This window comes from Choristoneura fumiferana, chromosome 28 (genome assembly GCF_025370935.1).
Source record: "Choristoneura fumiferana chromosome 28, NRCan_CFum_1, whole genome shotgun sequence".
NCBI classification, from domain to species: domain Eukaryota; kingdom Metazoa; phylum Arthropoda; class Insecta; order Lepidoptera; family Tortricidae; genus Choristoneura; species Choristoneura fumiferana.
In genome coordinates, this window is record NC_133499.1 from 2867957 (window position 1) to 2940045 (window position 72089).

The 72089-nt window shown below is 37.7% G+C and overlaps 4 protein-coding genes across 6 annotated transcripts in view; 2 read left to right on the forward strand and 2 right to left on the reverse strand.

The window, feature by feature from the left end:
• The window catches only part of Syt7 (Synaptotagmin 7), a 304885-nt gene extending 299225 nt beyond the window's left edge, over window positions 1-5660 (forward strand). For all 3 annotated transcript variants that reach the window (XM_074109269.1, XM_074109268.1, XM_074109270.1), the window contains 3 exons: window positions 966-1134; window positions 2772-2984; window positions 3825-5660. In XM_074109269.1, coding sequence (XP_073965370.1) covers window positions 966-1134; window positions 2772-2984; window positions 3825-3925 — 483 coding nt within the window. In that variant the 3' untranslated portion in view covers window positions 3926-5660. The remainder of the gene's footprint in view (window positions 1-965; window positions 1135-2771; window positions 2985-3824) is intronic.
• Window positions 5661-13908: 8248 nt separating this feature from the next.
• On the reverse strand, window positions 13909-27344 carry LOC141443897 (uncharacterized). The gene is made up of 3 exons (XM_074109274.1): window positions 27131-27344; window positions 15789-15977; window positions 13909-15187 (listed from the first exon to the last, which is right to left on the reverse strand). The coding sequence occupies exons 1-3, from the start codon at window positions 27240-27242 to the stop codon at window positions 15042-15044; spliced, it is 447 nt and encodes a 148-aa protein (XP_073965375.1). The 5' UTR covers window positions 27243-27344; the 3' UTR covers window positions 13909-15041.
• Window positions 27345-49443: 22099 nt separating this feature from the next.
• On the forward strand, window positions 49444-57602 carry Sgt1 (suppressor of G2 allele of skp1). The gene is made up of 6 exons (XM_074109273.1): window positions 49444-49575; window positions 53461-53574; window positions 54262-54463; window positions 54830-54915; window positions 55640-55744; window positions 56411-57602. Exons 1-6 carry the CDS (start codon window positions 49546-49548, stop codon window positions 56516-56518), a joined length of 645 nt encoding a protein of 214 aa, XP_073965374.1. The 5' UTR covers window positions 49444-49545; the 3' UTR covers window positions 56519-57602.
• A 2330-nt stretch (window positions 57603-59932) lies between these two features.
• Window positions 59933-72089, reverse strand: part of LOC141443890 (transmembrane protein 145-like) — a 16184-nt gene continuing 4027 nt past the window's right edge. Inside the window, exons 4-16 of the mRNA XM_074109260.1 lie at window positions 71794-71930; window positions 70770-71073; window positions 70091-70288; window positions 69300-69384; window positions 68099-68320; window positions 66564-66736; window positions 65677-65808; window positions 64776-64863; window positions 64418-64491; window positions 62977-63051; window positions 62441-62532; window positions 61583-62034; window positions 59933-60900 (exon numbers count right to left, since the gene is read on the reverse strand). Coding sequence (XP_073965361.1) covers window positions 60746-60900; window positions 61583-62034; window positions 62441-62532; window positions 62977-63051; window positions 64418-64491; window positions 64776-64863; window positions 65677-65808; window positions 66564-66736; window positions 68099-68320; window positions 69300-69384; window positions 70091-70288; window positions 70770-71073; window positions 71794-71930 — 2187 coding nt within the window. The 3' untranslated portion in view covers window positions 59933-60745. The remainder of the gene's footprint in view (window positions 60901-61582; window positions 62035-62440; window positions 62533-62976; window positions 63052-64417; window positions 64492-64775; window positions 64864-65676; window positions 65809-66563; window positions 66737-68098; window positions 68321-69299; window positions 69385-70090; window positions 70289-70769; window positions 71074-71793; window positions 71931-72089) is intronic.

Genomic DNA, 72089 nt, shown 5'->3' on the forward strand with positions numbered 1-72089 from the left:
CTATGCTTGTAGTGCCTTTGTGAAATCGAAGCATAAATGAAGATATTCGTAGAAGAAGTAAAGCTTCGTACAGCACAAACTGCTTGGCAGAAGATGGAGTACAGTGATCGTAGAACTGAAGGGCGTTGGGGAGTTGTAAGGTAATAGAATAACGACCCTGATGGCAAAATTTTGGTGGAATAGGAAGACGTAGAATCTAGTGAAGATTATTGGAGGCCATGAAGATTTGCAGTCTTAGAATTCCTTAGGAAAGCCCTACGTTAATCAGTGAATATCATCTGATAGATATGGCGATAATAATCCTACTTATATTATAAATGTGAAATTTTCTGAGTGAGTGAGTGAGTGAATGAGTATGTTTGTTACTTCTTCACGCTGAAACGGCTAGACGGATTTGGTTGAAATTTGGCAAAAAGTTAGTTTACAACCTGGATTAAAACATAGAATACTTTTTATCCCGATATTCCCACGGGATAGGGATAAAATCTCTAAATAACAACTGCTGGGCTTAGAATCATGAAATTTGGTATGTAGATAGCTGGACATGGAGTAAAACATAGCCTACACTTTATTCCGATATACCCACTGGATAAGGATAAAATCTCGAAACAACAACCGCTGGGCTTAGTCATGAAATTTGACCGTGATTGTTTTTAATGTAACGTCAATGAAAATGATTTAGTTTTCGGGAATTCCCACGGGAATTTTTAAAAATCCCGGAATTTCAATTCAGCTGCTGGACCTAATGATTTACGTGTGTGATGCCGCGGTTAAGCACTAGTGTCTGTTATCTGGGGGCACGGCAGTGCCCCCGCCAAGTCGAGCAAACCAAAAACAAAGGCACGGCCGTACCATACTTTTCTCGAAGCCATTCAGGCTATTTTCAACATTTACTAATTACATCAAGTCTTAAAAAACATTCACAGTTAGATTCAGCATATTAACGTACAATATCCTCCTTCCAGGTGGATCTAAGCGAGAAGCCCTCCTTCTGGAAGGCCTTAAAGCCCCCCGCGAAGGACAAGTGCGGGGAGCTCCTCACCTCGCTCTGCTACCACCCGAGCAACAGCGTTCTGACGCTGACCCTGCTCAAGGCGCGAAACTTGAAGGCCAAGGACATTAACGGGAAGTCAGGTGAGCTGGTACTTAAAGCTTGAGATTTCGAAAACTAACGGTGAGAAGTTATTAGACAGGTTTTCAAAAACTGTCACAATTTTTTTGTAACAATTTTGTGGTTTAGGTAAATGAGGAATCGTTCATGTCATGAGCTTTAGACGTTGTGTAGCTTTTGTTTGTTTGTTAACCCCCGACGCAAATAACCTAAACAACAATAAGTTGGAAAACCCCCGACTTTGTCACTTCAAAGTTCAATATCTCAAAAACGACTGAACCATATCTAAGAACCATTGCTAAAAAAACCTGATTTCAAATAAAAAAAACCGCATTCAAATCGGTCCACCCGTTTAAGAGCTACGGTGCCACAGACAGACAGACAGACAAACATAGCGGTCGAACTTATAACTCCCCTTTTTTATAACACCCCTGTTTATAAGTTTGACCACTGTGTGTGTCTGTGTATCTGTGTGTCTGTCAGTGGCACCGTAGCTCTTAAATGGGTGGACCGATTTGAATGCGGTCTTTTATTTGAATGCAGGTTTTCTAGCGATGGTTCTTAGACATGTTTTATCATAATCGGTTCAGCCGTTTTTGAGATATTGAACTTTGAAGTGACAAAGTCGGGGGTTTTAACCCCCGATGCAAAAAGAGGGGTGTTATAAGTTTGACCGCTATGTGTGTCTGTCTGTCTGTGTGTCTGTCTGTGGCACCGTAGCTCTTAAACGGGTAGACCGATTTGAATTTTATTTTTTATTTTTTATAAAAAAAGGCTTACGTTTGGCCTCAATCTCGCTTGATGGAAGGCGAAGATGAGGCCTAAGATGGTGCATGTTTGCCTAGAAGGTGTTTTATTTGAAAGCAGGTTTTCTAGCGATGGTTCTTAGACATGTTTAATAATCCAACTTTTTGTTGGTTAGGTTAGTTAGTGCAAGCTAAAGTGGAATATTAGCCCCCGGTTTCACCATCCTTTGGTTAATTTTAACTGACGGATAACCACCAATTTATAACCTAACCAACTTAAAGCTCAAGAAACCCGAAATTGCCATTCATTTCAGTTTCAATGATTTCATTTTCGGTTGCCAACGAATTACTGATCGACTTGACTCCTTGGCGCTGCGTAGAGATGTAGCTTCACTGTGCATCTTCTATTGAATATACCTACAACGGGGAGTGCTCCGAGGAGTTGTTCGGGTTGATCCCTGCCGCATCCTTCCGCCACCGCCCTTCGCGTCAACACTTCCATCCTCACCATTTAGATGGTTGCCAGTCCTGTACTGCGCGTTTTTCCAGGAATTTCCTGCCTCGCACAGCAAAACTCGGGAATGAACTGTCGCCTGCGGTATTCCCGGATCGATATGACCTTCAAGCTTTCATGAAAAGAGCGTACTCCTATAAAGCCAGCAACGCACTTGTGACTTCTGGTGATGCAGGTGTCCATGGGCGACGGTAATCGGTTACCATCAGGCGATCCGTTTGCTCGTTTTCCCCCTATTCCACAAAAAAAAAGTTCAGTATCTCTAGAACGGTTCGCACATTTTAAAACCACGATTATTTAACAAAGTCCTGAAGTTTCAATTAAACTGCCGCATAATTGCTTACTCGTGCGAAACCGCGGGTAAGCACTAGTTACTATTAATCCACAATTCACCTTTCAGATCCTTACGTGAAAGTGTGGCTCCAATTTGGCGACAAGCGCATAGAAAAGCGCAAGACGGCCATCTTCAAATGCACCCTAAACCCCGTGTTCAACGACGCTTTCTCCTTCAACGTCCCGTGGGAGAAGATCCGGGAGTGCTCCCTCGATGTCCAGGTCATGGACTTCGATAACATCGGCAGGAATGAGCTCATTGGGCGGATATTGCTGGCTGGTACGTAAAAGTACCGAATAACAGTTGAACCTAAACCTTAAACTTAAAACCTAACCATTAACCTTGTCCTTTGTTTCACCTTTCGATTATCACTTCACAATTCATCGACGTTGGCGATGGCGAAACGTAGGTCTGCGGTTTATCCATCCACGAAAAGACACATCCAATACATGATCATCATCCCAGCCTATATACGTCCCACTGCTGGGCACAGGCCTCCTCTCAGAACAAGAGGGCTTGGGCCATAGTAGTGGCCCAGTGCGGATTGGGAACTTCGCACGCACCATTGAATCGCTTCGCAGGTTTGTGCAGGTTTCCTCACGATGTTTTCCTTCACCGCAAAGCTCGTGGTAAATTTCAAATGTGATTCCGCACATGAAATTCGAAAAACTCAGAGGTGCGAGCGGGGTTCGAACCCACGACCCTCTGCTTGAGAGGCGATAGGTCAAACCACTCCCTCTGAGCGAAATTCATGTGCGGAATTACGATACCAAGTTTCAAGACTGAGTTCACGGGAAGTACCGAAGTTTCTGCTTGCAGTAAAAACATCTTTTGATTACGTTGGCTAAGAAGTGATTTCTTCACAGCTAGGGACAGTAGACTCAGCTTTCGGCCACCACCACAATACATGATACCTGAATTGAAAGCATTTGTAACGACTGTTCGACGAAATGAATTCGATTAAATGTTTGTCGGAGATTCAATGGTCATCCCCTTTTAACACTGCTAGCTTCTGAAAGCGCCATCTAGTACCGAATAGCAGCAAACTTTAATCTTTAAGGCACTTGTTCCACTGCCCACGAAAGGCATGTTTAAGACGCTCTGATTGTACTGTTTCAGGCAAGAACGGCTCAGGTGCCACAGAAACTAAGCATTGGCAGGACATGATAACCAAGCCGCGGCAGACCATCGTGCAATGGCACCGTCTCAAGCCCGAATAAATTAAAGTAAAAGGAATAACTGCTGGCAGACTCAATCAGACGCAAAAATCAAGTCGGATCCTGATCTGATCCGGTTTTGCAGCTCTCGAATGGAATCAAGTTCAATGATATCGTTTTGCTAAATTTTTTGTTGGTTTTTATGGCGCGTTGTTATAATAGTTGCTGAATGTACAACAGCAAAGTGGTCATTATTCGAGCGTTCATTCCATAATAGCGTTTTCCCGCGGCTTCGCTCGCGCAGAATTGGTTTGTAGCTTAAACATTTTTGGATCCCACAGGAGCCATACATTATTTCGGGATAAAAAGTACCTAGCCTATATGTTAATCCAAGGTATGTATTACTTGTATGCCAAATTTCATGCAAATCTGTTTAGTAGTTTTTGCGTGAAAGAGTAACAAACATCCATCCATACAAACTTTCGCGTTTATAAATAATATTAGTAAGATGATTTTAGTGGGCACATTTTTTTACTCTTACAGTTTTCAGGTTACCTATCTAGTAGAAGTACAAGATGTCTAAAAAATAATCGAAAATGTCATCAAATTATATAGCAAATTTATTTAAAAAAAATGTGACCACGTTAATGAAGCGGTTAAAACGCTCGAAGAATGATCCAAAATGCCTTTAAATACTGTAATAATATATATGTAAGCACTTGCTTTTAGAATTTATTTGTTTTGAAACTCTAAGTTAGAGTTTACAAGAGTTTCAGTCAAAACATCCAACAACTAGTCCAACTTTCTAATGAAATGTGTCGTATTAATTTTAAAATACCTTTTACATGTTTTTGTGTCTAAATGTTTTGTTTAAGTGTCTTGGAACTAGTGACATAAGATTCTTGATTCCACTGAAAACAACTCGTGACAAAATGTCTTAAATACTTAAAGTTGGTTATATAGACGACATGGCCAGGACATCGCTAGAAAAATATAGTTTGACAAACGTATCCAATGGACTTTCCTGACTTTTGTTAAACTTGACCTACTAAAGTTCTTCAACTGTCCTTGCAAATACACTTTTTTTTAATCTTTATATTTCCAGTTAAGGTTGACTGACAAAAGTTAGTGATTGTTCAAATACTCTGTCATAACTTTAGTAAACTAACTAACAATTTCATCGTAGATTTGGTTAGTTTCTTTTGCCTGTACGAAAGTGTAAATCTGGATATGATCTATAAACAACGCATTGAGCGCACGTTCCCGCTGTTTTTGTATATCATACTAGATAATTACACTGTTGTTGTACCGTCAGTATTTGAGACATTTAAGAGTCTCGTCGGCAGTTACTTACAAACGTCAAAAGACTGAGGAGTTAAAAAAATTAAACGGAACAAAATCCGTTCTGAAATCTATATTGACGCTGTGCAGTTCCCTTTACCTTTTGCGTTTCAATCTTTAACAATATGAATTCTTCGATAACTTTCTGCTTTTTAAAAGTCGAAGGCAAAAGTAAAATACAGCTAAAGTCTATGTGCCCATGATGTCTTTGCCTTGTAAGAGTTGAAATAAGTTTCTTTTTAATTGAGTTTTTTATTATAATTTGTATATCTTCTTAGTATGTATATTTGGTGTAGTGATATTGTCTGTTAATAAATTAAGCGATAAATTTCTGCGAAAATTTTTGAGTGTTTTCTGTCGCAGTAAGTATTATAATTTAAATTTGTAAAGCAAAATCGTCAAAAATACTTAATATTGAAAGGTAAAAATTTACGATTAAATTGGCTTTAGAAGTACATTTTTGCATTTGACTTCGTCTTCATTTTCCGCGCATTTCTTGAATTTCTTCGTGATAAAATCGAGAAATGACGGCTTCTCTTCTCATACAAACTGTATGACGTTTCATGAAACTACAAAGTTGGTCAAACAATGTTAAGAATTGGATAAATTGTTAGAGATATAAATTTATTGTTAAATTGTAGGAAATATACGAAAAATGACGAGTTTGCATCGCACAAAGGGAAATAGCTTTTATTTATAAAAGCTACGCACTTTTGTTTATTTACGTGTGTATTTTAACGAGTAAACTACACTATTTAAGATTTAACTTATCGAGAGCAAAAATATAATTGTTTTAAAATATATTTCAAAATGAGATTATCATTACCGTTGCTATCATTACCTTCCGCGTATAAGAATGCCAATGAAAACTACCTACAATTTAAAATGTTTACAACTCAGCAGCAATGCACCTTATATGGCGTGTTGTTCCCATTTTTCTTCACACATTTCCACATTTATTGCAGATGGTAATGATAATACTTTTGGAGAAGAAATCTAAAAATGAAAATTTTAAAACGCGTAATTTAAATTTCAACCCTGAATCATGCGAATAATTTTCAAATCCCCTTATTCATTGAAAGCTACAAATAATGTTATAATGAGACAAAAATGGTCTGTCTGTTAAAGATAAATGTCAAAGTGAAGGATAAGAACAAAAGAATGCCAGTTCGAGATAATTTTGACAACTATTATGAATAAGGGGGAAGATCATTAAATTGACTGCCAAATTGTTACAGAACAATAAAATACATTTGCAAAACTGCAATATTTTTAGAGTGTGTTAGAATGTTTGTTTGTAAGCATGCTTTTATAACAAAAATTCTAAATTAATGACTAGTAATTTTAAACATAGGACGAACGAGTAACGGTTGGTCAATTTTAGGTGAGATAAAGCGAGTAATGTAATGTGGGAAAGGACAGTTTTTACCCGACTACAGAAAAACTTAGAATGAACATTAGTGTTTCGTTATCATTCAAAACTGCAAACTTTAGTCAAAAACATGTAACTGATTTATCTAAATATTAGGCACTAATTACTCACGATTCCATGGTAGCTTGTTTGTATGTAGATACAAAACAAGCTAGTGACAACTAGGATGTTAGCGCCTTGTATACAAGGCTATAGCGCTGGATATTATTTTTATTAACCAACGTGTTATTTTAATGGAATTTATAAAATCATTAAATACCTATATGGCTTAAGAGACATCAAATCGGAATGTTCTTAAAGAATATTTGTATTGTATTGTATTGTTCTTTATAAAACTATGTTTTCAGAAAAACGAGGTATTTATTCGTTATCGAACATTCATCTGATTCACAATGCACAACCGTTAGCAGCCAAAAATTGTACGCAATACTGATATTTATAATAAAGCCTTGAAAGCGTTTAAAACATGCTTAGCGGTACTGATTGCATACTGTCGACTGTGGCGGATGGTAATGATTTCAAGTTGGATAATAACTTTATAGTTTTATTTACATAAGTACGTACGTAAAAGTACTAAAATTAATCATGTTACGACTTTATACTCCTTCTCTGTCACATTCACTTCAGTTGTCCAGCGCAAGTACGGAGTAGTAAATCAATTTGTTTTAATTCTTATATTAAAAATCCTCCACAAAATAACACCTGATTCAAAAGCGGAAGCACTTTACTGTAGTCGGGTAACTTAATAAAATTTAGTTCCATTCGGTTTTTATTAATGTACTTATTGTAATTAAAAGCGTGTGGTTTTTTTAATAACAAAGTAAGTATATTTAAAGGAATAAATATAGAATAATATGCTTGTTGTTACATGTTAATGCTTTACATTCCGTAGTTGATCGATGTTGAAATAAAGGATCGTATGTAAAATGTCATCAAAATTCGAAATATTGTATACATTTATAAAGGATTTTATAGAAAACGTAGTATATATAGTTGTACCCGAATACGATGTAGTAACATCCAGTCCTGGGCTAGTACCTTTTGTTTTTAAATGCTAAATCATCGTTGAAGAGTTTTGCCATTAAATTTACTTCAGGCTATGAAATGAAACAGAATATTTTTCTAGTACTTCAACGTTTCATTATGTATTTCAAATGATACAAATTTAGTATTGCACATTTACCTTTGGTTTAAATAACTTAAAATAAAAAAAATTACAGTGCTTACAATAATTGCCTGCGAGATAATAAACATGAAAAAGTATCAAGTAGGTTGTAATACTTTTAAAAGTATATTGTTTTTATATATTTACTCGATGCCTGTGTTGCGAAGACGGAATCAAAGGAATATTGGGGCAATGCATTACACTATAGACATAAATATTTGACGGTATGATGCAACTGACAATGAAGAAATATATCATACTTTTGTTTAGTGTAATATTTTGTCTTAGATTTTGCATTTCAAGGACCAATCGAAAGTTTTGGTGTTTATTTAATAGTGGCACTTGGATTACTGTTTTGGAACCACTCACTGTTTTGATTTGAGTGGTGTTTTTTTTTTCAAATTTTTGTGTGTAGTCAAGTTCTTCGTATTTTATGTTTATCAATACTGACTACTCAGGACTGTGTGTTATTGCAGTAGTTTGTTGTAATAGATATAGGCAGTTGGATGTTTGTACATTAGTTGCAAGATTTGTTACAAATTAAATACAAAAAACATTCCGTATGTTAAATACATATTTTTTTTATATTTTAGGACCTTAACTGAGCTTCGAAATCCGATTTTAGAACAAGAATGCCAATCTGGTTAAGATAAATTCAGTAGAAAGTCTTTTAAGATAGTGTAACTAAGCTAAAAGTCATCGATATGTCACCTTGTGATGTAAGATCATTACGAAATTTTAATATCATTACTTTTTAGCTAATCCACTTTCGATATATTTTTCAGCAAACTAAATTAATATAAAATACTTTTTATGTATCACACAGATGGATGAAGGTCGTTTCTAATTCGTATGATGTACTTAGATGTTTTTATTATTTATTTGCCATCATGCTTGCACATTGCGTCAGTTGGGGGGACTGGCTTAAAACTCGTTCCCTGAGCATCATAATTCTTACTTATTTGGTCTACACACGCAACAAGTTTCGCAAGGGAATCAAGTATTTTGTGCAACCGACTCGTTAACTGATTCTGACTGTTTTTAAAACGGCTCTGGTACGCCCTATACATAGAAGTCTCAGTAAAGACGATGTTAATAGTTATCTCTATTTCTGTTCTCACGGTCATCTCTAAATTCATTAAATAAATTTTAAAGAATGTTGATTTTCTTCGTAACCACAATAATTTGAAACCCAGACAGTTCATAAGTAGATCCGCGGACAATGCTATTGTTAACTGATAACGTTGTCAAGAACCTAGAAACGAATCATAAAAGTGATGATGTTTTTTTTTGGATCTTTCTTAAGCTTTCAATACGGTCTCTTTTTCAATTTACTTTTCAAAAAGAAAGCCATTGGTGTCAAAGGCCTTGCCGTAGATATTATAAAAATTACTTCGCGTTTAGAGTCCAAATTGCAATTATTGACCAAAGGAACAGTGATGAATCAGATACTTTTGAATTACGGCATGCCACAAGGGAAAGTTTTGAGCCCTACACTGTTAAATATTTACATGAATGACCTTCAAACTTCGGTCTTTATTAAAGGTAAAATCGTCACGTATGCTGCTGACACAGCTTAATGCTAGATAATCAGCTGAGAATGCACTTTGACATGTTGCACTTTGGATTACGGCATAACTGCTCATAATAAATGTAATTACATAAATCAAAATTTACCCTTTTCCTCTAAAATATCAGTAACTGAATATTATTTAAGTTTTTAAGCACCTTTGTTTTGTAAATAGTAATTTTAGTTCTTTTAGCTTGTTAAGACAAGTAACTAAGGATAGGAGCAAATTTACCTAATGCAATGGTCCGATCAACTTGAAATTCAAGATGTGTGTGTAAAACTGGTGACCATGGGCTTATTTTAAAGTACTTTCAGCAAAATGGGTGTTTCAAAAATTAAATTTGAACTTATTTGTGTTTAACGTAATATCTGGAGCACACTAAAAGTAAATTATGAAATTGGCACAATTAAGGCCAATATCTGACATTTAGTTACTTAAGACTTAAATATTGTAGTGTTTAAGTCTGTTGCTATCGCATCTGACAGCCAAAAGTTATGTAGACGATATCATTGTCTCAGATCATTATCATCAGCGTAGACTTTCAATTATTTTAGCTTTATTATAATCATTAAACCATTAAAATACGTATCTAAATAAATGAAACAAGCAGCGCTGTTTCGAAACACATAAAACCACATATGTATATCACATATTAGCTAAAACTATATATTTTTGACTGTCGTGTTTATCGCATAGGTGTATGTATCCGAAACCACTTCTATAGCTTTTGAATTATTTTTGCTATGTACTTTATAGTATAATTTAGAGTGACGCTACGCTTACCTCGTACGAGCGAAGACGTACTTAAACAATCATAAGAGATAGAGATGAGAAAAATTATCTGTGTTCGATAGGGACAGACATATCAGTTTCATAGTGTTTAATATATGCGTCCCTTTCCAAATTCATCAATTTCTCTCCACACTGTCTTGAATTGAAAGTTAAGTATGTCGTCGACGTATACATTCATTTCGGCACATCCTGGTATCGTTAAGGGAGTAAAAAGTTTAAAAAATATTGTAAGTATATATGAAAGGTCAAAATGAGAGGAACTATTCTATAAATGTACATAAAAATAGTTGAGTTTGTAGTTGTTCGATTTTGGATTGCCCTGTACAAAACTACAAGCATCAAACAACTTAAATACAATTTTAACGGAGATTTCGTCTTGATTTTGGGTAGTTAATGAGGACACTTCAAAATGTGACAACTACCCATGCATTGCCATTTCGAGGTTGGCTCAACTGACATGTTTTGCATAGTTAGGTATAAAAGTATAATGAAATAGATATTTTTATCTTCCGATTGTACTACCTCTTTGTTTTTAATATTTTTAAATACCAAATCAGCTAACGCTTCGATGTACAACATTTAGGACATATCAATAATTTCTGATGTACATTTCAAATGGACGTATTTTCATGATAGTTATTTAAAAGAGTACATATTTTCGCGCACTATATAAGATTTTTTTGTCATTGCCAAGAGATCAGTGTTGCTTTGTGTATAACATTTACTAGTGTCACTAGATTTTAATCGGCAGTGCATAGTGTTTCATGACCGAGATGACTCAACGATTGACCAGTGAATGTAATGTTAGCAACAACGGTCACGCTTCGGCCGAATTTTAAAAAGAACGAACGCCGTTTTGTTTTTGTGGACTGCTTCAATAACGTTCGTTCAATTTTCAATCTAATCGTTCACTTTCCTAGTTCAATATAGTCTCTATCTTTTCTAATGGAAAACAATACTGCCTTAAAGAAACGACAATATTTTGTTTACCTTACAACGTCCGCTTGTTTGTTTGTATGTTTGTTAAGATCAAATCATATAAGTCGGATTTCACCGGCCTCTAGTGATCGGATTGACTTGAAATTTGGTACGGATATGTCGTTTTGCACTAATTACCTACAGTCAACAAAAAATAAAGTAAATGGAAGGGCTTTTACGGAAAAATATTTACAAAGACTTATTTTCTATGTAGTACAAGGAAATAGAGAAAGCGATTAAGTAGGAACTAAGGAAAATCCGTACAAAATTGTTGCTGTCGAAGCAACTCATACTTATATTATGCAAAAGTTTGAGAGTATATCTGTGTGTTTGTTTGTTACTCTTGCGCTAAAATGACTGGAGGGATTAGAATGAAGTTTGGAAAATTGCATAGTTCCCGAGACATGGCTATGAATGAATTATCCACGGATGAAGTCGTTGAAAGCCGGAAGTTGTTGTAAATGTGGCAGTTTTGCATAAAGTCCGTTAACTTACGCTTGCGTCAATAGGTGCTCGGTGCAAAATAATGGTAATGATTTTATGACAGGGAAGGTAATGATATATTGAAAATTGTAAAACCGAATTCGGCTCAAACGTATTGTAACCACGGTCGATGTCTATTTTGTGCAATATTAATAATATTAAATGTTATATAATTAGGACAATTGTGATTTTAACAATATAGTTGATTAATTGATCGTATAGATAAAAAAATAATAACTTTTTAAAATATGTAATATCATGTAACACTAAGGAGTCGATGTTTAGAGTTAGAGGGTTATAACGTATTTACTTATAGACTGTTACGTTTAAAAGAACTATGTGTTTTTTTTATCTGTTAAACGTTGATAATGTAATGTCTTCGGTGGTACACATTATTTTTTAACGTAATCACGAATTTTATTAGTTAAATTTTAATTATATTAGATGTATGGTACACCCATTACAACGTGTTGACAATCATACCGTATTTATTGAGAATATTCCAATATAAAATATTGAGTTAACGTGTTTTTTTTTTAAATACCTGATAATGAATGATATAAATTAATAATGTTAGTTTTTAAATTGAACTAATTAGAATATGAAGAAAATATCAACAACGGAAAACTTTATTTTCAGTTATTTTTAACACAATAATTGATGAACCAATTTCAATAAAACTCATGAGATACACCATCTCTTCCAGTGGGTGTCGTAATATTCTAACCTAACCAACAAAAAGTCGGGAAACCCCGACTTTGTCACTTCAAAGTTCAATATCTCAAAAACGGCTGAACGAAACATATCTAAGAACTATCGCTAGAAAATATCAAATAAATTCAAATAAAAAAAAACCGCATTCAAATCGGTCCACCCGTTTTGAGCTACGGTGCCACGGACAGACACACAGACTGACAGACACACATACTGATCAAACTTATAACACCCCTCTTTTTGCATCAGGGGTTAAAAAACTGCATTTATACATCCAAATAGAAAAAGTGTAAGTTTCATTTTTCAAAACAAACCGGGGATCACTTCCCGTTCTGAGTACAAGTATTTTTTTAAATCTATGAATGCAGTTTTTCTTGTTACTAAAATCGATGACATAATTCCTAAGAACAGATCTTCGTATGTCTTAGTTTCGGACTTTCCCATACTGACCGATCTAAATGGACCACCCTGTATAAGTATATAACTCCAGTCCAGACCTCCAGCTTTACGGTGTAAAAGACGAAGGGAAATCGCACTATTTTCCCAAAAATGTCGTCATGAAGGTTCAGTACCGTAAACTGCTTCAACTTTGCCCTCTGGCCCCAACATTGCCTGATTCGATTTAGAGTGGATAAGTCAGCACCCTTTAGGTTTTTAAACTTTTATCCCTCCGTAATAATAATTCCCTTGTAGATAAAAGTTTAAAATCTATAAGAGTGCTAAGTTATCGACTCTAAATCAAATCAGGCAATGTTGGGGCCAGAGGGCAAAGTTGAAGTAGTTTACGGTACTAATTCTCATCCGTCAATCACGACCATTCAGTCGAGAGAGTGTACTTAAGGTATCTACCCACTCCACCGTATTATACTATGACCGTAAGAGGAACGCATCAGGAGCATACATGACACGCAACGGCGACGTACTAGTGTGCATAGTCTCATGCTTTTCAATACAAAGAATATACAGTATGTTACCGGCAGCCAGGCTTTTTTAAGGGAGGTCAAAGTAACATACTTCTGTAATTTGATCATGCCATTAATTTAATTTTAAGTTCATTAACTAACAAGTAACTTTGGCTGTTCATTGCTGGCAATTATAATCTTGATAGAAAGTTATCAAAGTCCGAATTTTAGTTTATTAATTAAACTAGCTTTTGCCCGCGGCTACGCCCCCGTGGAATTCGGTTATCGCGCGCTGTTCCCTCGGGTACTATGCGTTTTTTCGGGATAAAAAGTAGCCTATGTCACTCTCTGGTCCATGAACTATCTCTATGGCAAAAATCACGTCGATCCGTCGCTCCGTTTCGACGTGAAAGACGGACAAACATACAAACACACACACTTTCGCATTTATAATATTAAGTATATGGATTAATATCATGGTTAAGTTACAGAAATACGTTATTTTAACCTCCCTTTAAAGAAGCCTGGCTGCCGGTTACACACTGTATAGGTATTTGCCTGACACTTTGCTGTTACGTTCATGGTATGATACGGTATAATAGGTGAGACCTATAGAAGAATATTTACAAAACATTGTGAAAGTTAGGCACAAAATAAAAAACGTAGAGTAGAAATTTTGTATTTTTTTATTGAATTACTTTTCACTTAAGTTTAGCATCAATATCTCAGACACTTGACAGGTATTCAAATAAAAAAAAAACTTCTAAAAAGACGAGAATAAAAAAAAACTTTGTCAATGAATTTCATTGGACACCCGCTGCGACACAGTTGTTCGTTTTAGTAAATGTATAAAAGACAGGAAATAGGAAGTAGCTTTCGAATTCGTCTATTGTCACTGCGTCAGTGACTGACCATTTCGAACTGCACTATTATTAAGATGAATGACTAATGCTACATTTTTTTATTGCGTCTATTGAATTCATCACAGAAATAAACTACGTTATTAAATTATTCAAAACGCAATCCGATCTTATTATTTTTTGTCAAAACATACAAATTACAATTTGGTATACAATTTTGAGACCAATTCTCCCTACGCAAGGAATTAAATACACCTAAAAATGAAAGTAACAAATCATTAAATCGTATTACTTGCTGACTTTTTTTATTACGTTAAAAACTGAAGTTAAACGAAATTCGAAAATCGAAGTTCGTACGTACCGTCCCGCCGACGCTTATCACAATTTAATACGAGAGTGAGAGGGACGGTACGATACTTCGATTTTCGAATTTCGTAGTAGTCCTGCAGATATTTCTGATAACTACGCCAGACAAAAGCCTTAGGGCCTATTAAGTACGTGGATAAATTAGGCAGTTAGGGAATGACGCATTTATTTCGACTTGTAAGGCCGCACTATTTTTTTTTAATACTGACCTCACATGAGATGGTAAGTAGAAAGAAGACGAAGATGTTAGATCACTGGCTTAACAGTTTTACCCTGGCACTGAATAAGTTGTCATTTAACTACCTAGTTTTTTTTTGTTGAGTTACCTTTTGGGCCAAGGAGACCAGGTCCTTGCTTTTATTTACTTGATTTTAATATTCAAAAATATGAGGCTCTTTATAGGAGACGGTGGCGTGCAATCGAGAATCCATTATGGACTGGGAAGGGAGAGCACCGACAGCGCCAGACTGTCACTTGCTATAAACCCGGCTGCACGTCTCCAAGTCCTTGGAGCTTTTCCAAAAGCCCTATTCAACTAATTGTTACGTTCATTTATGTGCATTGTTTTTTTTTATTTAAGCCTTTGGCTTCTCTTCCTTCTCTTCTTTTTTCTCTTCTTCAGGCGCTGGTGTAGGGAGCTCAGGGTATTCCAACTTGGCACCATCCTCGCAGGTAAAGATTGGGCAACAGCCAGGGAAGGGAGCTGTCTTGTTGGTTTTGTCTGAAAAGAACGAAAAAATATGATCAAAATGCGAGCCTAGTTTGACCTAAGACCTGCAGACACGGGCGTTACCAGGGGAGAACAGGGGAGGGAAATTGTACTTTACAATACAGTGCGAATAATGCGTTCAGAGTAGACGATCAATATCACAATGGATGTGAAGTCTTCTTCGTCACTTGTAGATAGCGCAATAACCAAACCACTGTCTAACTTGCACTTTAGGTCCGCAATCCTCAATTAACTCCAAGATATGAGGTTGCGTATCATTCCTAGGCACCCAAGTACCACCTAACTTATGATTATCTTCATTACTACTAGATAACGCAGTTACCAGTTTCTATCTTGCACTTGGGGTTAGCTAGAGGCAAGGGTCCGCAGTCCTCGATCAGCTCCAAGAGACGAGGCGGCATGTCATTACCAGCCACGCGTGTTTTGCCTAATTTGTAGTTATCTTCATTACTACTAGATGGCGCACTCACCAGCAACTTGCACTTGAGGTCTGCAGCCCTCGATTAGCTCCACAAGACGAGGTTGCGTGTCTTTGCTAGCCACGTGTGTTCTATTTATAGTTACCTTCGTTACTACTAGATGGCGCACTCACCAGTGTCTAACTTGCACTTGGGGTTAGCCAAAGGCAGGGGTCCGCAGTCCTCGACCAGCTCCAAGAGACGGGGTGGCGTGTCTTCGCTGACCACGCAGGTGCTGCGGCCGCAGAACGGAGCCAGGTCCCAGGTGTTGCCAGGCTCGACGGTGGCGCACCGAGTTGACGCGAAGCACATTCCGGGGAAGTCTGGAAAAGAAAGCATGATATAAGTCTCCATGAAGATTGGAAAAGAAAGTCAAGGCTGCTAAAAGCCAAGTGTGGGTTGGACTCTGTGGTTGGACTCACAAATGAAAGAATCAACATAATTGCCTGTATAATTGGCCAAATTCGAAAAATTCAAGTAAGTTGTGTTCTAATCATCCAAGTCGAATTTCATCTACCTCTAGTGATTGAATTGAATCACATTAGGAAGTAATTTTTACTTCAAATCCATTTCGCTATCAACGATTATCATTAGCTATTCACCATTTCCCGAAATATATCGTTGCTTTTTATTTTTCACTACTTTGATTTAGTCGTAAATCGTGCTTGAAATCTATCCACATGACATCTAGCCAATCTTAGCAATACTATTCATGCACATGCACGTATAAAGTTGCATTCGGAGAGATAACATTTCCTCGGCCCGACCACACTCCTACGTTTGAAACTTTCACGCAACTTTCTTGTTCTCTTGTCTTTCTAATTTTATTGTCAAACACGTTGCTATGTTGAAAACTTAATAAGATTCTTCTCTAAATTTAACGTACCTACACATACAAGTAGGTTTTGCTAACTTTTAGTATCAGGATGTACATAAGCATGTAAAATCCCCAAAATCTCAACGTCTAAGTCTAGAAACGTGAAACACGGATGTTCCTCGAACGTCTTAATGAAGACCACAAAGTAATTCTTCAAAATTACGTTAAGGTTACTTTCAAATGGATACTTAGATCTTTTTTACGTGAAAAAAGTTTCCTCGTGGTAGTTCTCAATTATGTATATTGAGACGAGATTTCTAAGACCCTGTCCAGACGGAGCATTTCCCGATCGCGCGTTCCCGAGGTACTAGAGCTACATACACCCCGTCCAGATGCTCTCGCTACGTAGAACCCTCGCGCGGAAAACGCTCCGTCTGGACAAGGTTTTAGAAATCTCGTTTCAAAGTTCAATATACATAATTGAGAACTACCACGAGAAAAGTTTTTTCACGTAAAAATAGATTTATCCATTTTGTGGTCTTCATTAAGCCGTTCAAGAAACATCGCTGCATAATTGCATAATTTCACGTTTCTAGACTTAAACGTTGAGATTTTACATGCTTAAGTACATCCAGATACTAAAAGTTGATATGAAAAATGTAATTTGAATTGGAAGCTTTTTTTGCTGACTGTTCTTTTGGCTGATTTCAAGTCGATGCTATTTGACTGCCATTAACCGTTGAGGAGTTCCGTCCTTCGGAGACGATCCTGGCTATACTGAAAATGGGTCAAATACAATTTTTTACCCAAAAACATTTTACCCAAAAACAACAGCTAGGGCAAGTTAAATAAATGCTTGTAAAAATTAAAAGTTTTAATACACTTTCTCACCAAATATATTCGGTCAGACCAATGACTGACTTGATGACTACAATTCGAGTGCTTCAGCTAAACAATTTCACAAACAACAGCCAGGTTTTAAACTGAGCTACTAACGTGTCTAACACATGGTAACAAACCGTAATAATCTTTTGCTACATATTGCAACACAGATCAGTTCGGTTGGCTACACTCATTCGACACAATAGTCTAGACACGCGTGACCCTGGCCTGATGGCATCTTCGACTAATAAGACTGCAACACCTACAAATGAGTCAGCAAAGAGCTTTGCAAACGCGGCCACGGCATAAAAACTTATAACGAAAGTTTTTTGTTAAAAAATTTCATTTTTCATATTTACAGGCTTTTTCCTGCCTGTACTTTTTGCTGATTATACTTGCACTGTCATTCAAACTACATATTTGTAGGGTAAACCATACAGTAGTTGGCCACGGTACAGTAATTGCCCACTTGAATTCAATCAAAAATGTACAAAGAAAAGTGGTGATAAATCATAACAAATATCGTGCTAATTATAATAATCTAGTCGTTTTTATCATTAAATTATTTGTATTATTTTGTTTCATATAAAAATTCAAGTGGGCAATTGCTGTAACGTGGATTACTGTATGGTTTACCCTACCAAATTTCAAGTCGATTCTATTAACCGTTGAGGAGTTCCGTCCTGTGGAGACTATCTTGGCTGGACCACCAGGATGTCGCTACGCCAAATCTCAAATCGGATTGATACTGGAAGTGGGTCAAATTCAACTTGCAACATTACCCGCACATACTTACATACTTGTAATAAGTATATAGAATTCTGTATGTAGATAGGGACAGACAGACATACAAAGGGGCAGGTGAAACTAAATAAAAGCTTGTAAAAATCAATCCACGTTGCTGAGCATTATGCAAAAGCTTTTGTTGAAATAACTATAAATTTGATCGACTGATAACCTTTTCAGCCATAATATATTTATACCTAATTGGCATCCTATTATGTGTGTGGCAACCGGAACCGGTTGCAATATTTATAATTATCGAATCTGTCCTAGTTTGTGCATAATATATTAGAACAATGGAATATATAGCTTAAGCTTAACATGACTGAATAAGTTTGAATGCTATGTGTGTCTGTCTGTGGCACCGTAGCTCTTAAACGGGTGGTTTTTTTTTCTATTTCAAATCAGGTTTTCTTGCGATGGTTTTTAGTCATGTGTCATCAAAATAGGTTTAGCCATTTTTGAGATATTGAACTATGAAGTGACAAGGTCAGGGGTTTTCCACTTTTTGTTAGTTAAGTTATCCAGGATCATGACTTTCTATGTTCCGTAGTAGTACAAAGAAGCCTTTGATATAGTTTCGATGGCATGCATGTTGCGATAACTTGCAACAACAACAACGACAACAGCTTGTTTCTAAAGCTTTTATTTAACTTGCCCTGTTGTTGTTGTTATTTTATTGGGTCAAATCTTGCAATCTCATTTTGACCAACTTCAAGATTAACTTGAAATTTGGTATATGTATATAACTTACAGTAGGTACAGTCTACAAAAAGTATAATCAGCAAAAAGCTTGTATTCAAATTGAAATTTTCAACAGAAACATACAAGCTTTTATTTAACCTGAAACGTTACGTTTGTGACTTCGAAGGTCGTTGTTTAAATACATTTTTCGCCCACTTTATATGGGCTGCAATGGCAGCCCAGCAGAATGGCACTCCTATTCTTGTAATTAGATGGATTGATAACCTTTCAGGGGGCGTGTGTGGTGGCGTAACACGTTGCAAAACGGATTATCGAGCTGCCCCAGATAGCGATCTAGACACTTTCTCCTTCCGCGGTGCCTTACCGCTTGCGATTTCACTTTCGTTTGTTACCACTCGAGCGTTACCGATCGACTGCTGTTTTAAGCTGATTGGGCTGTATTATGTAAAGCGTTACATTGACCTACGAAAAAAAACTGGCCAAATGCGTGTCGGGCCACGCGCAGTAAAGGATTCCGCTTCGATTAAAAGTTTCGTTTTTTTTAACCCCCGACGCAAAAAGAGTGTTATAAGTTTGACGGCTATGTGAGTCAGTTTGTCTGTCTGTGGCAACGTGAGCTCTCAAACGGGTGAGCCGATTTGAATCCGGTCTTTTTTATTTGAAAGCAGGTTTTCTAGCAATGGTTTTTAAACATGCTTTATCAGTTTCTTTGAAGTGATAAAGTCTGGGGTTTTCCAACTTTTCGTTGGTTAGCTTAGTTCATTAATCATGAATGATAATCATTTAATTACACACAATAAACAAAAATAACAAATTCATTAGAAGAAAAACAAGGATTCTGATCAACTATTATTCATGATCATCATCATCGTCATATCAGCCGTAGGACGTCCATTGTTTGACACTGGCTTCCCCCCCTCCCTTTAACGGCGCAATAAGGTAGTTGTCTTAATAAATATACTTTTAAGTTTTAACCAATTAGTGCTGTAAAATTGTATGAATTAATCGTAATATTGCTTCTAACTGAAATTGTTTCTAATTGAAAGCGTGCCTGTTTGTTTATTACTCTTCTTCTTGACTTGAAATTTACTAAAAAAATTTGATGTCATCGAAGAAAAAAACTTTCGTTAAATATATTTTAACAAGTTTTGATACCAAACTTAAAGTTACCTCCGAAGTAGGGTGATATTCGACTTGAAACATTTGAACTAAGCATACAGATATATGATACCAAATCTTGTAAAATAAAAAACAATATCCTTATTATTCAATTTTGATTGAGCCGTAATATCTAACGCCATTTAGTACGTACATAAATTAATACATACATAGACCGTTCTAGATTCCACCAAGGTCTGAACATTCACTTTAACTGCATAGTAATAAACGAGTAGGCAGTTAAGTCGGTACACTACCGCTTGCTATGCTTTGTTCAGCGCTCATATCACCACATAGTTAATTGTAAATCAGTTCCTAATTATTCAAGGCAGCCAAAAACCAATATTGTTTTAGCAAGCTTTGATATAACGATGTATCTATAAATGGAACGGAATTTTTCAAATTGATTTTCGCCCACTACTTATTGTTCCATTGATACAAAACTTGTCAATTATGCGTAGTTCTGATTAATACATTATAGTAAAGTTCTGTTAAAATATTCATTTTTGATAAGTACAAGACTTCTTTGTGACTGTACCTACTTGTATACCAGATGTCAATGTATACCAGATTTCAAATCAATCCGACCACTGGAAGCGGATTAAAATGAACTTGCAAGACTTGACCCAACAAAAACAACAACAACAACAACAAACAGGGCAAGTTAAATAAAAGCTTGTAATATTATGCAACCGAGCTGACCTGATGATGGACTCGAAAGCTAACCTGACCTAGGCATGTTTGGGCTTGTTAGTGATAATAATAATGTCCCCAACCAATATCTTTTCTTCGAGCGATTGCAAATTCAGTTTACATATTCTTAGGGTTATGTCAGTGACTTTAGTTCTTCGACAAATTTCTGTATTTCAAACTCCTCGTAACTTGCAATGTGTGTTGCATTATAGCAATCGACGGCATAGTAACATAGTGAGTCACAGTCATTATTTAGTTGTCACCGCATAATAAAATCTCTTGTTAGCTCTAAAGGTCACCAGGAACTGTTTTTGCCATTTCACGCCGATTGGTTGCGGTTTAGAAAATGTCAATTGAATGCTAAATGGAATATTTATCTGGTCGCAGATGTAAAATTATTTGTCACTTACATTGATCTGTTGCTAAATGTCAAGATCTTTATTATATGTAATTTCAAACAATAAATAAATTGCAAGTTGATTTCACAAGCTTTTATTTAACTTTGACTTTTTACAAGCTTTTGTTTAAGTTGCTCTGTTGGTTGGTAATTGTAAAAGTTTTTGGGAGAGAATAAGGTTCCGTGCAGAATTAAAATTTTAATACAATTCCTATTGCTGACTATACTTTTGTTGACTGTACTAGCATCGTCATCCAAGTTACGTCTGTGTATGATTAATATTAAGTCAAAATAAGCTCTCGAAATTTGACCCCCGAAAACAAACAGGGCAAGTTAAATAATAAAAGTTTGTAAAATGTGATCAAGCTAGGTCTTATCTGCAGGAAAACGCGTTGTAGATACTTATAAATTTTAATTTCAACGTATCCTAGCTTTCGACGAATAAATCTTAACTATCCTAAAAGATAGCGAGCATTTTCTTTATCAAGTTTTTAAGTGAAGAACCTCTCATTTGGTTTGGATTCCAAATATTCACACAAAAAATTACGTTGACCACTTATTGTTGATAGTTTTGCCAAATATTTTTAAGTAAGTAACGTATTTAAACAACAAGCGGAAAACATTACCCCTCCTTTGCGTCTCGCAGTTGGTTAATTACGGACATACCATTAACATTATACCTCTCAAAAATGTATTGAATCGACATTTTACTTTAAAGGTCAAATTTTATGGTCATAATACCGAGGTCATTGCTTTTCGGACAACCAGTTCAACGATTCCTAAATATGGCTGTATTCAGAAACCTGATCATCCGTTAATATAATCCTAAAACAATATTATGTAGGCATTACCACAGTTAAAAGCCAGTAAATCATCTACAAACAACGCTTTGGGTACCCAGCCAGTATTAAAATTTCACCCGCTCTTACTAATGTAGAGCCGAAAAACCATAAAGTAACATAAATCTGAAGGTAAATTTATCACAATTTATTGTAATTTGTGTGTGAAATTACCAACATGTGCATGTGTGAGCAGCAATAACAACTAGAAACCACCGAAATGCCATTGACAGGAGTTGACACCAGAGGGGGGAAATTGTGGACAGACTATACCTACGCACTAAATTTAAAGAGTGATGGGGATGGGATGAACGAAACGAAATTGGTGCGTTCGTAGGTGTGCAATTCCGCTGCGTTATTTATGTAGATAGATTTCTCTCTTATACATGACATGATTTTATGCTGTAAAATAACACGTCTAGACCTAACGGTCTAAAATTCTATAATTGGCAAAAAACTGGACCATAATTATCATGGGCGAATTGATTTGTGATGATCGGACCAGTGGATTGCATAACGGTTAAACCGCTTCAAAAACGAGCCTGTTTCTACCCCACTGACCAAAAGAAGGTTACGTGTTGCACCGTATTGTTTACAAGCCTTTTAAAAACTTAATTTCATTATTTATTTACTAAAAATCTTGGTAGGTAATAATGATAATCGAAAGGCGCTATCTCAAAAAAACGCTTTTCTGTCATTTACACCATGTGATGCAGAATGTTTTAAGCTACACAATAGTATTAATAACTCAAAAGTGTTTTTTTTAGACAGCGCCTTTTGGCTTAGGGGGGCAGAACAATATTTTGTTAAAAATTACATTTTAATACCTACAATCTTTTTTGTCGACTTTACTTTTATTGTCATCCAACTTACAAATGTGTACCAAATTTTAGCTCAATCCGACCACTGGAAGTGGGTCAAAATGAATTTGCAAGATTTGACTCAACAACAAACAGGGAATTTAAATAAAAGCTTGTAAAAGCTCTAACCTCTTGGTCTAGACAGGACTTTTTGGGTCTTTGGCAGGATGAAGTGACTTACTAGTTTGGCGTTGACTTTACCACGGTATGATAATGAGGACAATCTAGAATCACTGCATTAGCAATTATAAACCGGTTGAATGTTTAACTTACGGTATAACTGCAATGTTAATTATGGAACTCGTTTGATTGGAATTTAATTTGATTAAACGATACAAGACATTTGTATTATTTTGTTTGCACAGAAAACGGGCTTCTCATAGGTATTTTAATATTGGTCTATTAATTTGGAAAGATATACAAACACAGCTTGTTAACGCTTTACAAATTAAACATTTTTACGGAGGGGACACTTGGCTATCTCTAATAGTTTTGGGCTCTTCGGTTTCACATCAAGGCTACCAGACATTTCAGATTTGAAATTCCGTAGTTTTACTAAATTCCTATTACAATTCGCAACAAGTAGATCGTGGTCTTTGTTTACATCATATCCATACAATCTCCTCTTTAGTTATTGGAGTTGAGAATCTCGATGCCCTAGTAGTTACATACACACTCACAGAGAGTGGACTCATACTTTTTATCGCTATTTAGCTATTATTTTGGGACATCACTTCCTACGATAAGAATAGTTCAATTACTCCAGCCAGTGCAATCTTTGTTTAAAAATCACATTGAAATCAAATTCTGTAGTTTTAAATAACCTAACTAACTTCGAAAAGTTGTAAAACATCAGACATTGTCATTTCAAAGTTCAATCAAAAACAGCCAAATTTTAATGAAACGTAGCTAAGAACCTCAATCAAATTAGCTTTCACGTGAAAAAACTGCATCAAAAATGGTCTACTCGTTTGAGAACTATTATGTCCTAAACAGACAAATCGTCACGTTTGACGTTAGTGTCAAACTTATAACACTCCTTTTTTTGGATCGTGGGTTAAAAGAATATGCTTTTACCCAGTGATCCACCAAACTAGACTAGATCGATTGTTTGCCCCAAAGTCCCACAATTTTGCCGTTTTGTCCTTAGAGACGTTTCCAAAATAAATATACAAGAATTGGTCGTGCAAAGGTATCAAAGTAGATTTTTTAATTCTGTTTACTATTGCTAACGGGATGTGTAACAATCACGACGGTCATTAGAACCATGTCACAATAGCGGACGTTGGCAACATTGTTCCGCAACAGGGAACTTCGCTGTCCGATTTCGAATTAGGTACGGTTCTAAAACACTGCCCTGCGTTAGCTGTCAAGTAATAATAATAATAAGTTGCAATTTCAACCTTTTTTGCTAGCTGTATTTTTTTGATCCATACGAAATTTTGATCTTATCATTAGAAATGGGTCACATTTGACTCGCAAGATTGGACCTAAAGAAACATTACAAATTAAAATAACAATTTGTAAATAAGTTTCTGTCAAAAGTTTCTTTTTTCAATACATACTTTTCTGCTGACCTTACTTTTTGTTGACTGTACCTGTGTTGTAATCCAATTTACATATTTATACCAAATTTAATGTCAATCCGACTACTGGAAGTGGGTCAAAACGAACTTGCAAGATTTGACCCAATAAAAAAAATAACGACAACAACAAACGGGGCAAGTAAAATAAAAGCTTGTAATATTACAGGTTAAATAAAAACTTGTACATCATAGATGGATAATGTATAGTACATATTTCACAATAATCCATTCAATTTGTTATGAATATTTAGATGTAAATTATTTATGTCGAAATACAACAGGGATGCGTGTTTCCGTTTGTCAGTCTGTCTTGTTTGCCTCAACAAACACTCATAGCATCCGTCCGTTCTTTAATTACAAATAAATTACGCAAAATTGAATAAGTACTTATATTTGTCATGTTAAACTGCTTATTCATAATAATTAGTAAGTAATTACTAATCCCACTTAATATAATGAATGCTAAAGTTTGTTAGTCTGTTTATTCGTTTGTTTGTTTGTTACCTCTTCACGTCTAAGCCGCTGAACCGATTTAGATGAAATTCGGTATACAGACAGTTTGAGTTTTATACGTAGGATCCCGCGGGATAGCGATAAACGAATTCTACGCATACGGAATACTAATTCTATGAATCGAAATTGATATGTTATAATAATATACAATAAATACAATTGCATCAAACTCATCTTGAGTTCTTCCAAGGTGTTTAGTGCCTAAAAGAAAATAAATTGCAGCATTTGGCACTAAAGCTGTCAAGATTGGCATCAGAGTGACCAAACAAGTCCAATGATTCATGTATGTATCGGGGGCACATCGAAACTGTAGCTTGACCTCGGCCAAGATAGGTATATGTAATCTATAGCATCTACATGATATATTAATTAACATGCTGAAAATGAGAGACACTTTAACAGTCTTATGTAAAGTTTGTTTATGACATTTATTTTCAATTAACTCAATTATTCCAAGAATCTTCCAAGTTTAGGTATATTTTATACCTTAGGCTGCTATTTATTTATTTATTTATTTATTTCACTGTAAAGTCATGTATGTACATTAAAATAGGATGTTACAGTTAGGTACATAAGTCAGTCCATGACGCCCTGCAAGGGCACACAATAATAATTAAAACTAAATTAAATTTAAATTAAATTAAACATTACATTGTATCACATTTACATTGAATTTATATTGATTTGATTATGATTAGATTATGTCACATTGTGGAGTTTTACTCAATATTACTCATAAAGTACTAATAATTCTTAAGCAAACTTAGCCCTTATAGTGTTCCTTGAAAGTTTGATATACCTACTTACTACCATCCTGTTTTTTTTTTTAAATTTCCACCCACCGGTTTAGATGTTAGAGCGCTCGATTTTAATGAAAATTTGCACTTTAAAGTTGAATATTTCGCCAAAAAAAAACACTAAATCGAAAAATCGTTTTAGCAACCCCCAAGTGGTTTTAAAAGACCTATCCAACGATACCCCACACTATAGGGTTGGATGAGAAAAAAAAACACCCCCACTTTTCGTCAATAGGAATTGTAAATTTTATCGGCATAGTTTACTTATATATCTGTGCAAAATTACAGCTTTCTAGCATTGATAGTCCCTGAGCAAAGCCGTGGCTGACATGGCGAAACTATAAGGGTTCCGTTTTTGCCATTTTGGCTCCGGAACCCTAAAAAAGCTCATAAACAGGTGAAACCGTAAGTTTGTTCATTAATTAATTACGAGTATAAATATTAAGTGAATCAGTTAAACTGCAACGGCTCGTTTCAGCACGCGAACTATGTAATAGGTGATTGCTCGTTCAATTATGTCATAAGTGATATGTGCTATACTTTCTTTTGTGGAAAATGAATAGACAATGAATTAAGTAATCTAATTCAACGTTACTAGTACTTACTTGCGTAAATGTTACAAAACAGTATTTTTTTACTTAAAACAAAATTAGTGTTTCGAGTTCAATTATTTATTATTGTTGTTGTTGTTTATGTAACAGTCACTAATAAATGATTTTTCTTCCTTTTTTACTTTTTTAAAATATTTTTTTAACTCACAAAACTTTTATCAAAAATATTTTTAAAACAAAGAGGTTGTAACTGTAACAACATTCTATTTACAACTTCCGTATCTAAGATCGGTTGAATTCAGTTTAAATCCTTTCTCCTTGAATGTGTATGACAGTCACTTTTCTAGAATATTCGCAGCGAGCGTAACTATTTACAGCTGGTACCGTTTACCTACGTCATTTATTTCTGTTTACTTTATTTCTTTTTTTAATTTATGATACTCAATTAAGCAATGCCTAGTTTAATTAGTGCACGCTAAATTGGCAAAAAAAAGATCTGAATTTATTATTTTTTTAGACATGCTTTTTTTACTATACTTTTATTTCTAATCTGTTGTTATTCAATCTATTCTGCAATCTAAGTCTATCCAATCACTGAAAGTGGGTAAAATTCGACTTGCTATGTATATAGTTTTCGTATGAAGACTTACATACTTACGAACATTAATTGCCACCTTTGTTTGTTTATTAAATTAATGGAAACTGTTGTTCTCATTAAAATATTCAAGAATAATTAGTATTTTTTAATCAATACATAGCAAAAATAAATATTTCTAAGTACTCTATATTTTGTCTCAAAGCAACATTACTTTTCACAAAACTTCCCTCTGCTCTTGTCATGTAAAAGCAATTCACACTATCATTCACTCATTCGTTCATTTTAAAAGTGACTGACCTCTTAAAACGTCAGCGGGGATCAGCCGTCTGAAGGTCTTCGGCCTATCCTCCTCCTTTTCTTCCGCGGCAAAAGCCAGGGCAAAGACAGCAACAACGATTAAAACCTTCATCGTGTAACAACACCTTACGAGTGCCGAATTAGAAAAAAAAACAAAACGCGCGCTTTCAAGTGACAGCTCCGCGAACGTCGCGCCAGTCGACTGAGTTCGGAATTCGTTTTTCGCGCGTTTTTAAGCGCTTGGCCAATGGCGGGAGTGAGCGGGCCAAGATGGTCGAGGGACCTCAGGGTTGTGTGTGTCGAAATATGGTTATTGTTGTGGATAGCTAATTTGTGTGTGAAACGGGCTGGATGAGTGGAACGGTTGTGTTCTAGTGAGTAATGTTTTCCGACAAAATGCGATGGCAATACATTACTCACTAGATCTGTATTGCTGTAGTCGTAAAGTTACGAGTATGAACTGTTTTTAACCCCCGACGCAAAAAGACGGGTGTTATAAGTTTGACCACTATGTGTGTCTGTCTGTGGCACCGTAACTCTTAAACCGGTGAACCTATTTGAATGCAGGCAAATTGATAAGTTACTTTGGAGCTCATTCTTATTTAATTTACTATTGTTGTAACCACCAGCTCCTTCACAATTTAATCATTTTAAATTTTTGACATCCTGTTTTATCCACTCCTCACATTAACATCCCTATGTATTAGTTGTATTTGTTACTAATTAACTATTAATCAATGTCATTAAATCTTTTAATTAATTTCATTAGTCCGTTCGGTTTCATTAATCCCTCTTTCATAATTCCGATTAACTTACATAAGATCCATAGTACATCCATAACAAAAACTGCACAAATAGATATTCCTTGAGGAACAAAAAGGGTTTTCAAAGGGTTCCCCTACATTCCCACGGTATATAAAAACAGAAGTAGTAGAAGTTATTATTCTTTCAAAGCGCAGGGTTTGAATCTGACAATTCCATTCGAAGACGACTCCCACGCAGTCGATTATCTGTTTGCGACAAAAAGTCAGTTAAAAATAAGTTTTATTTACACTTTTATTACCATCTTTTTTTGCTGACGACTTTTTGTTGACTGTACTTGTATTGTCACCCAAACTACATTTGAATACCAAATTTCAAGGCGTTGCCATTAACCGTTGAAGAGTTCCGTCCTGTGGAGACGATCCTGGCCAGACTACCAGAATGTCACTATCCGATTATTGTATTGTCACCAGATTTACATAAGTTTACCAAATTTCAAGTCGATCGGACTACTGGAAGTGGGTCAAATTTAACTAATAAATAAATAAATAAACGAACAGGGCAAGTAACGTAAATAAAAGCTTGTAATATAAACGAATACAGAGCTCGTTGTTTAACGGATCGTTAATGGATCTAATTATCCTACTAATATTGTTGAAAAAGCGAAAGTTTGTGAATGAACTAAAAGAATTTCTTTGCTCACCCGCGACCTTTATGATTATGATGATATGATTTTTATTAGGGTTCCGGAGCCAAAATGGCAAAAACGGAACCCTTATAGTTTCGCCATGTCTGTCTATCTGTCTGTCTGTCTGTCCGTCCGCGGCTTTGCTCAAGGACTATCAATGCTAGAAAGCTGTAATTTTGCACGGATATATATGTAAACTATGCCGACAAAATTGTACAATAAAAAATACACAAAAAAAATTGTTTAGGGTACCTCCCATAGACGTAAAGTGGGGGTGATTTTTATTTTCTCATCCAACCCTACAGTGTGGGGTATTGTTGGATAGGTCTTTTAAAACCATTAGGGGTTTGCTACGACGATTTTTCGATTCAGTGATTTGTTTGCGAAATATTCAACTTTAAAACTTTCTCAAGACATGCTGCCCTTAATGATATTATCGGTCGGTCTCTTGCTACGGTCAATGTGCGGGCTATTTTAGAGCCGAGAGGCATTATTTTAGAGGGTTTGTTAAGACGATTTTTCGATTCAGTGATGTGTTTGCGAAATATTTAACTTTAAAGTGATTTTTTGCATTAAAATCGAGCCCCCCCCCCCCCCCCCTCTAAAATCTGAACCGGTGAGTGGAAAAATTTAAATCAGGATGGTATTAAGTACATCAAACTTACAAGGAAAACTTTAACGGCTAAGTTTGCTTGAGAATTATTAGTAGTTTAAGAGTAAATAGCAGCCTAAGGTATAAAATATACCTAAACTTGGAATATTCCGTACAAAATACGAAACCCTTAGAAAAATATTACTTAAATTTTTCGTGATGGCTACGGAACCCTATTTCGGGCGTGTCCGACACGCTCTTGGCCGGTTCAGGCCGACCGACTTCAGGCTGAAAATTGGTAGAAATTTTCATGGTTTTTTGTAGTTGGTTAAATTTTTTATTATAATTTTTTTTTAATTACCTATAAGGTTTTATTTAACTCTCTGACAGTTTATTTTGGTAGAATCTTGCAAGTCAGAATTCATTCAATTCATTGGAATTAAACCAAATAAATAGAAAATCAAAACCGGCCAAGATCGTGTCGGACACGCCCAAGATAGGGTTCCGTAGCCATTACGAAAAAAATCAACTCCATTACGAAAAAAAACAAGTAATATTATGTGCGTTATAACACAATTAAAACACTTACTACAGTCTTAAAATCTATTACCAGAAAAAGAGCGTATCTTCACGGCACTTATGTCCTTTTGTTGAGAAGCGCAGTTTTTCGGCAATAACTCAAAAACTGTATATCCGATCATGTTGAAACCAATTTTCGTTGAAATTATTTATTTATGTTACCTTTCCATATATTTAGGACACACGGTTTACAAGATAGAGGGGGAGGGGACACAATTTTTGCTACTTTGGGAGCGATTATTTCCGGAAATCATCACTTAATCAAAAAAGTTTTTGAGAAACCTTACTATCTTTTCAAAATAGCTGTCGAACTATGTCGAACACGTTGATGAGTTAAAATTTTTTTTTTCAATTTCTGTTACGTGTATGGAGTGCCCCCCCCCCCATAAATATTTATTTTTGTAATTTAACTACAAAACGAAATAGCGGCTTTGACAGCATCTGTACTCCAAATTTGATACATCTTGTCCTACCCGCCATAGAATAAAGTCGTACCAGATATTTTTGCGCGTTTTTTTGTGTCAGATATTTGTAACTGTACAGTTGACGAAAAGTAGCCAGCTAATAAGCAAGCTTAATGAAGCTTGAAAACGAAATGTTTAACAAAAACATATTTTGCATTCATATGCATACGATGACTAATTTCATCGTAAAGTTTCCTTGTGTCCGAAATTTCGCAGAAGCAACAAAACTAGATGTCCTTGCTTTTTGCATAATACATTGCCTGGTGTTTTGTGTGTCACAAACTGTCGACAATGTTTTCGTTAAAGGGAGTATTAATTGTTTGGTTTTATGATTACACAGGCAGTTAAGTTAATTATTGAGATTGAGGTCGTCTTTACCTTAAACTTAATAACCTTATCAACAAAAAGTTGGAAAATTCCCGACTTGGTCACTTCAACGTTCAATATCTCAAAAACGGCTGAACCAATTTTAATGAAACATATTTAAGAACCATCGCTAGAAAACCTGCTTTCTAATTAAAGAACCGCATTCGAATCGGTCCTCCCGTTTAAGAGCTACGGTGACACAGACAGACACACAGACACACATAGCGGTCAAACTTATGACACCCCTCTTTTTGCGTCGGGGGTGAAAAAAAATAAAAAAATAAAAAAATAAAAATAAAATGTTTTTATTTTCAGACAACTAATTTGGTCCATAGCATGTTAGTAACAATAGAAACTTAAGAACTATGTTAGTATATATATCTGCATTGGTATAATTTATTAGACGCAGGAGCAGCGTGCAGCATGTTGAACCTGCCAAGAACAGCACTGTCCTGCCTCTCTGCGACCACCTTTAGGAGACTGTTAGAGCTGCCCCTCATTCTGCGTATCAGTGAAGCGACTTTCTTACGCATAAGCGCATAAAAGTCGTCCACGTGAGCGTCAGCAAACATGCCAGAAGCACTGCAGTAGCGAGGAAGCCCCACCATCATCCTAAACAAATTATTATATAAAAAAAATGCGAACGTTTTCGAGAATATACTATGCGAAAGGACTAATTCACTGCATGATCGTTCGATCGTGACGTAGTTTATTTCTAATCGAATCGAATGCAAGTGAAAGACAACGCGCTCCATCCCGGTTACGCAACGAGCAAGAAGTTTTGCACGATTCAGAGCGGCTACTACGAAATTCTAAAATGGAAGTTCGTATCGTACCGTCCCTCTCACTCTCGTATTAAATAATAGTACCTGGGTGACCGAGCTTTTCTCGGGCTAAAACGCCATAATATTAGGTGCAAAGATATGAAGGTGTTGGCTGAAAAACAGCGCTGTAGTAGGCAGCATATACTTACTGCAGCATAATGCTGAGTCAATCCTTTTCGACATCATCAAATGTTTTTATTTTCTGTAAATTATGTATTATTTTAAGTTTGATGTCGAAATAAAGTTATGTATATGTCTATGTCTATGTCTATAATAAGCGTTTTCCCAGAGATAAGACCGAGCTGGATCGATTTGTCATCTCCGAAAACCCCCACATACCAAATTTCATCGAAACCGTTGCAGCCGTTTCCGAGATCCCCGAAATATATGGATATATATATACTTACATATATACTAGAATAGAGTTTTAAGGTATTAGATAGATTAGATAGATAGATAGATAGATTAGCGTCAGCGGGACGGCAAGATACGAGTACGAAATTCGAATTTTGCACCTCTTAGTAGGGCCTGATTTTTTTTTTACAAGCTTTCGTTTAGTTTCACCTGTCCCGTTGTCTGTTTGTCTATCTGTCTGTAATCAAATCTTGCAAGTTGACCAACTTCCAGTAGTCAGATTGACTTGAAATTTGGAATAATTATGTACAATACAATAATCTAGTAGTGATGGAACTCTTCAACGGCTTTAGCATCGACTTGGAAGTTCGTATGCAAATGTAGTTTGGGTGACAATGCAAGTACAGTCAACAAATAGAACGGTTAATAGCAACGACTTGAAATTTGGTACGCATATGTAGTTTAGATGACAATTAATGTACAGTCAACCAAAATTACCTACAGTCATCAAAAAAAAGCTCTAATCAAAAATTATATTTTTTAACAAAAACGAATATCTGCCAACAACCTAACATGCAACTTGGCGGATAATTTATTTAGAAATATGTAGGTAGGTATTCTGTTCATTTCAGAAACTAAATCTTAAAAAAAGTTTTTTTTTAAATCTAATTCATACAAATGTTTTTGCTGACTGTACTTTTTGTTGATTCTACTTGCAGTGCCATCCCAATCACATTCCCGTACCCCAAGTCAATGTCAATTGTTCTTTCCTGCGGAGAAATCTGGGGGCACGGTAGTGCCCCCGCCAAGTCGAGCAAAACAAAAACAAAGGCACGGCCGTACCATACTTTTCTCGTAGCCATTCAGGCTGTTTTCAACATATTACTAGTAAGGGTTCCTTGTTCATTTTAATGGACATTTAAACAAACATACAGTAGCTCAAAGCAAAACGGGTATCCAACCGGTTTGTCACTGCGAAAACTATTACTTAACAATTAGCTGGTTAATAATTACTGGTTCAAACAACTCCGAGTTCAACGTAACGTGTTGTATCGATGACAGCAAAAACACTAACGTGATTTGCGAACCATTAGCGAAGTGAAGTCATTTACCTCTTAGTTTAGTCACTTTTGGATCCGAGACGTCGTGCTTTACCATAGGCCTTATGAACAGGTCAGGGTTGCTCAGCGAGCTATGGAGAGATTTAGCTCAGCGTTTCTCTACGGGATCGAACCAGAAATGAGGAGATACGTAGAAGAAAGTCACCGAAATAGCCAAGCGCATTTGCTCATGGCAGTGGCAACTGGCAGGCAAGGAGAATAGATGGTCGTTGGGGCCGGAAAGTTCTCGAATGGAGACCCGTGGCAAGCGCAGCGTAGGGCGTCCACCAACGAGATGGCCATGACCTGGTTAAAGCCGCAGGTTCACGTTGAATGCACGCCACTACCAACCGAAGCAACTGTAGATTCATGGAGGATTATGTCTAACAGTGGACGTCCTACGGCTGATATGATGATGATGTACCTGGGTGACCGAGCTTCGCTAGGGCTAAAACTCGGAAACACGTTTTCCCAGTCCCCGAAACCCCCCACGCACCAAATTTGACCGAAATCGTTAGAGAAATCCCCGAAATAAAGATAGGTATACAAGAATTGCTCATTTATAGATATAAAAATTAAACTAGTCCTTTTCCACTAATATTATAAATTCGAAAGCTTACGCTAACAGGGCTGGACGGATTTGAATGAAATTTGGTAAGTAGATAGCTGGACGAGTGGAATAACAGATAGGCTATTTTCTATTCGGATATTCCTACGGGATCGGGATAAAATATTGGAATTTCAACCGCAAATTAGAGATGTAAGATAAAATAAGATAATTTATTCAATAATTTACAGTACAAAATAACAGAAGATACAATGTTTTTAAAAATTCTATGTAACACGTTTGCCTGCACTAGGATATGCACAAGTGTTAATAAAATATTCTGATCTATAATTTTTTGAACGCCTGTGGAAACTTAGTAAAATCTCTGAATTTTAATTCAAATACTGGTTCTGATGAATGAGGGTTTTCACAGAGGCGAAATATCGCTAGATGGCGTTAGTATCGTGAGATCCGTTTGACGTTTGCTTGCGATTGGCTCATTTAGTTATTTAACCAATCACGAGCAAACGTCAAACGGACCTCACGATCACGATACTAACGCCATCTAGCGATATTTCGCCTCCGCTAAAACCCTCATTACATGTGCGAAGCTGCGGGTAAAGACTTGTTCATATTAATAACTTAAAAATCAGAACAGATAACATTAAAATTACATCAAACAACTGTTTTGAATGAATCCCTTACGTAACCCAAGGTCAGGTAGAAACTGAGAGAAATACTTTTCTTAATTCACGTTACAACAATATTATGAAAACATGATGCCCGCCAACCGTACCACATTAGGTACAACCGTATTACATAATAATTATAAAATTTAACAGCGTGCAGAACTGCTTAACTTAATTAATGATTTTAATGACGAACGACTAACGAATTTAAATAACCTAACTAACTTAATACCTCAAAGTAAAGTTGGGAATCACCGTCAATCTTATTACAAAGTTCAATATCTCAAAGAACGAAACCGATAATTAAACATAGCTAAGGACCACCACAAGGAAACTAGTTTTCACAAAAAAAACGCATTCAAATCGGTCCACCCGTTTAAGAACTGCGGTGCCACAGACAGACACACAGACACACATAACGGTCAAACTTATATCACCCCTCTTTTTGCGTCGGGGGTTAAAAAGACGTAGAAAGGATGCCAACAAATTACGGTTGTAGCATCAAAAAACTGCCACTTTTTTCTTTGACAACGATAAAGAAACAAAACGAGGTCTCGCGTATGACCCGCATGTGAATGAAGCGTGTCATTCATTCATCCATTCAGTCATTCGGTCAATTGCACCCATTGTGGCAAACGCTTTATGTCGCCATTGTCCGGTGTGCAGATGGCTTTATTTTATTAGTACAATAAGGTTAGTGTTGTACCGATAGTGTGAATTTATTTGTGTTAAATATTTGTGATGTAAGTTGTTGAATAACGTTATAGAACTGTATAAAATATAACGCTTTGAGATACTTGCCAGATTCTTCTTTACAGAGGTTTTTTTCGAAACGGGGGTTATTTTTGGGACCCCCGACGCAAAAACAGGGGTATTATAAGTTTGACCACTTTGTCTGTTTGTATGTCTGTCTGTGGCACCATAGCTCTTAAACGGGTGGACCGATTTGAATGCGGCTTGTTTTTATTTAAAATCAGGTTTTCTAGCGATGGTTTTAACATGTTTCATCAAAATCAGTTTGCCGGTTTTGAGATATTGAACTTTGAAGTGACAAAGTCGGGGGTTTTCCAACTTTCTGTTGGTTAGGTTAGGTTATGCTTCAGAAATTTAGCTCATTAAATGGATGGGTCCATATTGCATAGCGTGTCTACCGTCCTGCTCTATAGAATGGACCTCCTATTAAACGTATTAAAGTCATGAAGCGTAGACAAGGTTTCGCGTTGCGCCAAAAAACTGTATGAGTCAGGGAACGACTCGTAACTCGACTACTGTGAAGGCTAGGAAATGTATGAAACACGAGCTGTATGAAAATTATGAGGGATCCGTAGAAATTGAAATATAAATATTTATTGTATAAACTGAGGGGTGTACCAAGTCTACATGTGGTACAAAGTATGAACAGTTAGCCGTTTCGGGCATATAGTATGCATTATTTTTAACCCCCGACGCAAAAAGAGGGGTGTTATAAGTTGGACCGCTATGTGCGTCTGTGTGTGTCTATGTGTTTGTCTGTGGCACCGTAGCTCTTAAACCGGTAAACCGATTTGGATGAGGTTTTTTTTATTTGAAAGCAGGTTTTCTAGCAATGGTTCTTAGACATGTTTCATCAAAATCGGTTTAGCCGTTTTTGAGATATTGAACTTTGAAGTGACAAAGCCGGGGTTTTTCCATGTTTTTACAAGCTTTTATTTAGTTTCACCTGTCAAGTTGTCTGTCTGTCTGTCTGTCTGTAGTCAAATCCTGCAAGTTAAATTCTACCATCATCCAGTAGTCGGTATACTTATGTAAATCACGTGACAATACGATAATCTAGTAGTCACATGTCACATCCTGGTAGTCCAGCTCTTCAACGGTTAATAGCATCGACTTGAAATTTAGTATGCAAATGTAGTTTGAGTGACAATGCAAGTACAGTCAACAAAAAGTACAGTCAGCAAAAAAACCTGTATTAAAAATGAAATTTTTATGGTTAGATTATTGTTGGTTAGGTAAATGCTATCAGTTATTTATGTAGCTATGTTTGTAATCATTCACTTCTACTCTCGTGGCACTACTAACTAGTGTAGATCACTGTAGAGATGTAGATCTATAATAGACGACCACTGGAAGACGGAACCCTACAAACAAAGGCCTCATGGCATCCACCAGGCGATTGGCTCACCGCGCACCGCCCTGGTTGCCATGGTGCGGAAGTGCGCAATTCAACAGCACGGTGTCGGCAGACCAACGCAATAACTCAATTCTGCTATGGGCATTACACATAACATTATGAAAATACAAACTGAAATATAGATGCACAGAAAAAACAGAAAAAATACCACCATGACCATCAGTGGTGTAGCGGTATAGCACGCGGTACGGATTACCGAGGACCTGGGTTCGATTCCCAGTGATGGTCTTATTTTTCTGTTTTTTCTGTGCATCTATATTTCAGTTTGTATTTTCAATTTCGGTTTTACGGGATGACCGTAAAAGTAAAAATTTGGAATTGAAATAAAAAATACAAAAAGATTCCAAAAAACCAATCTTAACATAACATTATGGTTTTAGAGTGCCTCTACTTAATGTACTATCGAACCAACTGAATCGCGGCCCACTGTGGAGCCTTTTCATTCCACCCCCGACGCAAAAAGAGGGTATAAGATTGACCGCGATATGTGTCTGTCTGTCTGTGGCACCGTAGCTCTTAAACGGGTGGACTGACTTGAATGCGGTTTTTTAGGGTTCCGTAGCCAAAATGACAAAAACGGAACCCTTATAGTTTCGCCATGTCTGTCTGTCTGTCTGTCCGTCCGCGGCTTGGCTCAGGGACTATTAATGCTAGAAAACTGTTATTTTGCACGAATATTATATGTAAACTATGCCGACAAAATGGTACAATAAAAAATTAAAAAAAAGTTTTTTTTACTGTACCTACCTCCCATAGATGTAATGGGGTGATTTTTTTTTCTCATCCAACCCTAGGTATAGCGTGGGGTATTGTTGGATAGGTCTTTTAAAACCATTAGGGGTTTGCTAAGACGATTTTTCGATTCAGTGATTTGTTTGCGAAATATTCAACTTTAAAGTGCAAATTTTCGTGAAAATCGAGCGTCCCCCCCCTAAAATCTAAGCCAGTGGGTGGAAAAATTTGAAAAAATTCAGGACGGTAGCAAGTATATCAAACTTTTAAGGAAATTTATAACGGCTAAGTTTGCTTGAGCATTATTAGTAGTTTAAGAGTAAATAGCAGCCTAATGTATAAAATATACCTAAACTTGGAAGATTCCGTACAAAATACGAAATCCTTAGAAAGATATTACTTAATTTTTTCGTAACGGCTACGGAACCCTATTTCGGGCGTGTGCGACACGCTCTTGGCCGGTTTTTTTATTTAAAATCAGGGTTCAGCCGTTTTTGAAATATTGAACTTTGAAGAGACAAAGACGGGGGTTTTACAACTTTTTGATGGTTAGGTTATAGAAAAAAAAAACGCAACAAAAATAAAAATAAAAACGCCCGAAAAAACGCTGCTTGAAAAGACAATTAAAAAGTAAAAATAATTATGCGCTACCTAGCTGTTGCCCGCGACTTCATCTGCGAAGAATTCGTTTATCTCTATCCCGCGGGGACTATGCTGATTTCCCGCAAAATTAGCCTAAGTTAATTTAGTATAAAGTATCTAGTAATATTTTTTTATCTAAGCGTCGTCGGTGTCGGGGGCCCGCTAAGGTTAACATGAAACTAAATATGTTGTATTTACCTTAGCGGTCCCCCGACACCGACAACGCTTAGATAAAAAAATATTACTAGATACTTTATACTAAATTAACTTAGGCTAATTTTGCGGGAAATCAGCATAGTCCCCGCGGGATAGAGATAAACGAATTCTTCGCAGATGAAGTCGCGGGCAACAGCTAGGTAGCGCATAATTATTTTTACTTTTTAATTGTCTTTCAAGCAGCGTTTTTTTCGGGCGTTTTTATTTTATTTTTGTTGCGTTTTTTTTAAGTCGGGGGTTTTTTAAATTTTAAATTTAAGTTTTTATTTCATGTTTTTTAAACTTTGATATATATTTTTTTAAACTGTACTAGTGTGTTGGATATCCTGGCTGCAGCATCAGCTCATCTTGTTGCCACCATTGCATTGTATGTAGAATCAAATACTGATCAAAAGGAATCAAACACTACATATCTGCTATTATTTTTCAAGAGTATACTGGTGTGCTGGATATCCTGGCTGTAGCATCAGCTCGTCGTGTTGCCACCACTGCATTGTATGTAGAATCAATTACTGATCAAAAGGAATTAAACACGACATATGTGCTATTATTTTTTATAGAGTGTACTAGTGTGCTGGATATCCTGGCTGCAGCATCAGCTCATCCTGTTGCCACCATTGCATTGTTTGTAGAATCAAATACTGATCAAAACGAACCCAAACACGATATATCTGCTATAGTTTTATTAAGAGTGTACCTACTAGTGTTCTGGATATCCTGGCTGCAGCATCAGGCCGAGAACTCTATAATCTTGCATAGCTATATTGTATTCATGGGTGTTTCAAATTTTAGGTCCCAAATATGTTTGAAAGTAAAGTAAATATCCATTATGCGTCTAAGATTCCTACCGCAGCGAACAAAAGAGCTGATGATCTTGAAATGGCTGAACCGATTTTGATAAATCATGTCTAAGATCCATCGCTAGAAAACCAGCTTTCAAATAAAAAAAAACCGCATTCAAATCGGTCCACCCGTTTAAGCGCTACGGTGCCACAGACAGACACACAGACACACAGACACACAGACACACAGACACACACACATAGCGGTCAAACTTATAACACCCCTCTTTTTCGTCGGGGGTTAAAAGTCATAGTGACATTGTATTGCTTGATTATTATTGTATTGATTTATTATGACACTTACTGCGAGAACGTTCTACGATGGGTGAGGAATCAAATGCTTCGACTGTTCCTCGTTCAGTTTCTTGCCGGATTCTTCTCAAGAGAGGTTTTTCCGACCCGGTGGTAGATATTTAGCCTTTCATAAGCTCTAATGTTATAACCTAAATTGAATAAAGATTGTTTTGACTTTCACTATGGCCCCCAACGCGTATTCCCAAAGAACAAAAGAGGCATTTTTGCGTATTTTAATGTGTGAGCGTTTTATCAAATTATATCCATTGTGTGATGAGTCATAGTGAATAGAACAAAGCTGATCCCTGACAAAGAACTTTCAGGTTCAGCGGCGGGGCATCGCGAAATCCGCGTTTCCTCGTATGTGTCCATTGTTGGTTTTACCCGACTGCCCGCTGGAGGGTTATTGTTATTTTGGTCACAAGATATATTTTAATTCCTCTCAGAATAGGAGGATTTAAAAATTATTTTCTCAAACATGACATGAAATATTGACGTTGTGTTACAAATAATAGGCTGAGAAGTATCGCGCTGCAGGCGCTGTGGCTCAGCTGCGTGCGCGCGGCCACTCTAGCGGCCTGCAAAGTGATTTCATACAACTTTGCAGGCCGCTGGCCGGCAATGCGACCGTCTTTTGTTTCAACGCGCGCTCTGCGACACGCAAGCGGCCCACGCACAGCAACACCACAGCCCGCACAGCAGCACCGCCAGCGGCCAGCGCGACACGCGCGTACCTACACAACAGGGCGACCAGACTAGTGTCCCGCCAGCTTAATTTCTTGTTTTTATATTTTATTTCATGTAATGTTTGAGAAAAGCACTATACAAACCTCGGCCGGAACCTGGGGTTGCCGGCCTCGCATCCCTATCCTCTATATCTGCTTGGCCGGCAACCCCCTACTTCCCGGCCTCTACAGTAATGTACTATTCTTGCATATTGATATCGAGCAGAGCCATCTGTTATCAAGTAGCAGATGTAGTTCATCAAATCGCCAGAAGATGGCGCTGTAATGTAAGTTCAGAAATATATGTAGAGGTATTCCAGGTATCACCATGGTATCACATAGTTCACCTCCGCGAAGCCACGGGTAAAAGCTAGTATCTCGAGAGATATCTAGATAGAAGAGTCGCACCTCCGAGACCCGGACAACCCGTGGGTGAGAAGCTCGACCCGAACAGACCGGCCTCGCCAGGGCTCCTGGCTAACTTGGCCGCCAGCGTGGTGACTGCCATCCCACGCCTGCATGTCTGCTACACCTTTACTCTGCGACCTGTCGCCTGCCTGCTCCGCTCTTCTTCTCCTATCGCCTACCGGACTGTCTCCGCTCTGCCCTCGGCTGTTATTGCCCGCGTTCACTTATTTATGGTGTCATCGGAATCGTGTGTGGGTGTGCATTTGTGGCTAATGAATAAGTATAAGCGTAAGTCAATATAGCTTGTGTGATTCCAAAGCGTCATACCAGTCCTGAGGCACCCAAAGAACCCCCCATTAGAGATCCAATTAAGGAGTAACTCTAGTACCCTTATACCATAAAGTGAACCAAAATTTGTCTTGGTTTTTGTAGTAACATGGACAATATCTACTTAAAACTAAATGTTATGGCCTAGTGGTTTGACCTATCGCCTCTTAAGCAGAGGTTCGTGGGTTCAAACCTCAGCCCGCACCTCTGAGTTTTTCGAAATTCATGTGCGAAATTAAATTTGAAATTTACAACGAGCTTTACGGTGAAGGAAAACATCGTGAGGCACCTGCACACACCTGTGAAGTAATTCAATGGTATGTGTGAAATTCCCAATACGCACTGGGCCCGCGTGGGACCTACGGCCCAAGCCCTCTCATTCTGAGAGGAGGCCTGTGCCCAGCAGTGGGACGTAAATAGGCTGGGATGATGATGGTAATAACAAAAACAAAATAACACATTAAACATCCATCCTTGAATTCTTCGGCTAAAAATGATATCAAGGAAACAGTCACATAATTAGTCGTAATTAAAATAACAATACGGCCAGCAAAACAGCGGACACAATGAATATTGTTGACCTTACTCAAATACTCGTAGGGTCGGCTGTAATGGACCACGTATCGCCTTTGTTAGGGAAACACACGACGAGAATTTACGGGCGTTTTGGTTGCGTTTATTTTGGATGATTTTATTATATTTTGAAATATATAAGAAACTCGTAGCTATAAGTGGAAACTGTTTTGGCTGGTTCTGAAATGTCTTTATATATCGTTGTGTTATTTTAAGCTGTTTGTTTTCCAATTTAATAAAAAATAAATGTTAATCATCATTCAAGCTTATATACGTCACACTGCAAGGCACACTCATAAAATGAGAGGGCTTGGGCTGTAATTCCCACCCGGGCCCCGTGTGGACTGGGAACTTCACATACACCATTGAATAGCTTCGCAAGTTTCCTTAAGATGTTTTCCATCGCCGTAATGCTCTAGGCAAATTTAGAATGTAATTTTGCATGGATTTCTAAAAACTCTAAAGTGTGAGCCTCCGGGCTTTCACTTGAATTCACAATCTTCTGCTTGAAAGGCCAATAGTTCAAGCCAGTAGGCCACCAACAGCTACAGCTTTCGACTTATTAATGACTGAAATATTCGTCCTTATACACTTAGAAGTAAAACGACAGTCATTTTATTGAGTGAATAAGGATATTATGACATTGTTCTAAATGTTTAATCACAAGCAACTAACGGCAGTTTATTATTTCAGACAATATCATTTTTATGCTGGAACCACCAGGAAATAATTACGATTATGCTCACATTGACTGCCTCACGCAAAATTCTTGACAAGATAACAGTCGCCTCTTGAGAAATACCTTTCACTACCTTGTCTTCCGATTCAGTAACCTTGCTTTTTATTAACAATCTTTTATTAGCTTCATTTGAAAGTACTAACTAACAGTGGGATCAAATATTGCAAATACAATATCACTAATAAGTAACTGCTATATTGAACTGAAATTTGGCAGATATATGGAAATTCTTAAGACAATGCAGTGAAAAGTATAATCAGTAAAATACAAGTATTTAATTTGAATTGATTGTAAATAAATCTAAAAATAAAATACTATTTTAAGTCTTGAAGCCGTGATATCGGCCTGAATTCAGGCATACGTTAGCCTATCATATAATAATTTAACAATACAATGCAACGCTGTCCGGAAAAACGAATTATTTTTAACCAGTTTAAAAAATAGAGGTTATCAATTCGGTTGTATTTTTTTTATACATTTATAAACCGATTTGTTTTTTTTTTTGAGTTCGTCTAGGAATGATTTTAATTAGGTTTCATAAGCTCCAAATTAGGATCTGATGATTGGATCTTAAGGAAATCGAGGGAACTCTTCAAATATTGTAGGGACACATATAATAAATTGGATATATTTAGTAGTAACTTGTGCATTTGTTCTTGAAAATCATCATTTGGTGAAGTGGAACTGATGATGAAGACCACAGTTGACCATCGGAGTTAAGACGGGTTGAATTTTAATTACTTTAACACAGTTGCTGAGCAATTTATTCTGCTTGTAATGCAAATGGTAAAACGGGTGGTGAGGTGAAGCACCAGGACTCCTCAATAATGAACGTCTCTGCATCGGAAAAAGCAATCTTTCGTAAAAGGTGACGAGCAGTTGATATTAAACTATTGTATTTTAGATTATTTACACTAAAAAGCGTAATAAAAATTATAACAAAAAATTGAACCGACTACAAAAAAACATGAAAATATTTTTTGCCAGTCTGAAGTCGGTCGGTGCCTCAGCACGAGCCAGCAGGAGTGGACCTACAGTCATCTACCTCACCTACGTACTATATTTTGGGCTTCAATCATTCCTTCATGTTTTTTTGTAGTCGGTTAAATTTTTTGTTATATTTTTTTTTCAAAAGACTCCGAAACGTCGCTTTACGGTACGCAACTACGAACAGTATGTTACAGTTTCCTTGTAGGTACGGCTTTTCAACAAAAAATATAATAGGATAGATATGTATTATTACACGTTTCTTTAAATTATGTTGTAAATATACATAATGTTCATTATTTCCGTTGTTTATCTCGGGACATTTTGATGTTGACGTTTGTAAAAAACACAAGCGCCAGTGATCAAATATAAATTAAGTTTTTTAGTCTTTAAAAAAATCCTTTTACAATAATAATTTAGTATTTATCTTATCAAGCCGTTTCAGAAACCTTTTAACTTGCAATGATTGTAAGTATGACTGTTACGACCACCTCGCTAGTTGATTTTAATCCACTTGCTGTCGTCAGATTGACTTGGATTTGGTATACAAGTTCAGGAAGGACTTTATATATACCAAATACTGTACTTTATATATACCAAATTCGTATATCTCTATTCCGCGGGAGCGCAATTTCCGCAATTCCGCCATTTTACGGGATAAAAACTATCCTATGTAGTGCCTTGGAGGTAACATTAATTGGTATAAATTAGACCACTGTGAAGTAAAAACGAAACTTAACAAAAGGTGTATGATCCCACGATTACATACAATTCTATGGGCATGATTATTTCGTCACTCCAACAATAATACCATAAAACATAGCAAGGCCGTATCCACATTATTGTCACATGATTTGTTTCGAAATACTTTATTGTATGCAGAAATTCATGATTTCGTCGCGAAAACTGTTGACTGTACTTGCATTGTCATCCAAACTGCTTCATCAACATCATATCAGCAGTAGGCCATAGGCCTCCCCCATAGACCTAAAGTTGCTTCGGTCGGAACTCATAACAACCCTGTTTTTAACCCCCGACCCAAAAAGAGGGGTGTTATAAGTTTGACCAGTATGTCTGTCTGTGGCACCGTAGCTCTTAAACGGGTGGACCGATTTGAATGCGGTTTATTTTAAATTTGATATCATGTTTTCTAGCGATGGTTCTTAGACGTGTTTCATCAAAATCGGTTTAGCCGTTTGAAGCGACAAAGTCGGGGGTTTTCCAGCTTTTTGTTGGTTATTGCGTCAAAAAACATATCTAAGAACCATCTAGCGATAGCGAAACCTACTTTCAAATAAAAATACCGCACCGCATTCAAATCTGTTCACCCGTTTAAGAGCTACGGTGCCACAGACAGACGCACACACACAGACACATATGGCGGTCAAACTTATAACACCCACCCCTTTTTTGCGTCGGGGGGGAAACAGCGGGGGGCCGCCGAGGGAACAGCGCGCGATAACCGAATTCAAAGGCAAAAACTAGTAACATAATAATTATGACCAGTTAATTACACTGATATTGTCAGCCGTTGGACGTCCACTGTTGGACATAGGCCTCCCCCTCCCCCGTCCCCCATAACTAGTAGCCGCATATAAATACGATGAGCAAACAAAGTGCTAATTAATGCAACGACTTTAATTCTAATGGAATATTCATACTGATGTAACAGTTATGTTCGCCAACAAGGTTTCACATAATCTTGGTAAAACCTAACGCAAGGAGTTCTGGAAATTTCTTAGAAATTTGACTGATTATTGTCATCATCATCATATCAGCCATAGGACGTCCACTGTTGGACATATGACTCCCATAGACCACTAGCTTCGGTCGGAAGCGGCCTGCATCCACCGTGAACCCGCAGCTTTTTAACCCCCGATGGAAAAAGAGGTGTGATATATTATGTTTGGCCGCTATGTGTGTCTGGGTGTCTGTCTGTGGCACCGTAGCATAGCTCTTAAAGTGGACCGATTTGAATGCGGTTTTTTTATTTGAAAGCAGGTTTTCTAGCGATGGTTCTTAGATATGTTTTATCAAAATATTTCCAGCGTTTTTGAGATATTGAACTTTGAAGTGACAAAGTCGGGGGTTTTCCAACTTTTTGTTGGTTAGGTTATTTGGAATCAGGTTTGCTAACAACTGTTCTTAGAGATGTTTAATCAAAATCAGTTTAGCCGTTTTTGAGATATTGAACTTTGAAGTGAATAGTCGGGGGTTTTCAAACTTTTTACCCGACTGCCCGAAGGAGGGTTATTGTTGGTTAGGTTGTCCCAGATGGAGGACGTCCACCAACGAGATGGACGGATGCATACATTAATTATTATTCTGTGGCACAATCTCCAGTTAGTTTGGTTTACAACACAGGAAACATAAAACAAAACTCAGATTTCACTCATATCTAGACCAGATAGGCTGTCACGCGAGATTTAGAAGCTCTTGTACCTACATGTTAGCGGGCGGAAGTGCATAATGAAACGAGACAGAGAAAGTGGAATAACAAAATTACATGTCATTTCCTCATTGACTATTGAAGGAATTAAATAATTAGAGTTCTTTACCGTAATATGTTTACCTAAAAAGTAAAATAGATAACCCGGCTTCGGCCAGTCGGGTAAAAATTATATATCACGGGTCACTTGACACCAATTGACCTAGTCCTAAAGTAAGCAGAGCCTGTGTTATGGGTACTAGGCAACTGATAAACATACCGCACCGCAGAAACGTCCACATTCTGTCATTGCTCTTCAACTTTTAATCCTTCGGCTCCTTTATATCTTTCTGAGCGATTCAGCTACTTAGCTGAAGGCAGCCAACATCGTTTGCGGTCAAGCGCCAATCTCCTTCTAGCATCTCCTTCTACCTCATCCAAGATCTACTCCAAATCCTTTTCTGTGCATGCGGTGCGGCTAGGTTGTGGAATCGGTTGCCGATCACCGTCCGACAATCTTCCTCCGTATACTCGTTCAGGGAGACATTGAAGAAGATGTGGCTCACACTATAGTTCCTTGATTATTTAGTAAGTAATTATCCTTTATACTTGTGTTATTTATGTATTTTATTTTATATTTAGTTATAGAATGGCTATAGATATATTAATGTTTTATATAATATATGTTATATATTTATTGTATATAGTTAGGGATTTGAGGTTTACATATGCATTTATATTTATTCAAATGTTTTGCTCTATTTGTCGATCCTTGTTTTTTGATTGCTCCTCTACCACTCAAAGGTTGACTGGCAGAGATCCCTGCAGGGATAAGTCCGCCTTTGTACTTAACACTACTTTTTTTATGTAATCTTTTTGTTTTTCCTTTTTGTACAATAAAGAGTATAAACAAACAAACAATATGCTCGATTAGTGCATATAGTAAAATCTTCGTTTAGGACCAAGAAGGCCATCAGGTGTCAGCCACAAACAAAAAAGTTTCTGTACTTATATTTTTTAGTAATTTTTAATTTGTATAAAACTAAAAATCAGTCAAATAAAACAAAATAAATTAATAAAACTAAATGTTTATAATTATATTAGCAATGCATGAAAAATAAACGGTACCTAGTAAGTGAAAAATGTGTCATCAGTTGTTATTTTCATCTCCTCGCAGTCGAAGTGAAAATCAGTGTAAAACTTGAGCATTAAACCCATTTTCCCCTCGACATGTTTATCCACCCTCGCCATACCGGCTCGGGTGGCTATATGAACGTCTCGGGTAAAATGGTTCGTTTTATGCTCCTATTGTACAATCTACTATATTTAGGGCGCTAGCCTATTCATAGTGATATTTTTCTGGCAATTTAGTTCTTACACATTTTTAAAAAAGCCAGAGCCTTGGAGTTGCCATGTAAAAGGCAGACTCGTGAGGCTCAGCACTAGTGACGTAGTGAAATGACGCAAGCTACATCCCGATAAGACGTTAGCAGACGATTGTGGCCTTTAAGGAATATTCCGCCACTTTCTACCCGCGCTCTGAGTCACTCGGAGGCCCCGAAGCCAGCGACGACCGATTAAAACTGAATGTGATGATCCTTAATTATTATCCAGTTACTTTAAACCATAGCTGTCATCCATGCTAAAACAAACTAGTAAATTGCAATTCTAATCCCCATCCCAATGAGGGCTATCGCGAATGAATTCGCCGCTAGAGGCGCTAGTGTAGCGTGAGGTCTCCGAATATCAAATCTCATAGTTTTTGGGTGAGCTACGCGGGTTTATATATAATTAGAATAATTTTGTGAATTTTGCAATATCTGTAATTAATTATGGCAAATATGCGTTCCGGGGCAATGAATGTCTGTGTTTTGAGACAGTTTTGTCTTTCGGAAACCTTTGTCCTCCCTTTTTTCCGAACAAAACGGGGACTATGCAACACTGTGGCATGCTAGATATTTTTGGTACGGTTTTATGGTGTATTAAATATGATTCTAATCTAAACTTGTTTTCACGCCCGTGATAACAGACTTTGAAAGCCATACTTAAAAACCTCACGCAACAGTGCGCCATCTAGTGAGACAAAAAACGATAGCCCTCATTCTCATCTCATCCCAATCTAAACCCCATTACAGCTTTAATAATATAAACGCGAAAGTTGTATGAATGTGTGTGGGTAAGTACTTGTGGGTGTTTGTTACTCTTTCAGGCTAAAACTGCAGAATGGATAGGAATCAAACTTCACAATAACATAGCTTCTAGGTACAGTCGAGGAAATTATCACGTCCCAGGGTGGAACCTTTTCGTAATCAATTTCGTCATAATGTCTTTTGCAGATGTATGGAATGTCAATAGCACAAAGCTTCCACCCTGGGACGTGGTTTAATTTCCTTGAGTGTACACTAAAATAACAAGTACAATCAACCAAATGTAAGTAAGCCACCAATAACCTTACCAAACCAAAGTTGAAAAACCCCCGACTTTGTCACTTCAAAGTTAAAAACCGCTAAAGCGATTTTGATGAAACATGTCTAAGAACCATCGCTATAAAATCTGATTCTGAAAACAAAACCGCATTCAAATCGGTCCACCCGTTTAAGAGCTACGGTGCCACAGACATATACACACAGACACACATAGCGGTCAAACTTATAACACCCCTCTTTTTGCATCGGGGGTTAATAATTGCTGTTTCTGTGGCCACAAGACGCACTGTCGTAGACGTTCGGTCTTGCTCGGTCCATATAAAGCTTTATTTATTGACCTGCCTGATCAGCGTGGGTTTTGTCAATGGCATAAAGCCTTTATGTTAAGTAACGGGTGAAGTAATTCACTATAATAATATTTCACATTGATATGTAATATTGGCCAATGGTTAAAATACCTATACCCGCGGCTTAGAAATTCCGGGATTTTACTAAATTCTCGTGAGTATTCCCAAAAGTAATATCGTGGTTCTCATACACGTTTCATTAAAACAACCCTGCAAAATGGTTATGGCCTTTAAAAATAATGGAGTCTTTAGATTTTCCCTTTTTCATACAAATTGAATACTGTTGTAAGTACACTATCCTAGAACCCAACTGCAGGGCTACTACGAAATTCCTTGCTTAGGTGTTTATGCTGGATCTAGGCGACATAAAATTGCTTTTTATGCTCTAGTGCATAAAGTAAAATCTTCGTCTATTTAATACCAAGGTAATCAGGTGTCAACAGCCACAAATAAAAAAGTGTCTACGTATTTTTTTTTTATTTTAAATCTATGAGCCGTGGTAGCAGGTCATACCAATGTATGACCTATGGCCTCTCAAGCAGAGGATGGTGGGTTCAAACCCCGGCGCGCACCTATGAGTTTTTCGAAATTCATGAGCGGAATTACATTTGAAATTTACCACGAGCTTTACGGTGAAGGAAAGCATCGTGAGGAAACATGCACAACCCTGCGAAGCAATTCAATGGTGTGTGTGAAGTTTCCAATCCGCATTGGGCCCGCATAGGAACTACGGCCCTGAGAAGCCTATTCTGAGAGCCTATTCCGAGAGGAAGCCAAAGTCAAAAGTCAAAAGTGTTTTATTTGTGAATGATGTGGTGATGGCCGCATAAATACAGAGATGTTACATTTTTCGTGTTGCACTATGTTTTGCCAGTTGGCGTACAAAAAAAATTGGCTATTAAGCCAGATCTTAACCTATTATATTTATATATTGAACATTAAATTAGATAGGTATACGAGAAAAAAAAAAAAAATTAGACAAAAACAATTACAAACAATTTAGGTCATCATTTAAATATTCGAGAACAGAATAATAGCATTTATTCGTAAGCAGGCTGGGATGATGATGATCAATCAGAATAAATCAATAAAACTAAAAAAATATAATTATATAATAATGCATGAAGAGTAAAAGGCACATAGAAAGTGAACAAATTGTTACACTGTTGCTATTTTTCAAAGTGAAAAGCAGAGGGTAAAACTCGAGCATTAAACCCATTTTCCCCTCGACGTGTCTCTCGTACCTGCTCGGGTGGCTATATGAACGTTTTGGGTAAAATGGTTCGTTTTATGTTCTTGTTGTACAATCTACTATTAGTAATGGTGCAATATCCCAGCTTTTGGGTCAATAAAGTGGCTGTAACATGGAGATTTAGCTTTAGACGTTTGACAGCAGAAACTTTAAATTATTTATGTTAGGGAAATACTCTTCTTAATTTATTCACACTGGCAATTCGTAACTGGTAAACGTCAAAAGCAACGTCAAACGTCACTGTCAATGTCATTAACCCGAAAACTATTTTTGTTGCTACAACGGTGCTAGAATTTTCGAAGGATCCCGAAAATACCGGAAAGTTACTAAAAAGTCGCCAAAATGTCTGATTCGACGGAGGGTAAAGGAGATGTAAGTATTGTGTGTAATTATGATCAACTTAGAGCATTAAAATGTGTTCTATTTGCAAATTATTTGAAGTAGTCGTAATTCCGTTAGATACCGTTTTGCTTCTTATTTTATTGCAACCATACATTATTTGATGCAAATGGTTCTTAAGGTGTATAATTTCAGGTGCTTATGCACACGCTTCCTTTTAGCAGTTATTCGTAGTTGTAAGTTAATGTTTAGTCAATAATTGCAAATCATGTTGTTCTTTTCTTATCGGAATTTACAGTTCAATTTACGTTGTTGTCGAAGTTAAGCTCCCTGCGAGAGTCAAGTTCGTCTATTTACAGTAACTGTACTGTAATTCTCTAAATTATGACCCAGTAATATTTGCCAGTTATTTACTACTGTTTTGCTAATTTTCTACCTCCTAAATTTTACTAACTTTCAATAGATAGGATATTTTATTGTAAACATTTTATTTAACTTAGAATGTTCATATGTAGTTAATTAAGGGTAATTACTAATAATATTAATGCGAAAGTTTGTGAGTGAGTGAGTATGTTTGTTACTCTTTCACGCTGAAACGGCTGGACGGATTTGGATGAAATTTGGTATGTAGATAGCTGAACATCTGGAATAAAACATAGGCTACTTTTTATCCCGATATTCCCACGGGATAGGGATAAAATCTCGAAATATCAACCGCTGGGCTTAAGAGTCATGAAACTTGATAAGTAGGTAGCTGGACGTTTGAAATAACACATAGGCTACTTTTTATCCCACGGGATAGGGATAAAATCTTGAACTAATAACCGCTGGGCTTAGAGCCCTGAAATTTGGTATGTAGATAGCTGAACATCTGGAATAAAACATAGGCTGCTTTTTATCCGATATTCCCACGGGATAGGGATAAAATCTCGAAATAACGAAATAACAACCGCTGGGTTTATAGTCATGAAATCTGGTAAGTAGGTAGCTGGACTTCTGGAATAACACATAAGTAGTCTACTTTCTATCCCGATATTCCCACGGGATAAAATGTTGAAATTTCAAACGCTGGTTTAGTCTTGAAATTTTGGTCATTTGTTCGAGAGGAAACCTGCACAACCCTGCAAAGGTATTCAATGGTATGTGTGAAGTTCCCATCCCGCATTGGGCCCGCGTGGGAACTACGGTCCAAGCCCTCTAATTCTGAGAGGACGCCTGTGCCCAACAGTGCCCAGCAGGACTAGGATAGGCTGGGATGATGATGATGATGATGTTCTTAACACAAAACCCTCAATTTCAATCACAAAATCTAGAAAAAAATATATACATACGTATATGAAGAACATAATAGGATTTAATAGGAAGGAAATTTGAGAGAGAGAGAGAGAGAGAGAGAGAGATATTTATTTACAAAAATTTGACACACGAGCGATTAATATTTTGCTTTCGAAACCCACAAAATTGCACCGAGCTTACAATTACTTATAAAAACATCCAAAAGATGGCGCTGCCTGTAGACTACATCACGCTATCGTTTGACTAACTTGGAATCTATAAGTAATTTGAAGCAATAATCCTACTTCCTACTTATCCTTACTATTATAAAGGGGAAAGTGAGTTTGTTTGTTTGTTTGTTTGTTTGTTTGTTTGTTTGTTTGTTTGTTTGTTACGCTTTCACGCCGTAACTACTGCACCGATTCCTATGAAACTTTGCATACGTCATATTAGAGGTCCAGAATAAATAATAGGATATTTTTTATCCCGAAAAAATTGCCATTCCCAAGGGATGACCAAAAGTTTGTTTTTGTATTCTAACCGCGGAGCTGACTGAGCTGACTTAATAATGTGTTAAAAAGCATGCTTGCTTGCTTGCTGCACCATTTCTTGCATAATCACATGCTTGCTTACACGATTGCTTCCACGCTTGCTTGCATGATTTAATGCATGCTTGCTTGCATGCTTGAATGCAGGCTTGAATGCATGCTTACTACTAGAACTATTTCTTGCAAAATTTCATGCTTGCTTGCATGCTTGAATGCATGCTCGAATGCATGCTTGCTTGCACTATTCCTTGCATAATTACATGCTTGCTTACATGCTCACTTACATGCTCACTTGCATGCCTTCTTGCATGCCTGCTTGCATATTTGTTTGCCTGCTTGCATGTTTGTTTTCTTGCATGCTTGCATGCTTGCTTGCATGCTTGCTTGCAGCAGAGCTTGCAACATTCCTTGCATAATTACATGCTTACTTACATGCTCACTTTCATGCTTGCTTGCATGCTTGCTTGCATGCTTGCTTGCATGCTTGCTTGCATGCTTGCTTGCATGCTTGCTTGCATGCTTGCTTGCATGCTTGCTTGCATGTTTGCTTGCATGCTTGCTTGCATGCTTGCTTGCATGATTTAATGCATGCTTGCTTGCATGCTTGAATGCAGCTTGAATGCATGCTTACTACTAGAACTATTTCTTGCAAAATTTCATGCTTGCTTGCATGCTTGAATGCATGCTCGAATGCATGCTTGCTTGCACTATTCCTTGCATAATTACATGCTTGCTTACATGCTCACTTACATGCTCACTTGCATGCCTGCTTGCATGCCTGCTTGCATATTTGTTTGCCTGCTTGCATGTTTGTTTTCTTGCATGCTTGCATGCTTGCTTGCATGCTTGCTTGCAGCAGAGCTTGCAACATTCCTTGCATAATTACATGCTTACTTACATGCTCACTTTCATGCTTGCTTGCATGCTTGCTTGCATGCTTGCTTGCATGCTTGCTTGCATGCTTGCTTGCATGCTTGCTTGCATGCTTGCTTGCATGTTTGCTTGCATGCTTGCTTGCATGATTTCTTGCATGCTTGCTTGCATGCTTGCTTGCATGCTTGCTTGCATGCTTGAATGCATGTTTGCTTGCATGCTCGAATGCATGCTTACTACTAGCACTATTTCTTGCAAAATTACATGCTTGCTTGCATGCTTGCTTGCATGCTTGAATGCAGCTTTGAATGCATGCTTGCTTGCATGCTTGCTTGCATGATTGCTTGCACTATTCCTTGCATAATTACATGCTTGCTTGCATGCTTGCTTGCATGCTTGCTTGCATGCTTGCTTACATGCTCACTTGCATGCTTGCTGGCTTGCTTGCTTGATTGCTTGCTTCTTTGAAATGTTAATGGTTAACGCGAGCGAAGCCGCGGGTAAAAGCTAGTTACTAATAATATTAATGCGAAAGCAACTCTATATGTTTATTAACTCTTGCTGAATAGATTTATATTAAATTTGGTATGAATACCTATAGTTTAGAGACTGAAAAGTACATCATCATATCATTTTTATCCCTGAAAATTGCATACTTTCCACTCCCAAACAAACAAACAAATTCTTGGTAGATGAAGTTACAGTCAAAAGCTTTTTCTCCACTTGTGATGGTGGAAGGGACTCGAAATTTGTTATTAACTTTATATTCAGTTGTTAATATTAATTTGAAGCATATTGTAATGAAACTACGGCCCAAGCTCTCTCGTTCTAAAAGGAGGCCTGTGCCCAGCAGTGAGACATATAAGCCGGGAATACAAATACCTGTAAAACAGATCAGTAGCTTGCATATTAGTTAATGGCATGTAGAAGTAACTGGCGTACATTTGCAAGTTAAACTTGCATGGAATTGGCATCTTTCTTTTCGCTACTGGCATGCCTGTAGCTGTCGCATGCATTCACTCATCTACTTGCTTGCCAGATACAGGCATGCCAGTTAGTGTATACACAATACAATAGCTGGCACATACAAAGAGCTGTTATGCGAGTGTGCCAGCTAAAGGCGTGTGTATTCCCGGCTATATATAAGCTGGGATGATGATGATGACGATGTAATCACATTAAGTACATTATCTTTTGCTCCATTCCTTTGTATGTTTTACAGGCAAAACCGAAGATCAAACATGACTGGTACCAAACAGAGTCTCAGGTGGTGGTCACTGTGCTGCTCAAAAACGCACCGGCCGACAAAGTGAAGGTGCACTATGGAGACCGTAGTGTGAGTATACTGTACAGCTCCAACCCTAAGGTAAAAGAGGTCACTCTAGGTGCCACATGACAAGGGACTCCATTATTTCTAGTGCAAGATAAAATTGGATGGTGTTGTTTGAGAGGCACAGAAGCGGTGTAGACTATCTCGCTTTACCTTGATCAACGGCTAGACCCAGATCTGACTGTACCAATTGATTGATGTACTGGATCATCTTAAGGCAGCCTTAATGCTGGCCTAGTGGTACCCTTGCAGCATAATATAAATGTAGACATGCCCCCACTAGACCTAGTATGTTAGTGCTAGTTTTGTTACAGCTACCCAATTTTAGATAATAATTGTCATTAGGCCTAATATTTTCAAGACTAAACTTTTACAACCTAACTAGCTGGTGCTTGCGCGGTGTTGGCTGACTGGCGGCCAATTAGATAGAAAATTAGTTTTAATGTATTGTCTGTGAAAAATATGATTAGAACACCGTCAGTATTGAAAGCCAAATTGTTCTCAAAAATGATAGGTACGCTGTTTCCTTCATTAACACGCGGCTTCGCCCGCGACTTCGCCCCGGTGTATTTTTTTCTTAATTTTCAAATTTTTTTATAAGAACCTTCTACTGACAAAAGCAAACACAACCTCTGACCTGACACCAGAATAACCATGGAACCAATGCCTAACATAGAAACTTAAATCCCACAGCTGTCTATCTCTGCCCCGCTGCCAAACACAGATGCAGAATACAGCCTGGAGTTAGAATTGGCACATGAGGTGATTCCCTCAATGAGCTCGTACATTGTGTCTCCGTCCAAGATTGAAGTCAAGTTGCGGAAGAAGGAGGGCCATAGGTGGACCACTTTAGAGGGAGAAGGGGCAGAGGAGAAAGTGAAGGCAATACCACAAGGTAGCATAAACGAATTGTCTCTGTTTCAGTTCAGTTAAAAAAATGTTTTGTATGGTTGTACTGTCTGCTCTCTACAGGTTGTATTTCTTGACCCATTCTTGTGAATTATTTTTTTTTACTTTTAACTTACCCTGTTTGTTTGGGCTAAATCTTGCAAGTTCACTTTGACCCAACATAAGTTGGATGACGGAACATTTTTAACTTATTTATTACTTTATTACAAACTTTTATTTAGCTCGCCCTGTCACATGTTGCAAATTCATCTAGACCCACTTTCAGTGGTCTGATTGACTTGAAATTTGGCACGGAAATGTAGTTTGGACAATTAAGTGCAGTCACCTAAAAATATATATTTTTTTGTTTTAGCTGTCATAGATGCGTCGGGGCCCGCACAACCTCCGAAACTGTTCAAAAAAGACTGGGACAAAATAGAAAAGGAAATTAAGAAAATGGTAATAGATATCAAACTATTTACAAGCTTTTCGTATATCAGAAACGAGGAGATACGTAGAAGTAGTGGACGTCCTACAGCTGATATGATGATGATGATGATGATGATGATGATTCGTATGTAAGTTGTTTTCAAACCTTGCAAATCGAATTTCACTGACTTGAGAACTTGTACGGAAATGCAGTTTGAATGACAATGCGACCATGGAAAATAGCTTGAGTTAAAAATCCCCTCGAAGTGTCTATCCACGCCATACCGGTTGGGGTGGTTATATGTCATAATGCGGCCTGCTCTGTAGATGTACGTGTGCCCAGCCAGTGACATAATAGAATTAGCGACAACCTAGGTATAGGTATTAGCGCGCTGTTTTCCGCAACTCGACGTCTAAGTGCGCCTATTTTGCGTGATTAGGCTGTAGGCACTATTAGCGACAACCTAGCGAAATTATGCAAATTTTAGTGTTTATTGGCTGCGGCTCATGTCTTATATCGTTATTCCTTATTATTACTAACATAGGTATAAGATTTTGTAACTAATAACATGGACTATGTAATTGTCTGAATAAAGAGTTTAATTATTATTATATCTGTCCGAGTGGCCCCTGGTCCAGATAAGTCTGCATCCCTACTATGACGTCACGGGTGAAATGGCTCGTTTTACGCACTTGTTATTGTACTTTGTACAAGCTACTATTTATTTTTAACACAACCTTGTGCTTTTTTTAGGAGGAAGAAGAGAAACCGGAAGGCGACGCGGCTCTGAACGCGCTTTTCCAGAAAATATACGGAGAGGGGTCAGACGAAGTGCGGAGAGCCATGAACAAGAGTTTTGTGAGTATTTCTAACCCCCCACGTAAAAGGAGGGGGTATTGTAATTTTGACTGTTATGTGTGCATCTGTAGCATCTAATGATCATCATCACGAATGATCATCCAAACCGATGGATCGGTTTTGAAGCGATTTTAGCCCCCGAAACAAAAAGAGAATAAGTTTGACACCAATGTCTGTCTGTCTGTGGCATTGTAGCTTTCAAACGGAAGGACCGATTTCGATGCGGTTTTTTTATTTGAAAGCAGGTTTTAGTGGTAGGTGGCCAGTTGTTGAACAGTAGCCAGTAATTGACGATTTACCCACCACCCTTAAAACAATACAATACTATGACTCTTTATTGTACACCATAACCTAACCTAACCAACAACAAGTTGGAAAACCCCGACTTTGTCAGTTTAAAGTTCAATATCTCAAAAACGGCTGAACCGGTTTTCATGAAACATGTCTAAGAAACATCGCTAGAAAACTTGCTTTCAAACAAAAAAAACGCATTCAATCGGTCCACCCGCTTAAGAGCTACGGTGCCACAGACAGACAGACATAGCGGTCAAACTTATAACACCCCTCTTTTTGCGTCGGGGGTTAAAAATAGTAAGCGATACAGAAAAAAAGGTACACAGAGAGAAAATTACAAGGTAAGCAATAACAATGTGCTGTTTATTACAGGTGGAGTCGGGTGGCACAGTGTTGAGCACGAACTGGGACCAGGTGGCCAAAGACAAGGTGGAAGTGAAGCCGCCCGACGGGCTAGAGTTCCGGAAGTGGGACGAATAGACTAACATACAGTCACTGAACGTCGGAAATATCTGTGCATCTTACTATGGCGGTTACGAGCGACACATTTGCCGAAGTTACGTCACGCTTTGGCGTAAAAATGAACTTCGGTCAGGCGTAACTGATGTTACTGTGGCGTAATTTCGGAATAAGAGAACCAAATCAGCAACAAACGAACACAGATAAATTTAAATATATAAATCGAGCTGTGCGACGTCTGCTAAGAATTCGTTTATTATGCGCCCGCAGGAACATACAATTTTCTGGGGTAAAAAATATCCTATGTCCTTCTCAGCATTTCGAACTATTTCCTCACCAAATTACATCACGATCGGTTGAGTACTTTAAGCGTGAAAGCTTAATAAACGAACATACAAAGATACTCATTCGCATTTATAATATTAGTATAAGGATTATTAGGCTGTGCATAGTGGTTTGAACTATGGCCTTTCAAGCAGAGGATCATGGCTTCAAACCCGAACTCGCATCTCTTAAGTTTTTTGAACTCCATGTGCGAAATTACATTAGGAATTTATCACGAGCTTTATGTTAAAGTAAACTTGCACAAACCTGCGAAGCAATTCAATGATGTGTGTGTAGTTCCCGATCTGCACTAGGCCTGCCTAGGGACTATAGCCCAAGCCTTCTCATCCTGAGAGCAGCAGTGGGACGTTTATACACGCTGGGACAGTGATAAAGCATATTGGTATTAGTTATCTAAACACACTGGCAAAATTACAGTTTCAAATACTCGCGTCACATTTGCCGAAATTACGTCACGCTCTGGCGTAAAACTTCGGTCAGGCGTAACTAATTTTCCGCGGCTGGTCGCGAAACGTGGCGTAATTCGGAATGGAAAAACCAAATGAACAGCAAGCGAAGTGCACAGATATCGCCGATCGTTATACCTTATAGCATAGTATAAACCCAGGTATCCTAACTGTTAAACTGAGTGAGAATTTGTATTGTGATGACAGACTATAGACAAACTTTCTACCTTTTCGCCAAATCGATCGCTATAAGTGGGTGAAAATACAACTTACATTGAATAATGTTTTTCTCACGTATTTTGTCGCATGAGCTATTTTTTTAATTCACTGGACTTGCTAGTGAGATAGCATGATGGTAAAATCACACACAAAACATCTCACAATACATTGCAGATGCGTTGAAGAAGATATAGATGGGATATTAGAAAATACATTATAATTTCATCCGGCGTTTAAATACAGTGCAACTTCAGGATTAGCGAGCAAGATGGTGGTAGCAAACCTTACAAGGTCCTACCACTTGACTTGCAAATAGCTTGCTTCCTTAATAAGCTTCAGTAAACTTCAGTGGGCTAGTTGAGACAGCATGATAAATAAGAACTTTTACGACAAAATACGATGACAAAACATTATTCACTATATTTGTAAATCTCTACCTAACTAACTTTGACTGGGTTTATATTATGATAATATTTTATTAGTGATATTATTTTTAATGAAATGTCCGATTAATACTATTTGAACCATTGTACAGGTCCACAAGGGTTGGCAGGAATGAATTGAACGAAAGTATGTCGATTTTGATTATAAGAAACACGACTGTCAAATATGAACCTGTATTAGACATTATCATTCACTCGTTCCATTCATTCATGCCAGCTCCTGTGAATCGACATACATGATGCGTATTTTGGAGTTAAAATGCATTTTCATCGGAGCTACATTTACATAGTTTCAATTCGATTCAATGTCGTCTTTGGTACAGCCGCCATCAGATATTTCGGAGCGGCCAAGGTGTTCAACAATATTGGAGCGTGAACTCTAATACCTTAAGATGTTCCGATATTTTTTAACCGACTTCATAAGAGGAGGAGGTTATCTATTAGGTTTTTTTTAAAGTTTGTTACCTCAGAACTCCATCATTTATGAACCGATTTCAATTTTTTTTTGTTCTTCTAGGAATGCTTTCAATTAGGTCCCATAAGCACCAAATCAGGATCTGATGATTGGATCCTAAGGAAATAGAGGGAGCTCTTCAAATATTGTAGGGACACCTATGGTAATTTTGTTATATTTAGTAGTTACTCGTGCATTTGCTCTTGAAAATCATCACTTGATGAAGTGGAACTGATGATGAAGACCACATTTGACCAACGGAGCGACTACTCAATAACAAGTACCTCACGGGTTGAATTTCAATTACTGTAACACAGTTGCTAAGCAATTTAAGCTCATTGTAATGTATATGGTGAAATGGAACGGGTGACGAAGCACCAGGACTCCTCAATAATGAACGTCTCTGCATCGGAAAAAGCAATTTTTCGTAAAAGGTGATGAGCAGTTGACATTAAACTATTGTTTCTTAGATCTTTTTTAGGTACACTAAAAAGGTTGAAAAAAAACATTATAACAAAAAATTGAACAAACTACAAAAAAGCCATGAAAATAATTTTCTACCAGTCTGAAGTCGGTGCCTCAGCACGAGCCAGCCGGAATGATTGAAGCACAATATACGCGTATACTATGTAGGTGAGGTAGACAACTATAGGTCCACTCCTGCTGGCTCGTGCCGAGGCACCAACCGACTTCAGACTGGTAGAAAATTATTTTCATGGTTTTTTGTAGTCTGTTCAATTTTTTGTTATAAAATTTTGACCATCTCGGCCGCATCGAAATATCTGATGGCAACTGTACGCTGAACAAGCTTATTTGTCTAATGTTAATGAATTAGTTTCTGTTAAGTTAAGCTTATTTTGTTCATTATGGAGAAGAGATTAAAGATTGAATTATGTGTGTGTGTTTTATTTCGGCCGTCGGGCCTGAAAAGTTCGCGAATGGAGACCGCCGATCGGCAAGCGCGGCGTAGGACGGCCACTGAGGACGGATGACCTGGTTAATGCAGGCCACTTCCAACCGAAGCAACTAGAGGTATAGAGATGCCGAGGGAATACTGGGATAGAAAAACTAAGTGGAGAAAACAAGTTGTCAAGAACTCTGTTAACCCTTAATAAGGATGAGGCGATTTAGCGACCACATGCATTTATTTGGAAATTCAACCTTATTGTTTGAGTAATAAGTTACAATATTCATTGTAATTATTGAGAATACTACTAGCTTTAAAAATATCCTTTGCCAGGTATGTATAGCTGCTTTTGATTCTGTGGTAGTATGCTCCAATAAATGGGGCCTTATTAACTTGAAGCTCGAAGTTAGCGGGGCTACTCCGAAAATCGAAGTTCACTCACTTATACTATTTAATACGAGTGAGAGGGAAGGTACGATACGAATTTCGGAGTAAGCTCTCTGGACCCATTCAAAATCGTGACAAGCTCAAAATTCCCGGTCACAGTAGAGTCCGCTTAACTCGCAGTGGCGTGTTCCATAGATGTGCTTCCACTGAATGAAACACTGCAAATAAAAAACATTTCAAGAAAAACGTGTATTTAATGACTAGAGACACGCGTAAAAATATTGCTAAACATTGCTTTTGGTTTCTTATCCTTATCCTAAAGTGAAATATAACTTATATAAATGAATACATGATGTACGTAGATGACATAAGCATTGTGAACCAAGTGTATAGTTTACCCGATTTGGACACAAAATGGACTACCTATATAGTCCACAATACTATATTTTTGTCGAAAATTACTCTTATGAATTAGTTGTGGGCTGTCTGTTCATGTCGCACAAACTTATTGTTTCTAGTTCATTAAATAATAAGGCGCCTAATTCAATAAATTATTTAAATAAGTGAGTATTTCCCAAGCCCTCTCGTTCAGAGAGGAGGCCTGTGTCTTGCAGTGGGTGGAACGTATATATGCCGAGAGGTTGATCAGTATTTAAATTTTAAGACAATCCACCAACAGTACCTATCCCTACCTATAGGTACCTACTTAGATAAGATAATAAACAATAGAAATGGATATGGTTGACACATTTTGTATGATATTTTAAATATTTGCTTCATCCATTCTATTCTCTACTGTCAGGTTGTTGTAAGTCAGTTTCATGATGATTTTCCACATCTCTGTCCGTCTGTCACACAGGTTTTACAGCCAGTATTAAAGTTTTCACAATATAAGCATCATGTCCCGAAGCCAGACAATTTGTCAAAATACAGCTTAATAGGGGAGGGGGGCGCCCCACACTGCACCTGGTTAGTTGCCCCGTCTTAACAGTCGAGTTACTTCACTAGTTATTATTACGCTATCTTAATCTATGTAGTTGGCAGCTGTCATCCGGTGTTGCCAGCGGTGAATAAGTCAACGGTCCGATTGTAGGATTGCTCGCGGCCCTCGTGTATGGTGGAGATCTCGCCAGAACTCTGTTTGAGTCCGTTTCGGACCGGGGGAACTTTCTTCCCATTGGTTACTGGAGTCTCATGTATATCTGTGAGCAAACGAAAACAGTTTGAAAGGTGTACTTAAATCACTGTGAAATCACACCAAAACCACCCTAATGCCAGTCCATCTTTCCAAAACAGGCCATTTGCATGCGCGAATCCACAATTATTATTGTAGGGCGGCATTTGCTATTGATTAAGAAAAGCTTCTGCAGTATTTTTACTTTTTAGAGCTGCACAAAACTTTGCGTTAGCCGCCGCACACTCGCAAGACCGGTATACTCATACATTAGTAGCTACCCATGCGAACCCGTTTGCACATATTGTACAAGGTCTATTTACAAATAGCTGGCACGAATGGATTAAACGAAAGTAATGTCACTTAGATATTATCGTAGGAAAATGACTGATGCATGTTATTATTACAAATGTGCACATTTAATTTTGTGTCAAGTGTATTAATATTGGTAGGTACAGTCACCAGCATTAATATCTGCCACAGCGGAGCGTGCAAAAATATCTGACAATTCCTTCCGGCCCTAGAAAAAGAGTCGTATCAGATATTTATGCACGCTTGTTGTGTCAGATATTGGTGCTGGTGACTGTACACACAGATACTTTCATTTACTCTTCAAGTCATTTGTGCCAGCTGTTGTGAATTGACCTGTATACACAGAGCATAATTTACGTTTTTTTGTGATCTGTCCAAGGTAAATATTTCCAACTTACCCTCTTTAACATCACCATTCACTTTCCTCTGCATAGCAACAACACACGGCCCCTTTGCCAGCGACCACGACGGCACATCCTCCCTCTTCAAAGGCTCTAAAATGTTCCGTCGAGACCTCAACACGACAGGCAAGTCTCTATTCTCATTATTCGGCAAATGCTCATGTGGCAACACAGTTTTTGGCAGATTTGACGTATCGTGTGGCAGCGCTATAGGTTTTTGATCTGGCAACTCCAATTTTGACATTTGATTTTCGACGGTGAATATTTCGTTGGTGAGAACGGGCTTGATGTCATCTGATGCGTTAGTGTCGGTGCTGTCTTGTTGGACCAATTGGTTCTTTGGGGAGAGGGAATTAATGCGTTTGACACCATTTAAAGTGGGGGTGTCTAGTGGAGGGGCGGACGCCATGTACTGGCTGTACATGTTGCCTATGAGTTCTTCTGTGCGTCTGTAAAAAATAAGTTTTGTTAAAAATGTAATTTTTAATACAAGCCTTTTTTGCTTACTGTACTTGCATTGTCATCCAAATTACATTTCCGTACCAAATTTCAAGTCGCTGCCGTTAACCGTTAAGGAGTTCGACCCTGAGGAGACGATGCTGGCCGGATCACCAGGATGTCACTGCCAGATTATTGTATTGTCACCAGATTTATATAAGTATGCCTAATTTAAAGTCATTCCGATTACTGTAAGTGCATCAAATTAACTTGCAAGATTTATTACAAGTATAATTTTCAATAACAGCGGGTAGAAGCTGTGCGCGTAGTGACGTTTTGGTTCCCCGCTCATTGTAGTAGTTCTGCTATCCGACACTAGGTGGCGCTAAAGTCAATTATAAAGCTTTCAGAAGTTACCTAGTGAGTGGTATGATGACAGTCTGGGCCGCTCCATTGCCCGGGTGGTATGCGTTGTGACCGAAACTGTCCAAACCTGAGCTCCCAGTTACCTGTAATATTGATATCCCATCAAAAACTTAAATGTGAAATGAGAGCCAAGTCAGGGGTGGTGCACTGGAACCCCGCAGGCGTGGCCTATCCTGCGAAGGGAGCGAGTATATCGAGGGCGATAGACGTTGAAACCCGAGGCATAGAATAGGAGATAAAGGTATGATTCAAACATCTTTTTCTCATTCCATCGCGACGCCTGTCATGCTCATTGACTTCCCATAAAGACGAGCGTTCGCGACATCACTTTTGTACGGCATTAGGTTCTGTACTTGTACTATTACGTATTCTGTGGCCAAGTTCAATATTAAAAATATGCGTGTTGATATCGCCGAAAAAATAATGGAGATATATTATACTGATCTATACTCCTACTCACTAGGTCAATTGGTGTCAATAACCCATGATGATATAAGTATATTAATTAGTTAAGATGGTTGACTTACCTCCATAACACCAATTTGAGTAGTGCGGACGTGGTATGGAAAGTTCTTATTGGCGAAAACTGGTAGCGTCAGCAACTGAAAGTGCAAATGCCATAAAATTAACTAAACCAATTCCTCAACAAGGTATATTAAAAGAAACTGAATCACATACCAGGGCGGAAACTTTTCATAATCAATTTAGCTTTGAGTTCTTTGGTAAATGTATGGGGTGTCAACATGACAATAGCACAAAGGTTTCATCCTGATACTTTTTTTTTATTTTTATTAAATAAAAAATTACACCATCATTACAGGACATCCAATGCAAAAGCGTAACAATATATTATTACAAATTAGCTTACTTAAAAGTTAACATAAAGGAATCCTCTATACTACTATAATATTCATCATCATCATCCCAGCCTATATACGTCCCACTGCTGGGCACAGGCCTCCTCTCGGAACAAGAGGGCTTGGGCCATAGTTCCCACGCGGGCCCAGTGCGGATTGGGAACTTCGCACGCACCATTGAATCGCTTCGCAGGTTCGTGCAGGTTTCCTCACGATGTTTTCCTTCACCGCAAAGCTCGTGGTAAATTTAAAATGTAATTCCGCACATGAATTTCGTTAAACTCAAGAGGTGCGAGCCGGGGTTTGAACCCACGACCCTCTGCTTGAGAGGCGATAGGTCAAACCACTAGGCCACCACGGCTTACTATAATATTACAATAACATAATACATAAAAAGTTACTTTAGTGAATTCACACATGGAAATGAGAACAAGTCTATCCTTTCCGCCACATCATTTAAGATGAGTAAGGCTTTAGTAAGTGGAGCCTTGTTTAGGAGATTGGTCCGGCCACGGGGTACCTTGAATAACTTCGGCCGCCGCCGACGGTTTATACAATCATTGACTCATCATGCTAAGAATACTTGGATCATGAGCCTTACCTCTAATCAATTGGAACATTACCTTAGCTAGTGCAAAGTCCCACGTGGTTCAGTTTCCTTGACTGTACATGACTATTTTTAATTTATTTGGTAAAAACATAAAATATACGAGCCCTTATTCTAGTTTTTAACCGACTTCAAAAAAAGGAGGAGGTTCTATGTTCCAATGTTTGTATTTTTTTTATATATGTTCACCGATTACTTACTCAGTCAATTGTGGACCGATTTTCAAAATATTTTTTTAATCGAAAGGGTATTCTTCTGAGGTGGTCCCATTATGTCACCAAGTCAAGATCTGATGATGAGATCCTAGGGAAATCGAGGGCCCGTATACGAGTTATTACGGTTATATTGGACAAATAAAGAAATACTAGGGTGAAAATTACTTCAAAAAAATAAAAATACAATTTTAAAAAAAAACTTATTATGACCGATTTTGACATATTTTGATAGGGTAACAGTAGAATGAAATCTTCATATAACACTAATAGAATAAATGTAGGTAGTTACCAAAAACATGATATGCCCGTTGAATGTGATAAAAAGTAAGACGGCAGTCACGACGCTCTCTCTCACCCATTTGTCTGAAAAAAAAAAGATTAAAGGAACTAAATAACCTAACCAAATTAGAAAAGTTGAATTTTTGTTAAAATTTAATTTTAAATACAAGATTTTTTTGCTGACTACTTATACATTGCCATCAGATTAATGTATATCAATCTGACCACTGGAACTCGTCAAAATTCAGTTGGGGGATTCTACCCGTACATGTATACATATGTACGTACATTGCAAGTTAAATAAAAATAATCTGTTACACCAAACTATAAGTATATCAAACAAGTTGAAGATTAACAGTGATGCTTACCAATATAGGCGTTGGCTGTGAGGATGAAGATAGGGCCGGCGTAGAACCACAGCGTGCCACAGATAAAGAACGGACAGTAGAAGTGGTTCTAAAAAAAAACATTTAAAAATGAAAACAGGACTGCTTTAAAAAAATTAGATAAAAGTTAAAAGAAAAACCGGCAAGAGCACGTCAGACAGACCATGCCCAGTGTAGGGTTCCGAAAATAATCACAATAAAAATAAAAATAAGAACCTTAAACTTGAGCCTCACGTTGATTTGTGATGAGATGATGCAATGTTTTATCTACACCCAACTATATCCATCTAAATCCTCCATTATGCGTTCAAAAACCGTAGATAATGACCAGCATTACGACATTGGATTCTATTATGAACACGGCAGTACCGTAATGTGAACATTACGATACTGAAATCGATATCGAAATGAACATTACCGCACCGGAGCTTCATGTTCGAACACAGGAGGTCGTGGGCAGACATAGTTCTGGTTGCAATGCAGGTCATTTTCAGTGGTTCTTGAACGCATGATAGAGGATTTAATATATAGATGTAGATAAACACTCTTGTGATCCTTTTATGAAACTCGGCTAGCTACGCCTCGTTTCATAAAACGACACTTGTTATAAGGACCCTTATTACGTAACGGATGCATAAACTACTTGCATGTGTGAAGTGCTCCGACATACATATGTATTTTTGTTATTCAACACCCAAACTAAGTAGCTGCCAACAATCATTTATCAAAATTAGTCTTGTAGTTTTTAAGTAACATGCCTGAACATACGGACGGACGAACGCATGGACGGACAGAACGTAACTAAACCCGACTGCCTTAAAAAAACTTTAAAAAAAATTATTATCGGGTGTCGGCACATAAAAGTAAAGTATCACATGAGTACCTTCTCAGGGTACTTCCTCACGGTGAAGAAGATGGAGTAAGCAAAGACACAGGAGGCGCACACGCGGAGCACGATCAGCCCGTAGCCTGCGAGACTCTCGTACAGGTACAGAACTTCGCCCGGATCGAAGCCCTGGAATAAATAAACCGCAACAAGTTTTTGTTAAAAAATTCTGCTTATTATTTAAACTTTTGCTGACTGTACTTTCATTATCATCCAAACTATATCTCCGTACCAAATTTCAAGCCCATTAACCGTTGAGGAGTGCCGTCCTGCGGAGACGGTCCTGGCAGGATTATCAGGAGATATCACTACCAGATTATGTCACCAAATTTACATAAGCATGCCAAATTTCAAGTCAATCTAACGATTGAATATGGGTGAAATTTTACTTGCAAGATTCGACCCGCACATAGAATACGGTCAAGGAAACCGAGTCACGTACCAGGGTGAAAGCTTTTCATAACCAATTTCGCTATGATTTCTTTGGCAGATGATTTTGGGGATGTCAACATGACATTAGTAGCACAAAGGTTCCACCCTGGTGTGATTCAGTTTCCTTGACTGTACAATACATACAAACATACCATATATTGCAAGTGGGGCGCACCAAAGTTCGCATACTTTTCGCAAGTCATACTATAACTTTTTAGTGCTCAGACCATTCTTCTTGCTAGTTCATACTTGCTACTTAGACCAAATGCTTCTTAGACCACTCGCTTCATAGACCAGTTGCTTGTTAGACCAGCTGCTTATTAGAAGTGGCACCACGCAAGTCTTTTAGAACCTTATGACTACTTAGATAGCTTTTGCTTCTTGAGCCACATAGACCAGTTGCTTGTTAGAACCAAGTAGTGCTTATTTACAGTGGCAACAGCAAGTCTTACCTTCGCCTGATACACGAACAAGCCAATATAAGTGGCGATGTAGCAGCACATAAAGACAGTCAGACGCACGGTGAAGCCGACCTTGAGCCGGCCGCGGGTTATGGTGTACCCTTTAGCCATGAGGATCAGGAGTAGGAGGAACGTCGTCTCCGATATACCGCAGAGGAACTGGCCTGGGAAGAAAGCGTTTCATTTTTAAGTCTTTCAAAACAAACTATGGGCATATTTGGGCAATGCTCCATCTTAGTCTACATCTTCGCTTACCAGGCGTGATTGTGGTCAAACGCTGGCTTTTTTTTATTTATATATAAAAAAAACTTAGGGCTAGCAGTATACTAAATCTCACCAAACACTTTTTTTTAACCGACTTCAAATAACCTAACCAACAAAAAGTTGGAAAACCCCCGACTTTGTCACTTCAAAGCTCAATATCTCAAAAACGGCTAAACCTATTTTGATGAAACATGTCTGGTTGCGCCGTATTGCCGTGTGCAAGGAGGTGGACAAGCTAGGCAACGCTGGCCGGAAACTCTGATGCCACGCGGTATTCTTTCGTTGTCATCTTGTCGTCTGTCTGTCATATATAAACAAATCATTCCGCTCGACATGCAACTAACTCATAATGAAGAAGATTGAGTGATAATAAAGACAACGACGTGCACTGCCTTCAAGATCATCATCGCAAACCCGTGGCCAGTCAGAAGGTCGGCGGCGAACTTGGGTAAGTCCACCTTCCTACGCCAATTTGGCACGGGCCGCACCAATGTCTAAGAACCATCACTAGAAAACCTGATTTCAAATAAAAACCGCATTCAATCGGTCCACCCGTTTAAAAGCTACGATGCCACAGACAGACACACATAGCGGTCAAACTTATAACACCCCTCTTTTTGCGTCGGGGGTTGAAAAATCAAAAACCCGACTGCCTTAAAAAAACTCAAAGAGACAAAATTTTAACTTCTTATTGTTTTTGGAGTCGGTTTTTTAAGCCGATATTCTCACATGATCAGGATAAAATCTCCAAATCTCATCCACTGGGTACCTATACCTAGAGTCATGAACTTTGCCACCGTTGTTTATAAATATAATGCAACGTCAATAAAGACCGCGACGTAATTTTCGGGAATTGTTTAGTGAAATCTCGGAACATCAATTAAACTGCTGAATCTGCCGCATATAAACACTAGTACATAGCTGGTATGTACATAGCTGGACATCTGGAATAACACATAGGCTACTTTTTATCCCGATATTCTCACGGGCAAGGGATAAAATCTCGAAATAACAACCACTGGGCTTAGAGTCATGAAATTTGGTATGTAGGTACCGATATTCCCACGAAATTTCAACCACAGGGTTTAGAGTCTTGATATATTGGACAGTTGTTCTTAACACAACCTCAATAAAGACCACGATATAAATTTTGGGAATTCCCAGGGGAATTTAACAAAATCCCGGAATTCTAGTTGTACCAGATCGAATAGTTTACGCGTGCGAAGCCACGGGTAAGCTTCAGTGTTATACCAATTGCTTACCAGTTACTCTAGCGCCTTCTCCTCCAAACCCATTGGTCGCGTATCGTATATACGCCAAGCTCTGTATAACCACTCCAGCCTGCTGCGCCGCCACTGAGATCAGGAACAGCTTGTACGTGGAATGGAGGAGGTGCCGGGATTTCAGCTCTATGCTGCACATCACCACGGCTATTGTTATGAGGACGTAGGCGAAGGTGTATGCCAGGAGGACTGGCAGGACATCTGCAAACATCCCATTAAAAACGTTACATGTAAAAATAAAAAAGCGTCCAAGTGCGAGTCGGACTCGCCCATGAGGGGTTCCGTAGCAGCTAGTAACATAATATAAAAGTTTCCTTTACTTTACGATATATGACGTATTAAAAAAAAACTACTTGCTAGATCTCGTTCAAACCAATTTTCGGTGGAAGTTTGCATAGTAATGTACCTACATCATATATTTTTTTTAGTTTTATCATTCTCTTATTTTAGAAGTTACACGGGAGGGGACACCCATTTTACCACTTTGGAAGTGTCTCTCGCGCAAAGTATTCAATTTAGAAAAAAATATATATTAGAAACCTCAATATCATTTTTTAAGACCTATCCATAGATACCCCATACGTATGGGTTTGATGAAAAAAAAATTTTTGAGTTTCAGTTCTAAGTATGGGGAACCCCCACAATGTATTGTTTTTTTTTTCTATTTTTGTGTGAAAATCTTAATACGGTTCACAGAATACATCTACTTACCAAGTTTCAACAGTATAGTTCTTATAGTTTCGAAAAAAAGTGGCTGTGAGATACGGACGGACAGACAGACATGACGAATCCATAAGGATTCCGTTTTTTGCCATTTGGCTACAGAACCCTAAAAATCGAAAAGCAGGCTGCCTTAAAAACCGAAAAGAAAACTTAAGTCTAGTGGTCTAGAACTCTGTTAAGTAACTTAAAGTCAACAGTCGGGACCAATTTAAAATCGTGACCAGCTCAAAAATTGACAGTAATGAATCCCGGCTGTTGAACTTTAAGTTACTTAACAGAGTTCTAGACCACTAGACTCGTTTTATTTCCTATTTACTTTTTTTCAGGCACTCCGGATTTTTTTTACTTCATATTTGAGAACAACAAACGGCATGTAAACTATACGTATGAGTATAATATCTAAATCGATAAAACGATAGATACTTAATTTAAATTTATATTCCACGCGAGAACTCACAAAATTCGTCAGCAGAGAAATGTTCATGCCAAATGTCTCCATCCGGTCCATTGGTCATCAGAAATTTATACCTCACATCCAAACCCTGGAATTAATAGGTAGTTAGTGAAAAAACAGGACTAGGTATAACGTACTGTTTGTTAACGATAGTTTAATTAATTTGGGGCTGTCGCAGTTACTGATAGCAACAAAGCACCTTTCCCTCAAAGAACGGAATCGTCGAAAGTTATGGTAGAACACTTATAACCACTCGACAAGTCGACAGGGTACCCTTCATCTGGCATAATCTTGTTCGCCCGGAACTTGAATCGCTTAGCATAATACATAGCATTTTTTTTACCAGAATAAAAACTTCGAATAAAATTTACTTGGCATAAAAATAATTTCGCATAACGAACCATCGTACTATTAAAATATTATTAGATTAGATTAGAACTCCGACGTCGCAAAGAAGCGAGCTGGTGCCAGCAAATTAGGTTAGGATAGGTTAGAACTGCGACCCCACACAGAACTTACACCTTTATCTTACCCACACCACATAATATGTTAGGCCTAACAAGATTTTGCGATATATACTGAGCGGCAAAAAATTTGGCCCTCAAATGTATGCAGAATCTGTAATTTTGTATGAAGGATGGGCCAAATTTTGTGCCGCTGAGTATAAGTTTCGGTGATATGATAATTATGCCAAACGATACTATGCGATACGAGAGCATGCCAAAAAAGTGAGCTAACAGCATATAAGGCTTCAAATTGTAAAGTATGGTTACATTGACGACATTTTTAAGTACCTTAGGACTGTCGCAGTTGCTGATAGCTATAAACCACCACCGTTCCCTCGCCGAAGTGAACCGCCGAGAGTTGTGACAGGAGACTATTAGCCGCTCGACATTATGCTTAGAGTTGGGCCCGCTCTGGTTGGAATCAGAATTGAGTCGGCGGCGGCGATAGCGCTCTAGAAGCTCAAAGGTTGAACGCTTGATTTTGTGCTGGAAATAAAGAAAATATATGTCTTTGGGATTCTCACAACGAGCCCTTTCATTTGACATGACAGGTATGGTACAGTCTGCAAAAGCTTTTTATATATTTTCATATTTAATAGGTTAAAATAAAAATCAAAACCAAAATATTTATGCTGTAAGTAAGTCGCAAAGGGCTTTTTTGGGTGCGTATCCAGTCGCATAATTTTTGGAATTCATAATGAAATATTCGTCATTGTTTTTGTTAGTCATAATTTTTTTCCGCCGAAATCGTACATTTTTCAGTATTTTTTAAATAGTTATCGTATAGAACTCTATAGGTTAGGTTAGATTTGTTTTATAACAATCCTAAACAATTAATGGATTCGGAGAAAAAAGAGCCATGACAAACAATAAATTATGACAAACATTATTATGGCTTTCAACAATTATGCGAGCCCATATGGACCCTAACAAAGTAAATTAGAAATATATAGAGAATTTTACTTACCCCACTTTTACTATCATTATCAAACATCATCTCAACATCATTAATACTTTTCAATTTGCTGTCATTGTACTCAGGACCTATGCTTTCCCATTCATCCTCCGGGACCACAGTCGTAGCAAACTCATCAGTTGGTAGTAATTCAAACCACGTGGTAAAATCGGTAGAATTCGCATCAGAAATGGTAGTTTTTGGCGCCGTGGTAGTTTTTAGGAACTGATCGTAGTAAGTGCTCTGGGGATCGCTGGTGTTTGTAGTGTTTTTGGGCTTGCTCGTTTTGAGTGTCGGCTTAGGACTTGTTGACGTACTGAAAGACAAGTAGATTTTTGAAACATATTGCTTCGTCATAAGCCGGAAGACGTCCACTGTTTAACAAAGGCCTCCCACTTTGAATTACATGGACCCCCTAACAAGGGATCATGGTTTAGCGCTGATTTTTTTTAACTATTCGGGTTATATTTCAGTTCGTCCTGAAAATTAAGAACATCCTGTGTGTTTCCTGTAGTTTAGGTAAGTAGTTAGTTTATAACAATCCTGAAGTATTTATAGTTTAAAAAAAAATCGTTCGACCATATCGAAACAGTCGGGAAAATAATTATTTGGCAAAATACAATCGGCGAAACATTAGAGAGCTCTATGTATGCCCTCTCAATCAAAGGTACCGGTCCAGGCTCGCTTTATGTACAAAATTACTGAAAAGCATGAACTTTCGAGTACAGCGGTGTATGTGGTGTGAAGTGCCTCATCTGCCCTCGTAGTAACAACAGCACAAACCCTCATGCCGCATTTACACTCACGTACGAGTCGTGAGACGAGGCGCGTGGCGAGGTACGGGGTGAGAGTGTATGTAACCAGAAGCGCGCGCCTCGCCTCGCGCCTCGCCTCGCCCCTCGCAACGCTCGCGTCCGGAGCGGTTTTTCGGCACGCGACGAACGCGAGCTTAGTGTTTACATTCGCGCTCTCGCTTCGTTCAAGTTTGAACCTTGTGCTGCGCAGGTTGCATCAAAATTTGAGTAGGGGACCTGACCTCTTCTCAGCTGGCATTTCCTTGTTCTCCTTTGTAACTATGCAGCCGGAGTACTCGGTGTCGGGGTACCAATGGGATAGTTTTATGATCTGGTTCTGCCCTCCCTTGTTTAACACTGCTTCTCGTTCCTTGCATGTCTGAAATTAAGGGATACAAGTAACTACATGATAATAAAAAAACAAATAATACTTACAGAATATTACAAGTTTTTATTTAGTTTCTGACCATTCGAGCCGAATTTGATCCAGCTGTGGTGGTAGGGCTAACTCGAATTTTGGTATATTTAAGTAGTTTGT

Excerpts from the sequence above, each read along its gene's own strand:
- LOC141443897 (XM_074109274.1), bottom strand. The coding sequence starts at position 27,242 with ATGAAGGTTTTAATCGTTGTTGCTGTCTTTGCCCTGGCTTTTGCCGCG. Across the intron at positions 15,978-27,130 it reads CCCCGCTGACGTTTTAAGAG|ACTTCCCCGGAATGTGCTTC; the intron begins GTCAGTCACTTT and ends TTTCTTTTCCAG. Across the intron at positions 15,188-15,788 it reads CAAGTGCAAGTTAGACACTG|ACAAAACCAACAAGACAGCT; the intron begins GTGAGTGCGCCA and ends CGTTCTTTTCAG.
- Sgt1 (XM_074109273.1), top strand. The coding sequence starts at position 49,546 with ATGTCTGATTCGACGGAGGGTAAAGGAGAT. Across the intron at positions 54,464-54,829 it reads AGTGAAGGCAATACCACAAG|CTGTCATAGATGCGTCGGGG; the intron begins GTAGCATAAACG and ends TTTTTGTTTTAG. Across the intron at positions 54,916-55,639 it reads AAAAGGAAATTAAGAAAATG|GAGGAAGAAGAGAAACCGGA; the intron begins GTAATAGATATC and ends TGCTTTTTTTAG.